Below are 68,916 nucleotides of genomic sequence, written 5' to 3'. Positions count from 1 at the left end.
AGGATGAAGCCGGTGCCTCAACGTCATTGTGGCTGGAACGGAGGTCAGACCAAGCTGTACGGGGGTGCTGACCATGGACATTGCTTCTTTGCCTTCAGGACATGCCCTGGCCCCCGTCACCACGGCCGTCCTCTGGCCCCGCAGCCCCGAGCCCCACCCTCTCACCCCCATCCCAGGAGGACTGCGCCCCCTGCGCTAAGGGCTGGGGCCTCCCCAGCGGAGGAGTCACCTATGGGGCATCCCTCCCATGGGCTCGCCCCCCAACCGTTTCTTACCGCTCGTCACTCATCAGTAACTCCCAACGGTTGTGTGCTGTTTCTCAAGAGTTTACACTTGCTTATCCAGGGGGTTTTCTATGACCACCAACACAGTTTTGACCCTCACAACCTCCTGCGAGGTGGACGTTAGTACCACGTTCTCCTTTTCCTGGTGAAGGGGCCGAGGCTCAGGGCCATGAGGTCACACGACCAGGCAACAGCCGAGCAGGTGCCGGCAGGACCACAAAGGGCAGGGATCGTGGAGTGACCACCGCGGAGGTGGAACGTGGCTTTTAGGGTCAGGCACCTAGGAATCAAAGCCCTTCAGACGTTTGCTGTCTTAGAGCTCGGGCCTTCACTGGAGCTGGAGTTGGTCGCAGTTACTAGTGAGTGTTGTGTTGGGGGCAGACCCCTGGGGAGCTGGAGACACAGGGCTCTCTGAAAGGTGTGAATTCAACCTGTCTCTTGTCAGCTCAAAACTCCTCAATGGCTCCCATGGCCCTGAGAATAGAAACAAGTCCCGCCAGTGGCCTGCAAGACTGCGTGTGCTTCAGCCCAGCTCATTGCACCCACCCCTACCTCTCCGTACACCCACCCATCTCTCCTTTCTGGCCAACTGACCTCCTGTCTGCTCCTCTAGCTTGCTGTGGCCCAGGGCCTTTGCACACACGGTTCCCTCTACCTGAAATTATTCTTTCAGGTTCTGCATCATTTAAAACTCACTCATCCTTGCAATCTCAGTTCCGATCTCATTTCCCCAAGAAAAGCTTTCCCCAGCTGGCCCTCTCCCTTGCTGTGCCTGCCCCCTCTATCAAACCGCAGTCGGTGGGTTGTTTATTTACAGCACGTTTTCTTACCGGAGCCAGGGAGGAAATGGGACTGCACTGTCTTGCATCCACAGGAGCAAACGGCCCTTCCTCGGGGGCCCAGCAGCCTGGCAGGACTGTGTTCACCAGGCCCTTCTGACCTAAGGCCCATTACCCGTGGATTACATTTAACTGGGCTCTGAAAAATTTCCTCCAAAAAAAGAAAGAAAGAACAGAAAAGAAAAAAAAAAAAAGCCCTTTGTGGCCTGCCTGTGCTCAGAACCTCCCCAAGACGCTTTCCAGTGGGCAGCTGGTGGCGAGCGTGGGTGCCTGAGTCTTGCTGGTTAACCGAACTGCGGTCAAGCCACCGTGAACCCCCACTTGGAGCAGCCGCAGGTCGGCAGGAAGGCTAGTGTCCAGGCGCATGGCGGGCAGTGGGAAGCCAGGCTCTGACCGCCCCACGGCCTCTGCTGCGCCGAGCGTGACCCACCTGGCCTTCCTGCCCCCGGGAGCCTGCCCGCGTGCCCTCTCGCCGCTAAAGGAGGCGCAGGTGCGGCGAGGCCCATGGGAGGGCGCGCACCGGGCTGGGCTGCGCTGGAGGCAGCCGATCAGGTGCAGGGCACTGGCCACCTGGGTTGAGGGTCTTGACACCCGCCCCCCATCCTGACGCACAGGCCAGCCTCCACACCCCACATCCTGGAGGGAAATAAGATCGTTTGCTACGTACTAGGCCGACTGCTTATGAAACCTTAGCTATTCAAGTGGTTGCCAGTAAGACCCTCGTGGCTGGTGCAAGAAAGTGAGCATTGGAGGTAGGCCTGCGGAGTCCTCCTGGCCCCCGCGCCTCACTTGGCGCACACCCCTAGGGTGCTGGGGGCACGGTCTCCTTCCCAGCACTCCCCCCCCCCCCCGCCCCAGCAGGGCTGGCTTCCCCTGTGAGGCTGCTGGAAACTACCTTGGCCAGAAGCTGGGTGCCCACAAGAGGGATGAGCTTTCCAGGTATTGCACACAGGTGGCATCTAATAAGTACTACTGGATGAGGAGGCCGTCTATCACCACGCTGGACCAGCCATGCTCATGGCCACCACTGAAAGCCACCCAGACTGTGGGAGGAGAGGGACTGTCTCGTAGTTGGGGACTCAGGGGCCGGGGGCAGAGTCCCCGCGCAGCCTGTCCCATCCACTGCTCGGCCAGAGGCCACCGCTTGTCCCCATCGTGCTGACGCTGAACGTAAACCAGGCCTCAGAGCTTTCCAGTTTGGGGATTTGGGTTTTGATTTTGTTTTCCTGCCCGAAGAAGGCTCTCTGGACTCCTCCCAAGAGCTCTCAGGACCACAGCGGGAACCCACTGGGAAACAGCCCCCCGGTGGGAGTGCGTGAGGATCTGTCCACCTCCTGGGCAGGGCTGGCTTCCCTGATGCTGATGCTCCCCTATGCTCTCGATGCTCCTGCGCTCACATACCTGGCCCCGTGGACCACCCCCGGCGGGGGGAAGGGAGGGCAGGGCAGGGGCGTGAGGGGGCGGCCTGGCCCAGGGACAGTGCGTTCTCAGAAGCCGCGCCTGGCTCGGGGCGTGGGGTGCGGGGCCGCTCCGCTCGCTCCAGGATGACAATGCCTCACATGTGCGTGGGGCCTGGTACTTTTCCAAGGGCTTTAAATGCATTATCTTGTTGGCTCATTTGAGGCAAGGACTCAGAAGCAGACTGGAAAACAAGTGATTTACTGAATTCTGAGTGGAGAGGAAGCCGAATGCAACGTGTGTGTGTGTTTTTGCTGAATTTCAAACCAAAACAACCTTTTGTTAAAGAACAAACAAATAAACAAAAATGCTGAACACCAATTCACCAGGGAACACAGTCTGAACAGAGGTTCTGGGCAGAGAATCACGCAGCAAATCTGAGTGCAGCGAACATGTGCTGGGGGAGGGGCCGCTGGGGCCCCGGAGGTGCTCCCGAGGGCCCCCCGAGAGCTGTGAGGGGGCATCCAGCGTGCACCGGGACAAGGCTGGCGCTGCCAGGCGACTGCAAACACGGGGTCCTTGGGGAGGGAGCCGGGGGGAGCCCCAGGGGAGGCCCTGCACAGGGTGAGAGGAGGGGGTGCATTTGGGGCCCCCGGCCATGCTGAGCCTGAGGGACCCTGCGCTGCCTATGGGGGCAGCACCTGAAGGTCCTGGGGCCCCGTCAGCGCCACTGGGAGCACCACGGGAGCAATTCCTCGGGGGCCGTGAGGGGCGGTGGGACGTCCTGAACTGACTGGTCAGCATTCCCCGAATGGGGTGATTTCATCCGGTTTGAATTGCTTCTTTGAAATAAGTCCATTCCCCCGATTTTGGGGGGCACAGAAATGAGAAGTGACAGCTGGAAAGGTGTGCGGGTGTTTGGGGGTCGGGCAGGTCCGTGACCCAGGCCAGGCTGGAGGTGCAGTTGCTCGATGAGCCACGCTCCCCGAGCTGTGCCAAGGGGGGGCCCTGACTGTGGGGACCCTCGTCCCACGGGCACAAGGTCCCCCTGAAGGCCTGTGGTTTCTCCCCGCTGGAGGCCGACTTCCCGAGGCCAGCTGCTCGGGGAGTGGGGCGTGGGCGGACGGACAGACAGCCTGGCTCTGGCCTGGGCTCCATGGCCCTAAGAACCGCCCCGAGCCCTGGGGTTTTCAGACCTTCCTGGGCTCTGCCCACCGGCTCCCCAGAACTTTCCTGGGAGGGAGAGGGAGCTGGAGGCCTGTGCTCCCGACACCCTGGAAACCCGCTGGCTTCCAAGTAGGCAGGGTCTCGGCGCTGCCACAGAGGACGGTGCCACCCGCCCGCCGAGCCTGGGGGAACCGGGAATCCTCTTGGCCACTGCTGTCCTCTCCCCCAAAGAGGCATCTCCAGCGACGCCCGCCCGCAGGGCGACCTGGGACCTTGCTTCGGTCCAAGCAGTTGCCGGGGTCCCCAGGCCCACCCGCAGGAGGCTTCGGCCGCCAGGGCCCCTCCTTGCTCCTCCGCCCCCGGCCCCCAGTGGCATGGGGCCGCGGCCTCCTGTCCCGGGGGGCTGCTGAGGCCTGCGGGGCGCCCCACCTCCGCAGGCCGAGTCCACCATCCTGGGTGCGCGGGGCTCCGCACCCACCTCCTCGGGACCACGAGCTGGGCGAGCTGCACCCTGCGCCCGCCAACCTTGTGCCGCTTGCTGGAAACCACGATCAAGGGGACCCGCCGGCGCTCACCTGCCCCCCCAGCGCCGGCCGCCCCTGACCCTGCTGCTGGGGCTCCGGTGTGGCCCGGGGAAGCGGCCGTCCCGTCTTCGAGCCCTTTGGCCCTGGGCAAAGCGAGGCCTTTGGCTCACCCCCCACGGCCCCCTGACGCCCGGCGTGCGGGCCGGCCCGAGAGCCTGCAGCTGGTCCCCAGCTGGGTCCCCGGCCCTGGGGCTGCCTTTGTGCCTGCACAAGGGAGACTCAGTTCATCCCCTGCTCCTTGACCCTGCATCCTGCAGCCCCCTGGTGGGGGGAGCCGACAGTGCCAGCTGCCCGGACAGGGAGAGGGAGAGGGAGAGGGAGCCAGACCTCCTCCGTGACCTCCGCCTCCTCCAGGGCCGCTGGGGAAGCTGGAGAGAGCTGCCTAGTGCAAGGCCATTAAGCAGGCTAATGAACCGTGAAGGCTCCTGGCCCCTCCGGCCCCCCACGGTGCCTCCCCTCGGCTCACAGAGCCCGCTGCCCACCTACCACCTTGTGACTGCTATTATTGTCACTTAGCGTGTCGGGCCATGGTTTTCCCAGACAGGGCCGGGGCCTCGGAGCTGCTCCTTGCCTTTTCCGGGCCCAGCCAGCACCGCGCGCGGCAGGCAGTTAATAAATATTTGTGTGGGATCGAGCCCACAAAGTCACCTTGATTTCCAGAGCTGGGGAAGGGACTTGGGAGTCTGGGGACCCTTGAGCAGGGGGGAGGCGGTCAGTGGGCCAGGGCACAGTCGGGTGACCCGCGTCCCGTCCCGCAGCCATGGTCTCCACCTCCCTCCCAGGGGAGGCGGTGCCCGATTCCTCTCCGTCCAGGCAGCCCACCGGGATGGAGCAGCGCAGGGCCCTGCTCGCTCTCTCGCCCCAACAGGGGGAAGCTGGCTCCCAGGTGCCCTGGGGCCTGCCTCACGTGCCACACGCACACCCGGGAGGGGAGTGTCCGGAATCCTTGTCCTTCAGCACCCAGGCTGCGCCCAGGGGGCCTCGACACGCCTGACTCCATACAGCACCGGCCCCCTGACGAGCTCAGGGGGGAGCACACCACAGGGGCGCAGGAGAGCCCCCCAGACAGCCCCGGGGGCCTCCAGGGGAAGTCTGCTCCATGAAACCTCAGAAAACCGCCACAGCCTGGGCCAGGCAGCCACTGATGGAGACCCGGGCCCGCTCCGGCCCCCTCCCGGGCCCCAGCGCTCCCAGGAGCAACAGTGAGGTCACGCAGCCGCATCTCCATGCTGGAGGCTGGTTTTCAAGAAGGTGCGAGTATCTGGAGCCTCAGAGCCATGGACAGGCCTCAGGGTGAGAGACAGAGGAGGCGGAGGCAGAGGTGTGATGTGATACAGCTGTGTTTACTTCAACCTCCAGGGAATCCTAAGGGCCCAGAGACTCCCCTTGTGCTGTAAGATTGTGTCCCTGAAACAAGTCACCTCCAGCCTTCCAGAGGGGTGGGCTGCCTGGAGGCAGTGGCACGGGCCTGGGCTCTCTAGAATGTGGGTGCCATGGGCGGGGTCTGGGGCCGAAGACAAAGCCATGGGCACCCACCGTGTGTACTGAGCAGGGGCAGGAGGCCCAAAGGGCCACCCATGCCTCCAGGAGCCTCCGCAGGAGGGAGCAGAGTCTGTAGAGGCTCACGGAGAGGCTGGAAGATCACTGGAACAGCAGCAAGCCATAGTGCTCCCCACCCAGCAAGCCGAAGTGCTCCCCACCCATCCCAGGCCATCCTCCAGACCCTAAGCTCTCTTCTACGACAGAAGGAGCTGTTTCTACCACTGTGACAACTACAAATAAAAACAAACCAAAGCCTATCTTAAGATATAATCTTCCAATTGCTTAAAATTAATCAGTGCAAAGTGAGGTAAAGAGCCTTGTGTCACAGGGGGCCGGGGAGTGCCGGCCTCACACGAGCCTGCGCCTCTTGGAGTCCCTCTCCACGTCCCCCTCCTGGGCATCCACTTCGCAGCCGAGTGGGGACACCAGGTTCAGCAGAGGGTCCTCAGAGGCCCGGCCGAAGAGCGCCAGCAGGAGGGCGACGCCGAAGCCCGTGGCGCGCTCACCCTGGGGATGAAGGACAGGCTGGAGACCCTCTGGCAGGCTGAGCGCGGCCTCGTCAGCGAGCCCAGCTCTGCGGGAAGGCGCTCCGGGTCCAGGATGAGGGCGCACACCCCCCACTTACCCTATGGCCTCCCTCCTGCTCTCCTGTCACTCCCAGGACCCAGTGGGGGACAGGGTGGTGGGATGGCTCTGGGCATGCTGGCCCCAACCCCCAGGTCTTCTTGGGTGGGACAGGGTGAGCTGAGGGCCCTGGGCCTCCAGCTGACAGGCTGGCTAGAGAGGGGCCGCCACAGCAGCCACTCTGTTTCCAGGGACGAGGAGACCAGAGACTGGGGGCGCAGCTGGCCGGAGGTCAGGCCACAGGCAGTGTGACCCCAACACAGAACCTTCTGAGAGCCCAGCCTGGAGCCAGAGAGGGGTTCTGAATGCATGTGGGAGTGGGAGCAGCCAGGGCAGTGTGTGGGGTGTGCAGGGGGGTCTGGGCAGGTGGGGGAGGAGGGCACGGGGTGGGGGGGGCTGGACTCACGGCGTGCACTGGAGCGGCGATGTCCAGGTGGACCCAGACCCCAGGCCAGTCAAAGCCAATGTGTGAGGCGATGAAGAGCCCAGCACAGGAGCTTGGGCTGTTGTCCCGGTCCTGGGGGGGCAGAGAACACATCGTGACCTTTCTGTCCTGGGCAGTCAGGACATGGGGCAGGGGGTGCTCCGCCAAAGTGCATCCGGGGCTGCCTCCGCTTGGACTCGTGTGGACGCCCCTGTGCCCTCTCGGCCACCGCCCTCAGCCACGGCCTACCCCCGGTGGCTGCAAGAAGGGTCCTGGGGGTGGGGGCCCGCTGCCAGGACACTGCAGAGAGGGACCCCAAGGACCTCGCGCGTGGGTTGAGGGGTCTGCCTTCACCTGGGGGCCACTGGAGCCAGTGAGGCAGCCGACCCAGAGAGGGGGCACCCTTGGCTCCGGTCACCCTGGACGCGCCGGCAGGGAGACCAGCGAGAGACCCGTCCCCGCTCTGGGGGCTTCCACCCTGAGCATGGATCTGGGGCGCCCCACTATGTCCGGGGTCCCCCGGGTTTCCCCAGGCCGGGGCTCGGCGGGCGCCCTGCGAACCTACCGCCACCGAGTTCTTCATGTCGGCCACGGCCGAGGTGAACTCGCTGAAGTGCAGCTCGGGGCAGTAGACCAGGGGATGCACCAGGTCCCCGCACCTCCGCCCGGCCTTCACGCAGGCCGCCTCCCACTCGGCGCTGTTGGTGAGCACGGCGGCGTGGTACTTGCCGGTGGCGATGCCCTGGCGGGGGGTGGGTGGGGGAGCACAGGCAGGAGGCGGGTGAGAAGCAGAGCAAGCAACCAGAGCGTGAGCGGCCCCCCGGGGACGGCGCCCCTCGGCTGCCCGGCGCTGGGACCCAGCCCCCCAGCTCTGCCCCCCCAGCGTGTCGGGCACCAGGGACCTGGGGCACCCCCGCCTCCTCGGCCTCTTCGGCCAGGCCGCCTGGGTTAGGACAGCTGCAGCTCCGCCTCTGGGGTCCCAGCGGCCCACCTGAGCCCCGGTCAGCGTGGCCATGTCCAGGATGATGTCGGCGCCCAGGTCCTTGCAGGCGTAGGACACACCGTCCGCCAGCACCAGCCTGCCCTCCGCGTCGGTGTTGTTGATTTCCACGGTCCTGGGCGCAGCAGACACCCCGGCTCAGGGACCCTGCTGCCTGGGGCACTGCGGGGGAGGCCCCTGGGAACCGGGGAGGCTCCACTCCCCCCTCCCCCACTGTCCTCCCCCGGGAGCCAGGGAAAGCCACCCAGCCCCCGGCGCCTCAGTTTCTTTGTCTGCAGGATGGGAGAGCAAGGCTGTGCGGGTGGCATAGACGGCACTGGGCCAGCCCTTCCCCACAAGGCCAGACGCTGGGTAAATGTAAAAGGAGAGGCATGTCTCGGGGTCACCCTGGGGACCAGCAAACCCGGATGGGGAGGTGAGTGGACTCTCCTACTGTGAGCCCAGGTCACCTGCTCCTGGGCTGCACCCGCACCCTTCTAGGGGTGTCCTTCGGCAGCCAAGAAGGAGCAGTCCCAGGGCTGACTCACCCGGAAGGGCAGGGAGGGCCCCCACAGAGGGCCTCGGAGAGGGCAGGGCTTCAGACCCACCAAGACCTTAAGGTCAGGAGGGGCTCATCCCACCACGGCAGGGTGGATCCTATGCCAGGCACCGGGAGGGAGTCCCACACCTCCACCTGCCACCTGCCTGAGAAGCGGCCACTTCCCCTCCCCCAGGGAGCAGGCGGCTTGCTGCCTCGGGGCGGGGGGGGGGACAGGGCATCCTCCCCACGGGATGTCCCCAGGCTGGAGTGAGCAGGGTGAAACCAGCCCCCCGGCTGGGCGGCCCTGACAGGGAGAGGGCCCCCCTGAGAGCTGTGGCAGGGCCGGTGGCGAGGGGAACAGCCTTACTTCCCCGAGTACAGCAGGTGGATGTCGTCGGGCCTCGTAGCATTGGGACCCACAGAGTTCTCCGCCAAGCAGAACACGGCGTGGAGGTTGTCTTTGAAACCCTGGAGGGAACAGGGGCAGAGGGAACAGAGGCTGGCCGCGCATGGGGGAGGGAGGACGGGCCGGAGTTCTCCACGCCCCTGGGCAGACGGAGGCCCGGGGGGCAGAGAGCAGACTCCCCACGGTGGGGGGCCGTGCCTCCTCCAGCAGAGCCCCCACGATGCAGCAATGAGCCAGGGGTGGGGCTGGGCTCCCCGCTGCAATCCTGGCTCTACCACCCGGCCGGGCGTGAGCCGGGCTGGAAGCTCAGTCCCTGCGGCCCGTCCACAAAGCGTGGTCAGCGGTCAGTGTCCCCGCGGCACAAACCCCCGAGCTGCGCACGGCCGCACCAAAGCAAGCTACACTCAAGCAGAGGCGTGGGGGCTGGGGACAGCTTGCCTCACAGAAATTTAGGCACGAGGTCAGGGGTCTGATGCCAAATATGACGTTTGTACGCTGAGAAGTGTGCAGGAGGCAGGCTGAGGAAGGTTCTGCCGTCCAGGGGTCCTGAACCCACCCCAGGAGGCAGTGGCAGGGCCTGGGGGCCCCACGTGCCGTCCCTGCCGGTCCTCTGCTCCTGGACACCAGCCCTTAACCGGGACGCGTCTCCTCTGGGCACCAGGCACGCCAGGCCCCCTCCTGCCCCCTCCAGCCTTACAAACAGCTCCGCCAGACACGGCGGCGTTCCCTGCCGCAGGTGCCCCTAACGCCACAGGTGCAGTCCTTCGCCTGCTCCCAGGCACTGCCCCACTCGGGTTCTAGCAGTGGTGCTCGCTCTCACCCGAGGCGGTAGTCACAGTGCTGCCTGCCCCGCAGCGACCTGCTGCTTCCATCCCTCCTCTGCAGCGGGCAACGGTAGGGGGCTCTCGAGAAACAGCGCTCCCTCCCCTACTTACTCATTCGACGCTTGGTTCGTACTTAGGGATGTACAGGTTCTTAGTTTAAGTTATAAGCCATCGCCACCATTATTTATTTTGTGGCTCACGTCAAGGTCTACAGAATTTGGAGTTAAGAGTGGAGCCTCTAGGCCGTGGCCTTTGCGGGGTAGGGGACCCTCAGCACCCCGCTGCAGCACCCTTGGAGTCCTGAGACCATTCGAGGCCACCAGCTGATGAAGCCGCGCTGCCAAGTGGCTCCCTATGAACAGGGAGTCCGAGCCCTGAGCATTCTACGTGCTGGGGCGCTTCCCAGACAGCCCGTCCAGATGCCAGGACAGACCTGGCCACTCAAGAAGAGGTGCTACTTTCAGGAGAGTGACACCCCCAGGAGAGGTGATACTCAGGTAGTGGAGCCCTGGCGAGAGGCAGGCAGCTCTGGGAGCCCTGGGTGCCCCATGTGACAGTGCAGAGGTGGGGGAGAAGCATGGAGCCAGGGGTCATAGGAGCACCTGGGCAGGGACCTGGGGGAGGAGGGTGGACAGCTCACACCAGGGAGCCCCCCTCCGAGAGGACTGCAGAGGGCGGGGCTGCACTCACCTGCTTGATGGCAGCTCTGAAGGCCCCCAGGACGGCCGCGGCACCTCCGCAGTCCCTCTTCATCCCAGGCATGGTGGTCTGGAAGGGGCACAAAGAGCGTGAGTGGATGTTGATCTGTGGGGCCCGCTGCCAGGTCCCCACAGCACACACAGAACCCAAGAAACTCCCCCTGGTCAAGTGGCTGTTGCAATGGGACAGAATGGCCCAGAAGCAATGGGACAGAATGGCCAAAGGCGATGGGCTCTTTTTGCTGGAGCAGAGCTTTGGGGTTACCTGATGAACCAGAGGTGGGAGGGGATGGGGACCCGGGGCACCGTGGCCTGGCTCCTACGACACTGCCACCCTGGCCCGTCTCCGGGGCTGCCAAGTACCCCTGGGGTCTGTCCGCATCGGCCCTCTCTGCCCCTGTGCCCGGACTCCCTCCCTGACGCCACCACCGAGGCGGCCGTTCTGCAGCACCTCCACCCCGCCCTGGCCACCAGCCGCCGGGGGAGCGGCCCGCAACCTGCCGCCACCTGGCCTCAGCGACCCCTTCGGCCTCAGCTCTCTCTGCTCCTGACGTCACTGCCTCAAACAACCCGCCGGGGTTCACGTGAACCCTTCCCCAATGTCGCTGTCGCATCCCCATCCCACCCCACCGCCCGCCCCGTCGCTGTCTAATGAGGGCCGTGAGTGGCGCAGGCTCCCTCCCGCTGCAGCGGGAACTGTGATTTTCTACAAACCGGTTGAGAGTGGTTACACATTTTTACATTTTATAGGTTCCCAGCTCTAATTGACAAGTTCATACTTTAAATTAACAACAGGTCATCGGATGTAGGATTTGGGTTTGAAATGTACGGAGTGATTTTTTTTGAACCCTTATCGGATTACACGAGCCTCAAGTTTTAATGGAAAGTATTTTTAGACATAAACCGAGCTGCTTTTACAATTAAGTTGAGTGAAAATGACCCAGCTAGCACTATTGAAAATAAGCTGTCTCTTTGACCTAATCGGTGAGAAAGCACAGAATTGTTTAAATGGAAAAACGGGGCCTCAGATCTGGAATCAAACCACTCGCAAAACGGCCCCTACGGAGTAGCTCGAGGCGGCCACTGAGAAAACGGTGTCTGCCTGTCACCGGGGGCCTCCCAACCAGACAGAACAAACGCCAAACTGCAAATGTAACTCAATTGACTGTGTGAGCTTTGCAGACTGCCCCCCCCCCCAGGTTACTCCTGTGTTTATGAAAGACACGATTTCCGGAGTCACTCGAAGATGTCACCTCCCGTTTCACGGGGTTGACACCTGCCCGGCGCAGCAGAGCAACGGTGGGCCGCAGCCCCGGTGGGGACGGTCCCTGGCCTCGCCTCTGCTCTCTAGGGAAATAAAGTACCACCGACCCCACCGGAGTCTCCTCGCTGAAGCAGGAGAATCACCAACCGTTCGAAAGCTCAACCGCCGGACGAAGGTGTTTTCAATATTGTGTGTGATGGAGGGGAAGGTTCGCGCACAGCGTCCCCCGCTGTCCCCAGGCACTGGCCGGCTGCGTAGAGCGGAAGCCTCGGACTCCACAGCACTGTCATTTCTTCAAACAACAACTGCCACGCGATGGGTTATTGGGACTCGGGTATCTAGCTGATGTCTCCTCAAAGAAGAGCAAAGTGAACCTCTCCCTTCAGGAGAACCGCTGCTGGAACTGGTGCCAGTGGTAACATTTGAGCTTTCAAGCAAACAAACAAAAAAATCGCAATCTTGAAAAACTTCTATCTGCGTCCGTGACAGCTTCTTAATAGCGATTTTTAAAATGAGGTGGATGGTGGTACCAAGCGTGACTTCCAAAAATTATCCCACGTTGGGCCAAAATGTGGAGGTTCCACAGAACTCCGGGAACCATGTCTTCTGAAGGACCCGTGCGTATTACGAAATCATGTATTCAAAGCTCAAGGTAGACCCTCGACGCTAGGGTAACCGTACAGATTCACTGTTGGTTTCTGGCCCACACGATCACTCACCTTTCAGAGCTAACCACTTGTCGAGTTTTGGTGTAATAGCAAAGAAGAATGTCCTTCGTGATCTGTAAAGGGCACTAAAATATTTCTCCCTTTTCCAACTACAAAGTGAGTGAGGCCAGATTTTCTTTTTCTATTTCGACTAAGACAACATATCACAACAGACTAAACACAGAAGCAGATACACGATCACAGCTCTCCTATCAAGGCAGATGTGCGAGAGAGATTGGCAAAATGTAAAACAATGCCACTCTTCTCAAGAACTTCTTTTTGTTTTGGAAAATCTAGTTAATTTTCATGAAATTGTCTTACTGACATTAAATGCAATGGATTTATATACGGTTGTTTTGCAGTACATTACTACATATCTTTCCCGGTCTTAATTTCTAATATGGTAAATATCAATAGACATCATTCTTATGAAAAAAAAAATCTCCTTGGGATCAATGCTTTCTTAAGAGAGGAAGGGGTCCTGAGATTAACACATTTGAGACCTGCATTCACATTGACTCTGGTTTGGCTTTGACGTCTTTGGACATGGAGCGGCGGCTCGTCCTCCACAACTGGATCGGGTGCCCTCCCCCCACAGCAAAATGAGTAACTCCCAGGAGCCCCCGCTTCTCACACTGGCCCTCCAACAAGCCAGCAGCCCAAACAAGCATCAGATCCTAGGAGGAAGGAGCTTACAATTCTACCCACCAGCACTCAGGTGCCTCCAGGGCAAGAGAGAGAGGGGTGGCCTCGTGGATGAGAGAGGGCTGCCAGGACCAGGTGCAGCTAGAGGGGGCGCATTGTCTGTGGAGGGTCTGAGAACTAAATACAAGTATATTTTGTAAAAAAAAAAAAAAAAAAATCAACTAAAAGTCAGTCGGCCGCTGTCATTGGTGGCAAAATGGTTCTCTTGAAAAATCTGCTGGAGTGAGTTCTAATCAGATAGGAGGTTCAAACCCGGCTGTTTACCCAGCTGGCCCCACAGGCACAGGCTCCTCCCGGCAGGGAATGGAATCAGAGCCACGTCCACGGTGCCTGCGATGCCACACTTCTGCCTCTAGCAGTGGACTCCCAGCAAACGCACGGGTGCGGGGAGCCCGGGACTCTCAGCTTCCCCCCGTCTACGGGAGCTACTGGACTCAGGTTTAACACATCGGTACTCCACAGACCTGTGAAGGCCGCTGGACTCAGGCTCAAAGAGCTGAAGACACAGAGGGGATCAGGATCTCTGGCGTTTCTCGGGAAATGCCAGCCTCTGCCAACCGATCCTGATGGGAAAGCCTTCTCCTGGGTGTCTGTATCCTGACTGCTTCAGGCAATAGAAACTCTGCAAAATTAAAACTGATCGGGTTGTGGGACCAACCACGAGTGCAGACAGACGGACACATCTGGTACCTCTGTCCACGTAGTGAATGTCAAGATGCGGAAAAGATCAGTTTTGATAAAGTCAGTGACAAATCTGCAGAAGCGACAGGCCTGAAAACAGAAACTTGGAACACTAACATCCGTTTTACCACAATGGACCAGTAGGGAGGCATAAGTTCTTTCCATCCCCAACATCACAGTAACGTTATTTAAAAGTGTCCCAAAAAAAGTGTCCACCCGGTGCTGTTTTATGTGCACTGTAATACTTATATATTCATTTACCTATTTATTTTAAAGATTTTGCTTTTAAGTCATCTCTCCACCCAACATGAGGCTCGAACTCACGGCCCCAAGATCAAGAGTCACACACTCCACTGACTGAGCCAGTCAGGAGTCCTTGTGATATTTATTTTAATTTTTTACCGGCATGATAATATGTATGGAATTCAACAAGGGTGAATTCACTATTGGCGTTTGCTTCTTTACACCTTTATTATCGGATCATTTCCTGATTAGTCCTGAAAAGACTAATTGCTTATGGGGGGAGGGACGTTAAACAAAAGACCATCCACTCTAGGAACCAAACACACTCGGCTAATGGTGCAAATGGTCGCACACAATCTCTCCCTCAAATAGCGACTGACACTGCGGTTCAGGTCAGAAAGTGCTAGAACTGCAGCGAGCCAGACCGTGCAGGCTGCGTCCGTGGGGTGGCGCCTCTCAGCTCCCACGGGCTGCCACCAGATACCCTGAGTTTCCAAAAGGTCAGACAGCCAGTCTTCTGTGAGCATTGTTCCTGTTTTTAAAATATTGGTAAGTAATTCAGATTATAGACCAGCCCTGGGGCCAACAGGACACATCTGTGAGCACGCGGGCTGCCAGCCCTCGATGTGAGCTTGGCTTGTCTTCTCTCTTCTAGAGCTTTCTCTCTGGGAAGGCTGCCCCTCTTCTCCCAGGTCTCCAAGGGCACGGATTTCACACGTCTGCTCCTTCCCGGGCCTTCCGGGTCCTGGCACCACAGAGCCCAGGCTGGGCCCGGTGCCCAGCAGTTGCTCAACCCGAGTGTGTGACATGAGCAGATGAAGACGTGTCCCTCCTCCCCTTCCTGGTGCCACCTTGGCTCCCGACGCACAGCAGGCCCGAATGTGCCGAGCGTGGAGGCGGGCAGGTGCAGCCACAGCCGGGGTCCGTGGGGGCCCAGCCTCCCGACACGACTGGACCTAGAGGCTCCATAGGAGAGACCCCTGTGGCCGTGCCTCCTGGGAACACGGGTGGGCGGCTTGCGTGTGGGCCCACGGCCCTCGGCCTTCACAGGGCGGCCTGCACGCCAGGCTGGCTCGTGCACACCGCACCAAGCTTTCTGTCCGTGCAAACCCTGACGGTCGTGGGGACAGTGGGCACCACCCGCACCCCTCTCTTCAGACAGGACCACCGATTCCCTAAACCTTGCCTCGGTAGGCTTGTTTTTCCAGCCTTTTAATCCTGATTGTGGCTTTTCTCTGGATCCTGTCCAGACTCTTTGTTCCCAGACCCCTGCATGGAGTGTGGACACAAAACTGTCTCCCCGTGGGAAGCGGGATCAGCCCTGCTGACTCTCCTGAACCTGGCTGCCCGGAGGCATGCCCCAATGCCAAGGTCCCAGAAAATTTGCTCGCTGTCTTCCTCTGGCACCTCTGAGAGTAACGAGGCCACCCTGAGCCCTCCCCGCCCCTGGACCTGCCCAATCACTGGGCCCCCCAGCACCTCACCTTCCCTTTGATGCTGAGACCCCCGGTGTCATAGACGATCCCTTTGCCCACCCATGCAATGGTCTGGGTGGCTCCTTCTGGGGTGTGGCTGAGGACGGCCAGCGCGGGGGGGTGGAGGGCAGCTTTGCCAACACCATAGATTCCTACAGAAAGCACAGGGGGAGGGTCAGTTGGACTCAGGCTGAACTGAGCGGAGAACCCCCAGCAGCCCCCCGGAACCAACAGCTCTCCCCCCGCCCCCAAAATATCCACTGGCGTGTGAATATTTCTCCTGGAGAGTGTGCAGCCCAAGCCCGAGTTCCCCGCTCCCTCTCCTGCCCCCTGGCCAGCGTGGGATCGGGGAATGCAAATCAGTTCCAATGCTCTGGGACTGCAAACGAATTCTATGCGAAGTATCGTTAAGCAAGAAAACCCGCTGAGAAAAAAAACAAAACAAAACAAAACAAAACAAAACAAAACAAAACTGTATCATTCCCAGAAAGAAATGAACAGGATTGCAGAATGAAATGATTTTTGGATAATGCTTCAAGGCCACTCCAGCCCACGCTCGTTTTCCCCTCCCGGAGCCCTCCGTGCACTCAGAGCCACACCCCCCTGTCCGAGCCTGCTCCCCCACTGCCTCGCCGTTGGGTTCATGGGCCCCATCTTCTCAAGAAAGCCTCTTGTGGGCAGAGACCATGCCTCAAGGTCCCCCAGTAACCGAAATGAAGAATCACGAAAATCAGGATGAGAACCAATAATGGCCACCCGACAGACTCCCGTACATCCTGCAAGACCCGCTGCCAACGCCATGTCCTCTGTGAAGATTTCCCTGACGCGAGTAGCCTGTCCCTCCACGTGTTGGTGCCTTACATGTTCCTTGGCAGGTCCTCTAGGAGAGTCCCCACCAATCCCCGCCTCTGCGCCTTCTGGAACACGTGGATCCCTTCACCCCAAGTGTGGACGGAACCTTAGGTGTCACTTCCCGACATGTTAGAAGTGCTGAGCTCCTACTTCCAAGATTAGTTTGCAAACAAAGACCTTGCCTCCCTCTTGCTTGCTCACTCTTCCTCTCTTCCTCACCCAGAAACCTTGCTTCGAGCGAAGCGGCAGCTACCTGTGAGCTGCTCACGGAGAGGCCCACATGACAAGGAACAGCCAGCATGGCCCCAAGGCCTGGTGACAACACTGTGAGTGAGACTGGCTGGGACCACATCACCAGCCCCAGTCGAGCCTTCAGATGACAGCCGACCTGATCAACACATCATTCTCCACCTGGGAGAGAACCCAGGCCCAGGACCCAGCCCGGCCATGCCCGATGCCCCTCGCACAGGACTGTGTGTTGCCTTCAGTCACTTCCTTCTGGAGTAAGTCGTTGGGCAGCCATGGATAAGGAATACGGTGACCACCCCAGCAGGACTGAAAGTGCCTTATCCTACTTGTCACCATACCTCCAGTGCCTGGGGGTGGGCAGGGAGGATGGGCCTGGTCAACAGGAAAGGCCCTCTGAGGAGGTGGCTTCGACCTGAGATATACAGGGTGAGATGGCCCCGCTGTGAAGTATCTCAGGAAGTGACTCCAGGGAAAGGGAGCTGTAATGATGAGGCCCTGATGTGAACGTGGGCTTGTGTAATCAAGGAGCAGAAAGGTCCCGCTGAGTTGGCCCAGCGAGCCAGGACAACAGCCCTTGTGGACAGGGAGTGGGCCGGAGAAGGACTTGGACACGGCAGCTTCCAGAATCTGAATCAGTGCCTCCTTTCTCCCCTAGAGATGGTCTGCTTCCCAAGGTCTGGCCTTGGGGTTGGACACAGGCTGGCTCCTTTCAAGGGAAGCCTGAGGCAACATAGCATGTGACCCACTGCCACCCTGCCACCCCCAGCACCCAGGACCAGCCCCAGGCCACGGCCCACAAGGCCTAGCCCGACCCACCTCCAAATCCTCTGGTTTTCAGCTCCTCGTCCCGGATGATAGTTGGGGTGATCCCCAGATCTTTTCCAACTTTCTTAATCTCCTGGACACGTTCGTGGAAAAAACAACACAAAAGACACGTGAAGATGGCTTAAATCAAGGCAAGGCTGAGGCTCTGGGCCAGAGATGAGCCGATGCCTGCGTGGCAGAGAGGAGTGGGCTCGGAAGCCAGGGCCTCAAGTCTCTCAGCTTTGAGCACGATGAAATCCAGGACAGAAGGTTCACCCTCCAAACTACAATTTCCTGCAGATCATGGCTGCAGGCCTGCAGAGAGGCCTTGGGGAGGAGGCTCTGTCCCCCCTCCACCCTCAGCAAAGGCCGGGGGGCCCCTCACAGCTGAGTGGACAGCAGGACCCTGCCCGCAGCAGCCCCGGGTGTCCCCGGTGCCCTCTGACTTCCGGGGGCTCTCCCACCACCTCTCCCACCCTGGTCCCACCCTATGACTCCCTGGGGCCACGAACCTCGAGGAAGGTGTCTGTGTTCATCTCATTGCAAGGAGTGTCCACGATCCGGGCAGCCAGCCGCACGCCTTCCGTGGCGTTTGTTAAGCACTGGGGGGAAGAAATCAGAGGCATCACTGGGGACCTAGGACCAAGGAGGAAGAGCTGTCCCTCCCTGTCCATTCCCCCGGGGACCAAAGGCATCGGCAGCACATGCCACTGTGGGGAGGTTTCGGGGCTGCTGACAGGTCATCGAGGGGCAGGTCAGGGGGAAACCAGAGCCACGGTGCCTGTGACCCACCCCGCCATCTACGGAGAGTTCAACACAGCTCCGTACCTCACCTCCAGGTTACACAAAGATCCTTCGGCCTGGCATCCCCACCTGCTGTGAGTGGGGCCCCCCTTCCTTTCCAGGGCTCTCCTGCTGCTCACTCTGCTCATCCTGGTGGCAGGTGGTCCTCATACCTGGCCCTGAATGCATGCTGTGCGCTTCCACCTCAGGCTTCCCTTTCTTCCCTAGATGCCACCAACTCTCTCGGGGGAGGTGCTGTCCTTTGCTATGGGCTGAATGCCTGCACCGCCCCCCAACTCATATGTCGGAGCCCTAAGCCCCGATGTGATGGAGGGTGGGCCCATGGTGGGATTAGCGTCCTCATAGGAAGAGGGAGGGCACAGCCAGAAGGCCACCCCTGCAAACCAGGAAGGGATCCTCATCAGAGCCCACCCTGATCCCAGACGTCCAGCCTTCAGAACTGTGCAAAATAAAAGTTTGTTGGTGAAGCCACCCCATCTGCAGTGTTTTGCTGTGGCCGCCCCAGCTGACCGATGCGCCCTCCCTTCGCCTCTTGTCAAGATCCTAGCCACCCTTGGTGGCACTTAAAGGCCATGCCTTCTGGAAGCTTCCTCCCAAAGGAGTAAACGTTCTCTTAGTCCTGTGCCCCTGGACCTGCTAGTCCCCCTTGTGGCCCTCTGGCCAGGGGGTAGCATTTTTCTCCTGTGGGAGTGTCATAGACTTTGCCCTTGCGCAGCTCGCACACTGGCCCAGAGCCTAGAAGGGGACAGGGACCCGACCCCATCCTGCACCCAGCCCTGGAGACAGACGTATGTGCTCCAGCATGGGGGCCACACAGGAACCCCCCCCGGTTGTCCTCCCCGGCCCCCCTGCCCCCACTTTCTGCAAAGAACCTCCGTCCTGCTTCTGCTTCGGCAAAAACCACTCCTGGAGGTTCTTGGCCCTCTCGCTCGTCTCCGCCCAGCTGCTGCCCACGGCGCCCCGTCTGCACCCCGATGCCCGCCCCCACCCCCAGCTTCGGACACGGGGCATGCCGGCCGCCTCTCTCAGTGCAGGGAAGACGCAGCATCCAGAGGGCAGAGCCACACAGGTGGAGCGGAGGCGCCGACGGCGTGGGCATCGTCGCCTTCCCGGCACCCGGCGCCCCGTCCTCTGTGGCAGCCCGGCCACCTCCCAGGCCCGGCAGGATTGCTCCGAGAGCTTCTGCCCTCCCGAGGTAATTAAACCCCAAAGCCTCAAAGGCAGAGACGCAGGACTTGACAGCTCGGATATGAGATGTGACCGTGTGGTCTCCGCCGCCTGCCAGCGGGCTCTCCTCTGGGAGGCTGAGGGTCTCTGTCTGTGGGCGTCGCGGAGACCGTGGCTCATCTGTGACGCAGCCCGTGGCTGTCTGGAAGTGCGTCAGTGCCCTAAGGCTTGTCTCTAAGGAGGCCCTCCGTGGGCTCAGAGCTCCCGAGGCAGCGCGGCCGGGCCAGAGCGCAGCCGGCACCTGCGGGGGAGGCTGGGGGCGGCCAGGGAGGCTCCCGGGGACCCTCTGCCACCATGCAGCCTCATGGCCTTGGGGAAGAGCTTGTGCCTCGTCGTATCCCAGGGTCGATCATTCATTCATTCATTCATTCATTCATTCCATTCACGTTTTTATGAGCACCTACTGCATGCCAGGCTGCACACGAGACTCGGAGAATTCAAAGATGTCTAAGGTTCTCCAGTCCAGCCGAGAATCACAACACATCAGCAATCCATCAAACACTCCAGGGCAGGAGGGTATGAGAGACCGCAGGGACTCGGGGGGAGGAGGCCCCCAGAATATGGAAAAGGCTACACAGGGTGGCCCATGTTCCAAGACAGACAGGAGAGCAGGCTGGCAGGTGGTGGGCGCCGTTAAGACCTGGCTCGGCCTCTGGCTGGCATGGGCCCGCTCAGTCACCAACGTCTCTGAGCCTCAGTCTGCAGAGCCCTACGACAGGAGGAACAGCAGGTCCCATCTCCGAGGACCAAGCAGCTGCCTGCGTGTACACCAGCGAAGAGCGGCGGTGGGAGGGGAAGTGGAGGGAGGGCACCTGGAGGCAGTGAGACCAGCAGGGCCTGTGGGGGGTGTGGGGGCTCCCCCAGGCCGCGGCGGCACCCAAGCAGAATGCACTGGCTATGGGGGACAAGGAGACCCACCGACCCAACGGCCCTTGTCACACAGTGGGTCAACGCTGGGGCCACACACTGGGTCCTTGTCCCCGGAAGCTCCTGTCCCAGTGCAGGCCACAGAAGCTAAGCAAAGATGTGTCACATCAGGTGGGATGGCACCCAGTGGGCAGAGGGCCCGACCCCGAGGGAAGCCGTGTCAGCCCATGGCCAGCTCCCCCTGGAAGGACAGAAGCCGGATGGAGGCCAGGCAGGCCCGGAGCAGGAGGGGCCTGGAGAGGGAAGCTGAGGAGGATGGAGCCTGGAGAGGCCCTGGGCCCCGGGGTCTGCAGGGTCATGGCCCGGAACTCAAAAGGAATTCCCTGCAGCTAGAGGGCAGGGGTGGTCGTCGGCACCCGTCGCTGGGATGGAGCCCACAGGCCCTCCAAGAACCTAGAGAAGAGGAAGCGAGCCGGGAATGCCAGACTGCTCGGGAAAGGCGGCAGGCTGGAGGGGGCATGGGAAGCAGGCACGACTCGGGGAGGGGGGGGCAGGCCCTGCAAGGAGGGATGACAAATGTTCATGTCCAGCAGACAGGGCCCTTAAAACAATGTCAGGAAGCGGGGTGGAAACTCGATTTTGGTGGGCTGAGGGGGGAAAGGGGAGGTAAGACAGACAAAGCAATTAGACCATGTTTTTTCAGAGTTTGGAGATCAGTGGAAGAAAAGAAAAGGAGCTGTTGCAAGATGGTAGACACGGAAGCGTGTCCTCTCCTGCTAGAGCAAAGAATCCAGGCGGAGGAGGCGGCGGGTGAGGGGTGCCGGCGGGACAGCAGCGCGGGGTGGGGTGGGAAGGGCAGCCGGGCCGGCCGGGAGGGTGGGGCCCCGGCCGCGGGGTCTGGGAGAGTCGCCACCAGGAAGGCACCCGATGTTGGGCCCACACCGGGACTTCTAACCCGGAATCCCTCCCCGCCCTGCTGGCCTCAAAAGGATTATTCTGAAGATCCAGTGAAGTAACACATGTCACAGTGCGCCGCAGAGGGAACCGTGGTCCCCGCGCCGGCAGGATGCTCCGATAAGCAGCAGCGTGCCTGGCGCGGGGCAGGTGCTCGGGGGCGCCTTGGTCTAAAGCCCTGCGGTCCTGCCCAGGGCCCGGCCGGGGTCTGGAAAGGCCTCCGGGGCCTCCTCGGGGACGCCACAGCACCGCCGGCCCGTCCTCCCCGGGAGGGCACAGCCCGGGCTCCCCGGCTCCCCTTCCAGCCGCCCCAGCTGGTGTGGGGACGCGGCGCGAGCTTGCAGACACCCACTTGCAGAGTGGACACCTCCACCGGCCCGTTGTCTTGTCCCACCAGGAAAAACTCTACCGTCACCGTCTTCTTCTCCGAGCGGCGCGAAGCCCCAGAGCGGTGGGTGAAGAGCGGGAAGGCCCGGGCCAGGGCGCAGGCGGAGGCGAAGGCGTCCGAGCGCTCGCACACCATCTGCAGCACAGAGAGGCGCCGTGACCGGGGGAGGGGGGAGGCCTGGGGAGCCCCCCGCCCCGCGAAGTGGCCTCGGTGGGGACAGTCGGGGCGGGGCGGGGGCGGCAGAGCCGCTGCGCGGGCCCTTCCCGGGGCCACCGTCTCCCCGCGGGAGAAGGCACACGTGGGCCCGGGCCTGGACTGCCACCAAGACGGGAAGTACCACGTGGAGGGGCGTGGGCGCGGGAAGTCTGGGTCTGGGTCTCGGGGCTGCCGCCAAAGCTGATCTGGGGTAAATGGCCTGGTGTCTCTGGCCTCAGCGTCCCCGTCTGTAAGCAGGGGTGCCGCGTCCTGGGTTGGGGCCGCACGGCCTCCCCGGAGGGCCCGAGAGCCGGGGGTGCCCGGCCCCGCGGGGGGCTGAGCTCCGGAGCGGCGGGCTCCCCAGCGGCAGCAGGGCGGCCCCCGGCACTCACCAGAATGCACCGATGGGTCCCGGGGGGCAGGCAGGTCCGCACGAGCCGGGTGACGAAGTGGGCAGCCGAAGGGCTGTTGTGCCGGCTGACCCTGGAGGGCAGGGCGGCCACGGTGGCATAGTTCAGGTAGAGGGGACAGCTGTCCGTGGGGTTGGGGTTGAGCGTGCTTAGGGCGGCCTGCCAGAGCTGCAGGGGGAGACAAGGCACGGGCCCTTCACCGGCGCATGCGGGGAGCCGGGCCCTGCACGAGGCCGCTCACTGGGGCACCGCCCGCCCGCGTGGGCCGAGGCCCTGGGCATGGGGCGGCCGGGCCTCGGGCTTCAAGCGCTGCGGTCAGCCCTGCCGGCCCGGCCAGGTGCCCCGGGCGGCTTCCGGAGCTTGGCGGCTCCCGCGGGGCGGCGGGGCCCGAGGGCAGGGGGCGGGGGCCTGGGCGCCGGCGGCCGCTCACCTCCTCGGTGACCCGGGGCTGCAGCTTCCCGCGGACGTGGCTCCAGGGCACGCGGTGCAGGTGATGCAACTGCCCGAGCAGCAGCAGAGGCCGGCTCTGCGGGTCGGCGTCCCCCGCGCTCGCCTGGAACTGCAGCCCCACGTTCGCCATCTTCGCCGGCCCGCGCCCCCCCGCCCGCCCGCCCGCCGGCCGCCGCCCCGCTCCGCTCGGGCTCCGCTCCGGCCCGGCCCCGGCGCCGCCCCGGCCCTGCCCGGCCGCCCCGGCCCCGCCTCCCCCGCCGCTCCGGGCCGCTCGCGAGACGTGCAGGGCCCGCCCGGGGCGCGAGGGGGCGCGAGGGGGCGCCGGGCCGGCGGGGCGGAGCGGAGCGGCCGCCCTGACCCCGGCGCCACCGGGCCCGGAGAGCCGGGCGGCCCCGACCGCAGCCCCGGCCCGGGCAGGCCCCAGGCGCGCAGGCCCGGCCAGGCCCCGGCAGGCTGCAGGCCCCGGCAGGCCGCAGGCCCCGCAGATCCCCGGCTGGGTCCGCCGCCGCCCCGGGAGCCAACAGCTCTCCAGGCCGCCTTTCCAGGAAGCGGCCCGGGCCCCCCAGCGCCGGCGCGGCCCGGTGGCCCTGACCCCCGGCAGGTCGTCAGCAGACCCAGGCCCAACCCGAAGTGCACCCCGGCAGCTCCCGCCGGGCACCCAGCAGGCCCAGCTTCGCCGGTGGACCTGGGTGGCCCCCTGCGCTGGCAGGGCCGGCCCTTACCACACTCGCACCGCCTCCCCGGTTAGGATCGGCTCCGTGATGCCTTGGATCCGTGCCAGCTCCTGCCTGAGGCCCCTGGGCCTGGCTGGCCGGGCGGCGTGGGCAGGCCCTCTCTCCTCATTTAATGGGCTCCTTGACATTGATCGGCCCCCCACTGTTTTGCAGGCACCGTCCTGGATGTGAGTCGGGGGTCAGGATGTGGGTTTCCACCCAGGTTACTGCTTCTGGGTCGGCCGACGAGAAGCTCGGGCATCGGCCCGGCCGGTGGAGGGCCCTGCTCCCACCCACCCCCGCCAAGCTGCCCCCTGGAGCCCCCCCACCGTGCCTGGGGAGAGAGGAGGAGACAAGAGCCAGAGGAGGGGGCAGCACCGGAGCCACTCTCACCGAGGGAAGGCTCGTCAAGGAGGGTACCCAGAGGGAGGGTGTCGGGGGCGTGTGGTGGGTGGGTAAGGGGCGAGGGGGCACCTGCTGGGCGGCGGGTGTGCCGTTGGTGAGGGTCCCGGCTCCCGCTGTAACTCAGATGCATGGTTCAGGGAGTGACGGCCTAGCTGAGGAAGCTCCACCGGGACTCGTTTAAAAATAAAGATCCTGCCCACATCCTGACTGCTCAAGGGCCTGCTGGTACCCCTCTCCGTTATCTCCACGTGCCACTCTTCTCCTTTTGAGTTTCTTTTTCATTATCAACCTTAAAAAAAAAAAAATAGCAAAGCCAACTCCCGAGCATGGCCTCCAAGGCTTTCAGCCCCTACTTCCTGGCACGTCTCCCCCACTCCCTGACTTGCAACCCACCCTTGAGCCACAGCGTCATCTGCCCCGGCAGCTGCCCTGTGTGTCCCCCTCGGTTCTGAGCCAGGGTCCCTGGTGCCCGGTAGATGGTGGAAAACATCCCCGGAGACCGGAGAGCCTCCGCATTCTGAAGGCAGGGCTCGTGTCTCCTTTCTCCTCCAGGGCCTAGCACAGGGCAGGTGCCAAAAACGCAGTTGTTGAATGAGTGAAAGGAATTCCTTCGAAACCCACTGCTTTTCCAACATGAAAGTCGACGCTAATTGGATCTTATTTTCCTCAAAAGATTTTTACAGCAGCTGAATGTTTTCACACATTTGTAAAGGGTATGAAGAGCATGTATGAAGATCTATCACTCTTTCTTCTGTTTGCAAATACGCTGCAGACAGGCACAGAGCACTGAGGCGGAGGGGCCAGGCCGCAGGGGATCTTCTCGGAGGGTGAGCTCTGCCCCGATGGGTAAAACAGAACCCCCCTCAGACAAACGGGGCGGGGGAAGGCATTTGGGGAAGGGGGAAAAGCCTGGAAAGACAGCGGAGACCCACAGTGCCCACGTGGCTCTGAATCCCGTGGGTAGGAACGTGGGGTTAAGCCTAATTTTGGATGCAATACACTGAATGTTTCAAACAGAAAATGGAGTTCCTTTTACTTGGGTATGAATTTCTGAATGCAAAACAGATTTATTTTTGTTTTGATAGCTTTGGATACCCTGTGCATGGCTTCGGGACACCGGCCCCGCGGTTCTCTTCCCAGAGAACAGAGAAGGAGTGGGCTGTGGTTGCAAACCGGGGATTCACTCCACAGACTCGTGCACGCTAGGGAAGGATCCAAGACGTGTCTTGGCAAGCCAGGTCTGGCAGTGTGACGTACAGGGAGTTGGAGGGGGAGAGAAACTGTTGGTGGAGAGATCATTCTGGAGATTTTCCTTTTATAATTCTTCCATATGTAAGAATAACCCCAGCGACCCCACGGAAGGATGAACGAGATGACTCAGTTCAACCAGCATTTCTCGAACACTTATGATACACAAAGCAAAGGAAAATGTGAGATGCTTGTTAGAAGCAGATAATCCTGATTTTGGGTCTAAGCACCACCCTCCCTCCCCACCCCCCTGCCGGGTTGAAGAAATCCAAACTAAACAGAAAGCTAAGGAATTATTTCACTTCAAATGCCTGCCAATTTCCTCAAGATGTAGCTTGTGACAGATACAAATATATTCCAGGAAAGTACTTTCCCCTTTGCACTGCAGACTTTCCAGACTTCAACATAAATAAGACAGGCAGCACTTTGTTTAGATAAATTTTTATGAAGGTATTAATCCGCAGCTTGGTATATATTTCACTGTCAATGAAAAATCCACCTCCATTTAATTTTCTTTAAAAAGTGAAAATTCAAAACAACTCACCAGATCTTTAACGCAACCCAAGAAGTAGCTCCTGTTTTTGATGAGGTGCGACTCGTTCTGAATTCAACCGGGCGTTGAGACTTAGCAGTTGAGGAAACAAGGCTTCAACTGCACGGAATCAGAATGAAGTCCCCAGGACTTATTAGGAAGCTTTTGGTACAGTTCACGTTCTAGAACACATTTCTGAGATCCTATCATGTAAGATGGCCCTGGGTGTACGAAGTGCGCGTTTATGTATTAATTTCGCGCCGGGAGAAAAACCTCCTCTAATGCCTGCTCGGGCTGATTGCCTCGAGATTCTCAGATTCCATTATTCTGATGTGAGAAACACTCATCCCCTTGGAGCACTTGCTGCTGCCTTCTGGTATTTTCACTCATTCCTTTATTCAATATATTTTTGTTGAATATCAGTTCCCAAGAGCTCTAGGCCAGGTCAGGCTGTGGGATCCACTGGTGCGTGCACAGCCAGGGGAGCAAATACAGCGGTAAAACCCAGCAGTCCAGTCCCGGGGAGAAGAGTGAGCTTGGATGAGCGATCCAAGGACGAGTCCAGGTGTCCCAGGCAGTCTGATCCCCGACAAGGGAGTTGTCCACGCAAGGGCTCACAATACTAAAGGGCCTGGTCCCCTTGGACCCATCACAAGCTCGTGTGCGCACACATAAAATGCTCATGAGAAGTGGGCTGAGCCACGGAGTTTGAATTTGACCTCGTGGGTGACAAAGCCAGGGGAAGTGCCTCCGTCAAGACTAACATGGACTCGGCAGCCCCGGTGGCTCATGGTTGAGCATCTGCCTTTGGCCCAGGGCATGATCCTGGGGTCCTGGGATCGAGTCCCACATCGGGCTCCCTGCAGGGAGTCTGCTTCTCCCTCTGCCTCTCTCTCTCTGTCTCTCATGAATAAATAAATAAAATCTTAAAAAAAAAAAAAAAAAAAAAAGACTAACATGGACCCAAGGTAGGGTTCATTCCTGGTGGATGGCGAGCTGCTGCTGCACATGCCAGAGGGACCAGAGGCAGGCTCAGCTCCATGACCTCCCTCCTTGGAGCAGCTGGCCTAGGTGAGGATGGAACACCTGCACGACTTCCTTCTGGGATGTGGCCTGGGGTGTGGACGTCTGCGCCTTCCCTCGCCACAACCAGCGGTGGCTGCACGTCAGGGAGTGCCTGCCTTCCCTGCCTCAGTTACACTCTGTAAATTGTCAGGTGTGCCACCCAGAAGATTCGTGCTAAATGTTCCCTGAAGGGTTGAAAAGGAACTTAACTGCCGTGAAAATCTCACATTTCTCTAGAAACTTTTTTTCAGCAATGCATTAACTTATGGAAACGTTGAGGGCACCTGGGTGGCTCAGTCGGTCAAGCGTCTGCCTTTGGCTCAGGTCGTGATCCTGGAGTTCCGGGATGGAATCCCAGATCGGGCTCCCTCCTCAGTGGGGAGTCTGCTTCTTCTTCTACCCCTCACCCCACTCATACGCGTGCTCTCTCTCTCAAATAAATTAAATCTTTAAAAAAAAAAGTATGGAAATGTTGAAAAATCACCACAATGAATACTTGTATACCCTTTACCTAGATCAGATGTGTGTGTGTGTGTGTGTACATGTATTATTTTCTGCACTATTTAGTTACCTACACTTAACCTTAAATACCTCAGTGTGAGTCTCTCTTTTAGGAACAAAGACACTAGCCCACATAATCACAATATCCTGATCAGACCCACGGAGAATTAGCATCGAAACAATGCTATTATAGAATACACAGTCCACAGTGAAATTTGTTTAATTGTCCCCAAAACGTCCTTCCTTGCCTTTTCAAAATCCAGAACCTAAATCAGGACCAGGCGTTCCGCCTGGTTGTCAATTCTCTCGGTCTCCCTGAATCCAGAACAATCCCTGCCTTTGTCCTTCCTGACATTGACATGTGGTGGAGAAGGTCCCACAGTCTGGATTTGCTGGACCATTTCCTTATGATTCAATTCGGGTGCAACACCTCGTGGCTGCCCCTGGACCTTGTCGGGAGCCTCACGACCCACGTCTCCCGTCACCCGCCAAGGTGGGCTGTTGGCTCATGGGGGCCATCCAGATCCCTGCCCGGTAAAGGCCCGTTTCCCGCTGCATTATTCAGAGCATTCAGCTCGGCGTCCTCTTCAAAATGCATGGAGACTCTGAGGCCGTGCAGAGTGTCGTCTCCTGACCTCTCCCCCAGAAGCTTCCATCTGATCTCTGCCTGTTGATGATCTCTGCCTGAATCAAGGTCTGGTTGCAACAGGGGGATTTTCCAGCTGGATCCTCCCTTCCATGCTCCCCTCCTGGAAGTCTCGAGTGGAGACCTCCCTCCCTCCCCTCATCCCCAGGCCCAGCTCCCATCATCTGGGGGCCAGTGCAAAAAAAGAAATCGCAGGGCCTCTTTTTCAAGAGAGAAACTTCAAGATGGTAGCAACGGGGGATTAACCTGAAACCGGGCCTGTGTCACGGGGTGGTGGCTGCAGGCTCCGGGGCTGGCCTTGCCCCAGTTCTGTCCCTATGTCTGGATCTTTCACGGTCACTGGCCCATCAGGCCAGCCAGGGCCCCATCAGGTGGGCACTCGCGTTTTTTTCACTTGTTCCTATCAGTCTCCGAGGACTCCTGTCCTCCTGGGAACAGGAAGATGATCCCAGGCTCACGCTGCTCCTTCCTCGCCCCAAATCGAGTCGGCTGGGCCTCCCAGGAGCCCTGTCTCCTGGCGATCGCGGGGGATGGCGGTTCGGATTCCCATCTGGAAATCCAGTTGGGTGTGTGGAGCGTGCTCACTGCTCCTTTGCTTGGCTTCTGATCCTTTTAGGGGAATCTGATTCCTCGGATTTGAAGCCCGAGTTGGTTACAGGGCTCTTCCTCCTGTGCCCTCCCCTGCCTCAGTGCTTCCCTCCCCCCAGTGAGAACCGGAGCTCCCAGCACTGTCCACGGACACTCGGGTGGTCTTTCCCACGGCACTCCCCACAACAAACCCACTACCTTGAGGTCGGGGGTGTTCTTGGACCGATCCCACTGGCATAGTCAACATTTACTCGGCTCTTGTGTGGTCTGTCCGTCTGACAGCTATCTAGATTCCTAGGTTTCTGTCTGTACTGAACCAGAGGGTTTGATGTTTTCTTTTCTCTTTCTTTTGTTTTTTTACATTTTCTTTTCTTAATTTGTACGTTTATGTAGCTCAAAAGTGGAAACTGCAGGAAGGGAATGCTCACAGAAGTCCCCCATCCCTTGCACTCCTTTCCCACTCATCCCCCTAGAGGTAACCATTTTTATCAGGTTTTGGTTTATCTTTCCTGGTTCTTTTTGGAAAGAAAAAAAAAAAACCCGCTTATGCACATTCACGGATCTATACAAAAGACAGCACGTTGCATGTAATCTTTTGCACTTTGCTTGAAAAGCACATTCTGTGATTTCATCTAAAGCGCTTTTTACCTTCTGATATCAGCGCGATGAGAGAATGGTGTTAATAAAAATGTACTGGAGGAACCACTTATTAACAACAAAAAGCGTTCCTTCCCACATCAGTTTTTAGGACTTTTCGATAAAATGAGGGGTTGAGCTAGTTGCTCTGGGCAGTCCCCCGCTGTTCCCGCAGTCTAAATTATCCTCCCAGGAAGGCCACCGTGTCGGACAGTAATAACCCTCCTGTCTCGGGGACCAAATTCTTATTTACTTCTGAACAGCAGCAAAATTATTTTGTAGCTGCAGAAGTTTTCAAGGGCATGTGGGAGACCTGGGGCCTTGGGATGGGGGGGCGGGTGCAGGCAGGGAGAGAGGTCATTAACCCACCAAAGGTGGCTCTGCGTTCCTTGAGGCTACTCAGCATATGGAAATGCAGGTGTGTGGAAAGGCAGCGGGAGGGGGGAAAATGTTTATTTTGATCGAGAGAAGTCTTTTCTTTAGGAAAACCTTCACCTACAGGATCCTTTTAAGCTGTCTGTTTCTCTAGTGCGTCAAAAAAGAAGAGTCAATCTTCAAAAAACCCGAATCACATTTTTTTTTTCTCCAGAAACACCCTCGTGGAAAGCAACCTGTCTGTCTGCATCATGTCAGTGCGGATCTTTTACACAGCAAAAACAAACAAACAAACAAAAAAACAGTCACAAATCTGTTGCTGAGGCTCGGGGCAGCTGAGCAGCATGAGCAAAGGGTGGGGGGCAGAAAAGCTAAGCAGGAATTGTTAATTTTTCTTAAGGGCCCCAAGAAGGAAATTCAATATATAGATATGTATACATATTTATCTATGTATCTATTTATATTTTTTTTCCTCACTAATTCTAGAAGGTTCCATCTCTCAGGCTGGTTCATAGTTATGGATGGATGGAAAGCACTGGATTGGAGCAAGCGTACCTATGTTACAATGCAGGTTAAAATGCCAGATTGGAAATAAGATCTCTTATCCCTGGCTCAGTGATTTACAAAACTGGACTAACCTTATAACCCAAACAGAATAAAAAGCATTCCAACCGGGTTCCTGGTTCTCCTGACATCTTCCTAAATCCAAATACTTAAACGTCACTTATGAGAACCCCAAAAAGACATCTTGAAGTCCTTTTAGGAACACGTGGGGAACATGCGGTCAATACACAGTGTAAAGGACGATTTTTAAAACATGATTTCTTTGCCACCTTATAAACTCACGTGAAACCGAGTGCTTCCACGTGTACCACCCCCCAAGGGTATACACACACGAAGAACTCTCTTTTTCCTCTTTAGGTGAGGTTACTTGCTGAGCGGGGACCAGGGCTCCCCAGGGTGGGCTGTGGGAACCGGAGGGGAGGAAGCGCCGGGGCTGGGGGCGGCCTGGGGGCTGCCCGGGCCCGGGGTCACGGTCGGCTGGCGTGCGGGCACCGCAGCTGGGGACTTCGGAGGTGCATTTTTGTGCAACACGCACGACGTCTGCCTCCGCAAGGCACGATGGAAGTGCTCGAGTTCTGTGTAAATTTAATTATTAGCATGAACTGAAGGTACTGTCATTGTTTAACTCAGCCGACCTTTTAAATGGATAACCAACCTTGAGGCTTAATTGGATTTAAAAAAAAATCAATTTCTAGCCATTGCATAGTGTGGAAATGAAGTGCTACATGCTCAGGCAATTGTACAATCAGTTTTCGCTCCAGCCTATTTTTTATTATTTACAACTTTAAAATGACATCCTCTGTCTTGGGAAGCGTTCCGTGTACACATATGCCTTCCGCAAGGGCTCACCCAGACCCATGCACACGCGCCGCGTCATGTCACCCAAGAGTCACAAGAGTTCAGTGGCGGGATTAGTCAGCAGCAATCTCTTCACACCAATTACACGAAAAACTGAACTAAGGATAATGACATACCACTGTTTGCAAATCTCTCCCAGCCTCAGTCTGGTCTCGTCTTTGTAATAAGGAAAAAAATCCTTGAGGAGCCTTTACCACATCCCATCTTGACCATTAAATCTTTCTGGAAGAAGGTCATTTAATTTTATGGAAAGAAATGAACAATTAAAATGGCATAAGCAGCAATAGTGCTGGTCTGGAAATTAGAAAGTTGAAGATTCTGGTTCCTGCCCCGGGTTATACGGGTTGTGTGACCTCGGCGGGCCCACGGGAGGGCCTCAGTTTCCCTGCTTGGGGAAGCGGGGGTTGGGGCGGGGGTGGGGGAGCAGGGTTAGATGGTCTCACTGCCCAAGCAGCAATGGGAAGGGAGATCGCGGTCATGGGGTCCTGAGTCGAACACCAAGTTAAAAAAATAAACACGTGATTCCCTCAGCACTTCCTCCGAGACACCAAATGATGCAAACCAGAGCCCCTTTTGCCTCCATTACATCTATAAAATGAGAAATAGTGATTACTAATGGCAGAATTGGGATGATTAGCTAAAAGCAATTTCAGAATAATAGTTGACAAACAGAAAACACTAAACCCAGTGGTCTACTTTCACTAAGTCTAATTTAAATGTACATTGTATTGAATGGAGTCTCATTTAAATGGTCCATTTTAGCCAGATTACGGAGCTGAAGTGGAGGCCCACACAATTATCCTACGCATTCAGGACAGTCCAGAGAGCTAATTTGGACAATTGGACAAATGATTATTTTCTTTTGCCTCAATTGACCAGATAATTGTGCACAAGTCTCTGCCATTTGACTCCATGGAATGTCCCTTTGTTGGTAAGAAGGCCTGGCCGGAGACCGGTAGAAGGAGGTCGAGGGTGGTGTGCAGCTGGGGACAAGGCTGACGCCCACGGTCTAACTCCGAGTCCCAAGTCTGGAACGCCTTCAGACGAGCTGGAAGTCTCTCGGCACGCCCACCCAGTGTGCACATGGGCTCACCCAAATACCCATTTCCCTCAATTTCAAAACAAAACTAAATGGAAACATCAGGCAACAGGGTCAGAGGTGGCATCTGGATGGTCAAGGGAATCTGGAGAGAGAAAATCAGAGGAAGTTCTGAGAGCTCACACACACCGAGATATACAGTTCCAAGCCCACGTTTATACGGACACACACTGCTCCGTTTCAACGGTAGCCAAGAGTTTGCCTACCTGGTGCTGTGCTGTCCTGCCTGCACCTGCCTATCGAACACCCGTCTGTGAAGCCGCTCCCCAGGCCTCTCCACCGAGCCCCCACGGGTTTTCACGGGGATGAGGAAGCCCGGAGAGCAAACTTAAGCCAGCGTGTTAGGATAACGCTCTCTCCTACTAAGCTGACCGATACATTACGCCAGGCTGGCAAGTCATTTTGCTGTGGCGACAAGAGACCAGCGAAAATGCTAGGTCGCTCAAATTTGGGGTGACGATCAGAGCTCTTGGAGGAGGGGTGCTAGACTGAGTGGACAAATCTACACCCAGCTGTCCTCCTACATCGGCGTGGGCCTTCCAAAGGAGCGAGGTGGCCCACGCTCCTGTGCCTCTGGGCAGGTCGCACCCGAGGGCCAGGACCGAGCCTTCGTAGTGCTCCGCTCCCCGGCCAACGTGGCTGGCGGTACCTGCACACGCCTGCGGTGCCACCCAAAATTCAGCTGGAAACACAACCCATGAGCTGCCCACAGAGGAGGCACACACACCCCCTGCAGAGCCCACAGGCCATTCACACACGTTGCCACTTACACGACCGTCCCATCATCCCATCAGGGGTGGGGGCTTTCTTCAATGCTATCGCTGGTCAGAATGTTCTTGAAGCCTGCGGTGAACGTCTATCCTTTGAGAGGTGGGTTTGATGCTTGGACAGAGCCAGCGGCTTTTGAACAAGTTGAGGAGATAGAATTTCTGGCCAAAAACCAAGGTGAGAGCACAACCAGAGAAGGTTGCTCCCTTTATGTGGTTCATCAACAGGCGCTGGAGGTAATTAATTGCTCTAAGCAACAGGAGCATCTCAGGACGAAATGCCTGGCTTGCCAAGGTGACTCCTGGGAAAAGCCCGCTCCCATGTAGTAGACTCTGGTGTTTAACTACACAAGGACAGACCTCATCACTCCTGGATGATATGAAAGGTAACGCTTGGGTGACAAAGATGCACCCCGGCCTTTGAGGAGGAGCCGAGACACAGGGACAGTCAAGGGGAAACACAGTCCTTGCTCTGACTTCGGCTGGCCAAGACCATCCCCGAGGTTTTCAGTGTAATAGAACAGGGAACATCCAAAGTCACTTAGAAATTCAAGTCTCGGGATTCCCTGGGTGGTGCAGCGGTTTAGCGCCTGCCTTTGGCCCAGGGCGCGATCCTGGAGACCCGGGATCGAATCCCACGTCGGGCTCCCGGTGCATGGAGCCTGTTTCTCCCTCTGCCTATGTCTCTGCCTCTCTCTCTCTCTGTGACTATCATCAATAAATTTAAAAAAAAAAAAAAATTCAAGTCTCCCGGAGCCTGGCTATGACTTCTCAGCAAGGCACACAGACTAAATTTTATTGGAAGATCTCCAAATATTTCTTGGTATGTATATGAAGCATACATTTTCATAAGAAAAATAATTGTCTGCCTTTTAGGCAGTTTCCCTTTTGTATACTGGATAGCAGACAGATTGGTCCCTCTGCGAGCATCCATTAGGCAGATGGATGGACTTTCAGACACTGAGGCAAGGCCTCAGACACAAAACAAATAGTCATGGGCCCAAACGATCACAGAATGGACCAGGCCCTCCCGTAACACAGATGCATTTGAAGAAAACACGAGCCCCATCGTTAAAATTAATACTAGGATTGCAGGATGTTCTTTAATCCGCATGATTGCTTTATTGTACAAAAAGTTTCCAGTAACAGTAAATTAGTTTTAAAAAAGGACAAAAAAAAAAAGTCATTTTGGATAGAAGCGCTTCACTAATTGCTTTATTTAAGCACACAAGAAAAAAAGTCTTATCTGACCAATTAGGTTGGAAGGGTTTTATTACCTTTAAGAAGCCATTAGCTAGGATAAAACACTGAAAGCACTTGTGTCAAAACAAATAAATAATGCTCTCTCAATTAGCAGAGAAAGCAGTAAATCCGTTAAATTAGAGACATACACTGCTTCACACCCATGGCAAAGCTAGCACCCCCACCCCCAAATTAATACAAGAGACAGTAGATTTCAGTTACGACCTAGGGAAAGATCAGGAGCTTTGGAGACCTGACAGTAAACATTTACTTCTCTCGTCCCCAGTCCCATTCGAGGAGCCACCCCAGGACACGGAAGGGAGCAGGTGCTCAGTGGCTGAGCCCAGAGCTGCCCAGAAGGAGCTTTCCCTGCTGGCCCTCTTCTCTGGTTGCATCCCAGGAGAGGGGAGGGACCCCCCCCACCCCCACCCCCACCCTGGAGCCCAACAGAGAGGGATGGCTTGGCCTTCCCACAGACAATGGCTGTCTGCAGGAAAAGGAGCCCCCATCGCCTTCAGCCGGGAAGAATGACCCCAAGGGTACTAGGACTCCATTACCAATTTTCTCTTACTTCCTCCAAGGCTGTTGATCTTTCCCTAAGTAAAGGCTCAAAAGAAAAATACAGTGTTTCGCACAGGCTCTGGGGCTGCTTCCCGCCTTGGGACAAGGGAATGGCAGAGACAGCTGGGGCTTTCGCTGGCACTGCACTGGCTTCACACCATTCGAGATTCTTAAAACCACTCCTATTTAGATCTATTATTTTACCCAGATGGGTTGGGGGGTGCAAAAACCAACCCCTATCACCCCCTATCAACTGAAAATAAATATAAATAAACGGTGAATTTTTTTTTTTTTTTTTTGGTGATCCTTTCTTAAAAGGTCACCTTCCTTCAAGGGAAGACTGAGCATCTTAAAAGCTTTACCAATAATCCAGCACCACCACTGCAGACTGTCAGGGAGGGAAGACCCCTGATCCTCAGGCCCCGTTCCTCGGAGCGCTGGTCTCGGGGATCGGGGATCGCCTCGACTCTGCCACTGGATTAGAATCTGCTGTGAGCAGACAATGCCTCGAGCTATTCTCAAGATCTGTAGAAGCCCCACATTTCAGGGGTGATCAGGTAGGTGGTGGATTTGTTTTCCTGACCTTTCTCCCTAATAAATAATTGTCAGGGAATACCATGCGATTTCCCGAAATGCCAGGGACACCCTTAGATCATTCCACAGCCACATCAGTAATGAGAAATCAGTGGGGGCCTGAAGTCGCAAACAACTTGGAAAGGGAAGGCTGGAGCGTGGGTTTGGGTATTAATACCATGATCTGTTTGGATGACTTGAACCTCTGGACTTGAGTTTAAGTTTCTGGAAACAACTTCAAAGTCAATTCTAAAGAGACATTTTATGTGATTGATCCAAATAAAACATAGCACATTTAATGAGGTCATGCTCTTCTTAAACGTTTTTAGGAGAGGCAAACAACAATGGAAAAGCCATCGAAAATTATACAAAGACCATTAAAAAGATACCGTTATCTCAAGACCAAATAGAACATGAACAACTTCAGCTTTCAAAGTTACCATCACCTTACACATTATTCTACAGTTCCAGGAATATATTCGAGCACCATATTGATAATAGGTAAGTAAACGGCAAAGGCCTACTTTGGCGATCTGATTCATGCTCATACAAATGAGGGATTTCCTAATCAAGATTTTCAGAATCTGCAGGAACATGCCTACTTTCGGGGCATGTTAAGTAGCAGTGGAAGAGCCGATAAATCATACCACGGTGGAATATTTTACTTTGAAATGGAGTGATGTTTGGTTAATAATTTGAGATCCACTAATCCTAAATGGGGTGACCCATTTAGAATGGCCTCTGTGTAAATTCACAGTTCATTAAATGGTGTCTGGTTTGAACAGGCCATTATGTGGTTAGTATATAAGTAATGGATTGAGCAAGGACGGCTGGGGACGAGTACAGGGACACACTGGCTGACTCTGGTGACTTTCATGACACTGCCAATCTTCTATTTTCATGTTTTCATGTGAGGTTGGTTCAAATCACCAACTTTTAAATTTAGGTGGTTTTGTGAGTAACCCCTTTTGGTTTACAGTAGAAAATGCAGGGCACAAATTCTAGATGAGGAATAGTCCATTTACAATTAATTTAAACTTATGAAGCTGTTTTAACTGGCCCATCTAAATGTGTTAATTAACATCAATGATGGTTTCTTATTTTTCACACTTTGTTACTCTGATCATTAACAGTGATGGAAAAGCTAAATTAAGTTAATGGGGAACGGATTATAAATTCTTAAAGGACTTCTCAGTTTGTTTTCAACTGGAAAATATACAGAGAAAGATGAAGAGGCATTTTTGCCTCTACTCATAAATTTTTGGTACCAAATTTTTTAAAAACCACATGGTTTTTAAAAAAATGTTTCCAAAAATTATTTTAACATGCTGCTCAGACATGACGGCTAAAAAAATAGCATATGCACATACAGTATCGACCAGCTTGTGGCGTGCCTGTAAACATTCAACTCATTTTCTCTTTCTAAAAAAAATATATGTTATAACCGATGACAGAGCTCAATCTCTATTCTGCAGCAGTAGCAAAGGTCCTTAAATTCTTGACCATGAAGGAAAACCAGAAGCCCGTTCCCTCTGCTTGAGCACGACTGCGAGGAGTCCAGGCCAGTGCTCGCTGCCCCCACGCGGTCCGCGGCCCGTGCCTCTGCTGTGCCCGCAGGGCGGCCGAGCCCCTCGCGCCGGGAGTCCAAGCAGGCGGCACACGCAGCCCCACGGACGCCTAGTGAGACTTCACGCCGATGAGGACAACAATGAGGACAACGATGAGGACAAATAATATTAAAATCACAAGCATCTTCCGATTCTTCTTTTGATACTGCTCTGCCTACAGAGAGAGGGGGGAAAAGGCCGTCATTTTCCCAAAAATCCAAAATCAAGCCTCGCTTGCTTCCAGTTCTGGGCTTGCAGTCTGTCTGTGTCACTGGCATCTCTGCTACGGGCTACGTCACATCATTATAATCCCTTCTACCAATTCAAGCAAATTTAATCAACACAGCGGACAACTTCCATGACCCTGGAGCCACCTATTTACCCCAGATGCACTAATGCAAGGGGGGGAGGGTGCTGGAATCCACTCTTAAGACAAAGGCTAGCAGGAGGAGTCCAAGGATTGGCTACGTGGCCCCGCTTCTCCTACTTCCACTGACTGGGAGGAAGCCTTCTTTCAACGAAAGCCTCCCGTCTCTGGATACAGTTCTTTGGATGAACGCACACCTCCTTCACTGTGACGTCAAAATACTGGCTAAGGTTACCCCAGCCAGCGCGTGTAGAACTGGTGGGCCCGCGGGGGGCCGTGTTCTGCCTCCCCTGATTTTGGAAATAAGAACACACTCCTCCCTTTGAAATAGCAATGGGAAGAGTGTGCCCCATGGCTCTCAAGTGCAGAAAGAACCGCCCTGAGATAATCTCTCGCTGTGTTTCTGCTTCCAGCGCTCAGCATCCTCACAGTCCTCCCCTGCAAACTTCAGCCTGGATGCCCCGGGCTGGGGTAAACCCTCAGTTACACCATGCCTCTTGTGCACAAATGCAAAAATGCCTCACCTGGGTTCCTGGGAACTGACCAGAGAAAGGAGCGTGGACAAGGAGGAGGTTCTGCGGGTGTCGCTAACCATACCTAGGGACAGCATGCCCTGCCCTTCCCCAGGCGGGGCCCTTTCCCAGGGAAGGACATGAAGGAGACAGCTGGATGGAAACGTCTGCTAAGAAAATCCAATCTTTTCTGCTTTACTTCCATGTTTCCCCACCAACCTCCTGACTGGTAGTTCTGTTACCTAAGAACTACACCCACTGGGAGCCACTCATCAGCCAGGAGGAAACATCAGGATGGACAGGTTAACCTGTCTGGAGAATCTGGCCTGCATGAAGCCACTCCCAAGGCTCAATCCTCCTTCGATGAGGTGACTGCCAAGGAAACGGCCAGCCATGCCACTGACAGCAATGTGACTTGAGAGATAAGACGGAGCATGCTTACTTTTCTAATAAGGAACCCAGAACACCAGGGAAACCAATACTAAATGATATACTTTAAAGCCTCTCAAAATGATTTATAAAGTAGAACCTAAAACAAAATTTTTAGTTCCCACTAGATTTGTACACTCCTGCGGAGAAAGCTTTGCCCTTTATCTGTGCTTTATTACAAAACATGTTTCACTAGTTTTTATTTAAGAAACTTCAAAACCAATGCATAATTCAACAGCATATCAGTTTTCCACCATATCAGTGGAAAACTCAAGTTAGTTATAACTGTTTTCATACACAAGGCTCGGCAGCAAAATGAATCTAAATGCTTAAAAAGCCCTCTGCCTACCAGAGGCAGGCCTTTTCTTTCCATCGTGCGTTAGAGTCTTATTCCCACCCTGCTGCGGCAGTGAGCACACGAAAGAGAAAGCGAAGGGTTTCTGGTCAGACCTCAGTAGGTCGGTCTCACTTTCTGTAAACCTGACACCATTCTCAGACGGGGCTGCCGGGGCTGCCGCTGCCTCAGAGGGCAACCAGCTTCAGAAAAGCGACAGAGCAGTACATTAGTGGACTGGAAAAATGCTCATTATATGGCTACAAATATCACAGGGTCTCAAAGATATAAGAAAATGGACAGAATTTATTTTACTTGTGAAGTATTAGCATTCCTTTTAAAGAAAACATGCACCCAATTATATACGAGATCCACTCAGCAGCATATGTATGTTTCTCATCACTGATGACAAGATTTCTAAGACGCTTCCCGTTTATTTTTAACAAATATCATGAAAGATATTCCGGAAATAGCTACCTTATTAGCAAAGAGTAAGAGAGCTACTCTCACTTCAACAAACTATTCTTTTCTCAAGGTAGCACACAGATATACTGCAGTAATTAAAAGGGAAAATGAGATTTTTATCTGCTCCAGAATGATCCTCTACCAGCAATTCATCAGAAAGGTGTCACAGCAAGAGACCTGAGTCAGCAGCAACAAGCACACAGAACGTTCAACACACACCTAGCAGGTGCCCATTCCCTTGATTCCCTAAAGCAAGATGATTCAAAGAATCAAAGACTTTCCAAAAGAAAGAAATGGCCAAATCTTTTATAATCTATCATCACAGAAAGGAGTTCTCGACAACTTCAAATCGAAGTGCGAGGTGTACCTCGAACCACTCCCCACAGTACAATGGCCAACAACCCACGTGATCAGCTCTGACTAAAATGACCCCGGACACCTGGACACGTACAACATTACCTTGTGAAGCTGTTTCAAGCCATCTTCAGTTTTGATACAGGACTGCTCAACATTATAGTCAATTCTATCAAGGACTGTACCCTGGGTGATAAATGACAGTTACAGACGATCAACAACTGCAACTGGAAACGTGGAATTTCAAAACTGAGATATGCAAATTGCAGACATCATTATCCACAGGATTATCTGTTTTACTTAACTGTTGCTGTAAAGGTACACACGGAAAGCTCTGGAATCCATCATCAAGCAATATTAGGCACTCAATGGCAGAGCGCTGTGTTAGTCACAATAAAGTATAACTCATGAGAAAGAAATACTGACAAATTGAGGTTTCTTTTTTGGATTTAGCCACTCTAAGATATGCCACATTCAGACTTACTGGGGCTTTAAAAAAATATACGGTTCAGTGGAAATAGGCTCTGAGAGGCGAAAGGCTGGCTTCTGTGCCCATTTGCCGCTTAAATACTTGGATTCAAGTAAGCAGAGAGAGCTGGTTAAGCTAGACCCGGTTATGATTAGGCCTGGAAATAGACTGTCCTGTCTATAAACGTCAACACAGGTTTCCATGGGTCAGAGCAAAGACGGTGAGCTCCAATCCACCATGTAAAATTACACGTTTGCCTCAAGGAGAATTTTGTTTTTAATTGTTTAATCTGTCGGTTCAAACAGAGAGAAGGGAACACCAGGCTATGTGGAAGAACAGGGCTCTTAATGGAACACACTGTATCAGAAGAGATAGCAAGAGCAGTTCCTTGGGAACCGTGGGAGTAATTACTGTAACTAGATCTTCCATGGCCTCAACACTCCATTGTGCAGCTGGTTGCAGGGGGATCAGGACCCAAATCCCTGCTGGCAAGATAATAAAATACCCTAATCAGATTGTAACAGTGAACAAACAATTTAATTCTACTTGAAAGCTAGTGGTTCCAGTTGCCCTTACACAATAACCTGCCAAAATTAGCAGGGAAACCTTATCTATTGCCAGAATCATTGCTGAGTGGGGGCAGAACCCACCAGACCCCCGAAGTAGGGTGGTCCCATGAGCATCCTTGGTGTATGGGCAAAGAATCTGAGATCTTCTACTGATACCTATTTTTTACTTAAAAAATAAAAGGTTATCAATAGTTTTATAGGGAATGACATTAGTATATGCATATAATTTGCATATACAGATCTCTGTGCGGAGAAAATATACACATATTTGTGTGTGCATGTACACACAAAAGTGTGAGCACACACAACATACATACATACATACGTGGAAGGGCAGGAGGGTCAAATTTTGTTTCCTGACAGGAATACGGAATCAAAAGTCTCAAGAAGGACCAGATGTCATGGCAGGAAAACTCAACGATGAGGAAGGTAAACCACGTACCTGCTCCACAATCATTGCTCCTAAGTCCCTAAATATTTCATTCAGGTCAGAAATGGACTGCACGATCTGGCGAATTTCCCGCTCCCTCTCCTCCACCATCAGAGTGTTCTGCTCCACCAGCACTAACTGGTCATCTGTAAAACCCTAGCAAAACAAAAAGTACAGGATTTGTGTGTCAGATTCTCTTCTCCCACCTCCAGAAAGGTATGGTGTACCGCTGTAGGTATCATTTAAAGAATGAATTCTGAAAATACTTCTATAAAGCACATAAACACAACACATAAGCACTTATTTTTCCCTAACGGGAAAGATCCAAATTCCTAAAACAAGCAGGACCTAAAGCACTAGTGGCCAAAGCAGGGGACACGAAGAGAACCCATGTCTGCAGCTACACAAGGGCTGAGTAGCAAAATCACCAGGGATAGCCTTGCACTTCTCTGGGTTCTTCCCAATGAGGGGTGTGCAGACTGCTTTCCCGAAGGTTCTGAAAGGCAGATTACAAGGCCTCCTTGTAGCCTATAGAAAGGAAGAAACAGTATGGCCCCCATGACTGTTCTTCCACTTGCTGCAAAAACTACTTGATGGATGTACAAGTCAAGCAGTGCTGACCCATTTGCATTGCACAGAAGTTACAGGTCTATGAAGAGAAGGAACAGAACTGAGCGCAAATGTACAGCAGTCAACCTTGCAGCCCCTTCACGTACCCGATCATAAAGAGTATTATCGTCTCCATCATCCATTAGTGGTACTGATGTATCAAAAAAATGCTGGGATCTTTCCTCTCGATTCTTCATGCCTATCATAGATAGGAATTCACTTTACTCGAATATGTAAACCATCCTGGTTACTGTTCCACCATTAAAAAGGGGAAATCTAGAGTAAAACTCAACAGTCAAAATGGAGATACTCTTAGCTTTACAGGAAGCCTATCTCCAACAGAGGTGGGGGGAAGAGTAAAGGATTATAAACATATAACAATATGCAAGCATTGGGGGTTATTCCAGACAAAATCACATTATAAATGTGTACTATTCACTTGATGCCAAGTGAGTGACAAAATGACACTTAAAACAATCTGAGAATCCCTAAGAGAGGCAGAAATATTTAATCTAACTGCTGCTACAAAACATTTTTTTAAATCAATATTTCTTTCCAGAAGCATCTCTAGTAACAATTCCAAATGACCCTAATCGAATTTTAGAAGTAATAAAATTAAAATACAAATATGCCAGTTGTCAGAGGGAGGGGCAATTATTATTAAATTTTTTGGAGTGTGTGGGGATATTATTGATTACAATGGCAATATAGGAAAACCCAATTTATGAGGTAATTTGAACACAGATGTGGCCAGAACCGGACTTTTCACGGCCTCCGAAGAAAAGGTAGGCTGAAATCACTTGTGCCAAAGCAGCAAGTGGCTCAACTACTCCCAAAAAAGTTTTCAGGCATTCAAATACTTCAGTTGTTATGCAAATATAAAGCTTTCATGTGATTACAACTTATTTTACTTATTTGTTAGTAGCTTCCCCCAACCCAACATCTGGAAAGCTCCATGTTTTATAAATGTGCTAGAATGATTTTCAAATTTTTGAAGCTCGACACAGAGTACGTTGTGTTTTGTTGTGTGTGAACTATTGCAACCCCGGTCCCCAGCCTCCGTCCATGGGGGCGGGGCGGGGCCAGCTGCCAGTTGCCATGGAAGGTGTGAATGTGCTCAAGGGGTTAAGGATGAGGGTACAGGAAGAAACGGAGAACTAGCAGCAAAAAGGAAGGATGAAAACAGAAAGTGGCCCATAATCCTAGTGCTGAAACTTTCATGACTCAAAATCCCTGAAATCAGCCTGGTGACACTCACGTTTGAGGTAGCCCGACTGTGCACGCCGGAAGCTGGTGGACAGCTCCTGCAGAGCCTGCGCCAGGGAGGCCACCACGTTGCGAAGGAGCCGCTCCTCCTGCTCGGAGCAGGCCCTGCGGGCCCGGCTGGGCAGAGCCTGCACCGCACGCTGGCACCTGTGAAAGAGCTGGGAGAGGAAGCACACGGCTCCCAGCGAGCCGTGAAGGGAGACCCTGAGTGCTAGTGTGTCTGCACTCACGAGTCTGAGAGACATCAAATGCTCTGTTCATCTGTTCACACGGATGAGCCTCGAGAAAGGTGACCAGATCAAAGTGATCTGAGGCCTCACTTATATGCACAGAAAGACTGATCGGGATGTGAACAAACGCTGTGTGCTTGTGCGCTGTGTGCTGGGGCACTGTGCACACATTCTCAGGCTCCATCACCACGTGTTGCTCTATTATTGCAACCTTCTCATTTAATCCCTATCACTACCCTGGGGCAGGTATTAATATTATTGTTCCCATTTTATAGACAAGAACACCAGAGTCAGAGGGCTTAAATGAGAACCACGGTGTTGTTACCCTGCTAAGAGCTGGAATTCAAACATTGCAACACCCAGGGCTTTCCTACAGCACATCACCCCTTCACCGATGACCAGCATCAGGAGACGAAGACAAATAAAAAATGTACACACTAAAGTTTACACGCTAGTCATATAATTTAAAATTACTCAAATTTAACATTTTACAAGGAATTTTTCTAAGGTACTGAGTTTCTCGAGGATACTAATATACTCAAGCCTAGGGCAACAGCTCCCAATCTTTTCCAATTATGAGGACCATTTTTTAAGATGAATAATTTTTAAGCACTAGCGTACAATAGAAGTTAGTCCGTTCACAGTGGTAACTATCACAGCTGAGAAAACAGTCTCCATTCCTCTAAGACCATGCTGATACCTGGGGGAGCTCAGGTCCTCCTGTCCCTTTGTGAACTTCAGGTTGGGAAGTGCTGCTCTGGGAAATTGGCGTGTGATCTGTTTTACAGTCTATACTTCGTGATGCCTTTTGAGGGGGTCATAAGAAGGTTGGGAAATGCCCCTTCCAACCTGGGGACCCATTTTCATCCTCACCTGAGTAATCTCTTGGGTGGTTATTTCAATGGCGTGCTCCTGCTCACTGCTGTCATCCAGGGTGGGTCTGTTTAAATGCTGGTCATGAAGGCTGGCTAATTCCTTCATCTTCAGTTTAATTCGGCCAACATCGTACTGTATCTAAACAAATGAAATCACCAGGACTCCTCTGACGCCTGCCAGGCATCTGTCTACCTCCTAGACAATTAAGCTACACTCAAGTACAGAGTTCAGGCTTCAGTCAACTTGTAGGGTAGCTGATGTGTGAGCAACTTTCAAGTCCGGTACCACGCCTCATTATACAGTTCCAGTTTCTCTCTATAATCCAAGTAGTTACTACTAACGCCAAGGTCACTAACATAACATCCCCTTTCTTTCTTGTGGTGGGTGAATTAAATAAACCTAAAGCAAAATATTTCTAGGGACATGCATTCAAGTGTAGCCAAATCAGTTTTTATGGCAGATATCTTAACAAATGTTGGCGTCATAATTACTTAAAGAAATAAAGTATGAAACTAATTCAACTTACTTCATCCACTCCATCCACCCATTTAGGAGGTGACCGTTTTGTCACACCAATTGCTGCTTCTGGATCTAAGCTAATGCCTGATACCAGAGCCATACGGTCATCAGCAAGCTACAGAGAAATAAAGGGACATTAAAAAAATTATTCATATTCCATTTTCATATGCATACTCTTACACCCTCTTAAATCTCGCTCCCTAAGAAGACAAAGAAATGGAGGAGTAAGTGCACTTGCCTGATCATAAGCTTGCTCTGATACTGCTAGGATTTGGGACTGTTTTCCTATCTTTTCATGCACCAGTTCTTAATTTTCTTGGACATACTTGTGAACATGAATTTGACTTGATCTGGCTATAGAAATGTAATAAAAAAAATCAACAAAAGATCCTTAACAGAAAGACCTCTTAGTACTAGTACTACATTTGACAGGATGGCATGAACCTCAACAATTAATGCGATCAGATACAAGTTAAAAAAAAAATACTAGGCTACAAATGGAACTCACACAAAATGTTCAATAGGAGCAAGGTTCACTTACACACATTTAGCTTATTTTGGAAATGGGGCTGATCCAGTTATCTTGGTCACAAGATCATTAACCGTGTGTTAAAATGTGTGAAAGAACTGCCTAAAACGATTAGCAAATTACCCACCATTTGGTAAAAGCAATCCTGAAAAACCTCAATGCAATCCTGACTGTCGCTTCCTTTCTTCGGCTCAATGTCCACCGGCAACGTTCTCACTTACTTTGCAATGATACCGAGAGCTCTCGTTGATTTTCCCTGTATAAGACACTGCCTTAGAAAGTCCTGAAGATGGGGAGGGAGATCGTGGGTCTGGCTTGGTTAAGCTGTTCTCTTGCCTGGAGGCAGTGAACAGGTTGAAAGAATCTTGAGGTGCCCTCCGGAGCTCAGAATTTATAATTGCCAGTTTCCAAAGATCCAAATCATGATAAAAAAAATAATGGAAAACAGTATATAAAAGTCTTGTACAGGTAATACTTTGTAAATTTTCTAAATCATAGTGTAGAAATGGATAAAGAATTTATATTGCTTTTCTCCCCCCCTTGCATTTATCTAAATTTATTTTTTCATTCATTCAGCAAATACACGTTTGCTTTTCTAATTAAGGAACACACAAAATTTAAAAATCCACAGATAAAGGGAAAAAAATAGAACATAAGGAAAAATCTACATTAAAAGAATTCTTCAAGTAATAAGCCCTAAATCCTCAACAGTTTATAGCAAGATTCCTACAAGCAAACTGGCATCTTGCATCTGCCCCCCCCCCAAAGGCCCCCACTCCCTCGCCCAGTTCTGCCCCCATGGGCTTAGGGCATTCTGTGTGTTCATGGATCACCCCGCGTGCAATGACCACACTGAAGGGACCAGAATCCTCAATAACTACTCCCAGAGCGTCTGTGAGTCGTGATTAAGTCACCAGCATTCCGCCGCCGCGTGGACCCTGCAGGACCACAGTGTCATTTCAGGTCGTAAACAAATGGTGTGTCATCCAACCTGCACGATCTGGGGCTCTGAGTCCATGAAGCGGTAATTCTCAACCACGGCCACCCTGTTTGTTTTCAAGAGTTCACTAATAGGGATCTTTGATTCTTTTTATTGTTTTAATCCTCATAGAAACTAAGTGAGCTAGGAACTATTATTTCAATCTATAAATGAGGAAATTGAAACTCAGAAAAGTTAAGTAGCTTGCCCAAGGTCACAAAGCTATTATGTGACAGATTAAAACCGGGTCGGCTGACTCCAGAAGCCCCATCTACTCCACAAGCTGCCCATCACTTTGGCAGGCCTGTGAAATATAACTGCAATTTGCTAAGAAAACAAATCAGGACAACAAGTCTTCAGAACGAAACACCACCAGGAAACACAGTCCTCAGACCCTCTCCGCACCAGCAGTTCCAAGGACTACAGGTCAGGCTCCCAGTAAGCGCATGTGCATCAACAAAAAGCACCTTCCCTCCCTGACCATCCACGGGTGTGGCGGTGAGGTTCAGACCTCATCCTACACAGAGCAGGGACAGACAGTGAGAAGCAGGGCCACTTATTCCTCCAAAGTCACCAAAAGATATGCAACTCTGTGCCAAGGCACAGTGACCAAAACGGGAGAGACAAACCAAAAAAGCCAATCCCAGCATCTGCCAGCTGCACAGCAGGTGCTGGACACAGAGCTGTGGGCCCTACTGGAGCAGAACTTAAACCTCAACCTCCAGCTGTTTATACCAAGCAAAACCCAAAATTGCTAAGGTACCTCTTCATGGGTCACGGCACTTCCAACGACGCCAGCTTATTATTGAATCTGCTACATTGTATTATTCTATCATTTTCAATAGAGTAATAATTTGTTTTGTTTACGGCTTTTAAATTCACAATCTCATTTTGTACCGTTTTTACTGTTTATACAAATACATTAAACTAAAAATGATATAGAGGTGATATTTACCTAAATTTATCTAGATAGTAATTAGTATCAATTTATCTGAAACAAATGAGAAATGGCAATCACACATGAAAAGTCACTTGAAGCAGATTCACCTTTTTAAGTAGTACTGAATTTTACATAAGAGTTGTGCTCCCCCCAAAAAATGCATGTAAATTAAAACTGGGGCAAACACTCTCTTTAAATGTTCTAAGGAAGCCTGTTGATGAACAGACCCCTACCCCAAGGGGACAGATGGCAGCACACGAAGCTGGCCCTAGCATCCCCGTACACTGTGTCAGGGTTTTGCCAGTAAGATAAGATTTTTTGGGACTGCCAACTTGAAATATAGGAAAAGTTGTCCCCTTTTTAATACAGTGTATAGCCACAGCTCATCAGGAAAAAGAAATTCAGCAGTACTCAAATGAAACATGTCATTTATTTTACCAGTATGAATTTAAAATTAAAAAAAAAACACTGTTTCGAGAAGGTAAACATAATTGAAAATAAATGTCAATTATTTGAAATAGGAATATGAACATTAAAAATATGTATTTTAAGTGCAAAATAATCACCCTTTCAGTTTCTAAAACCTCACTTCACATTTAAAAACACGCTTTCCTATTTTTTAAAGACCCAGGACACATCATTTTTCAAACTACCATTCTAGTCAATACAGGCTTTAAAAAAAGAAAAAGCCCAATTTTTAACTCTCTTTACTTCTCCTTGCTGAATTTTGGCTTATCCCCTCTCCGAATATAGGATACTGGTGTCTTTAAAGCTTTTCTCAAATGAACTTGTGCTTCTGCAGTAAAAAAAATCTTTCCATATTTTTTAAATTAAAAAAAGCGTTAACAGAAATTGTACGTATGAAAAGTAAGAATTTCAGAATTCTTGTCTCTGATTTGTGGCTGTGTCCTCCTAGAGCTACAGGGGTGTGCGACCCTAACCTCGATTCACCAGCGCAGGGAAATTGCAACCGAAGACCAACACAGCACACCCAAAGGCTTCTTGCTAGTCTCACTGAAGTTATCTTTTGCCCTTGGTCCACTTTAGATGTTGACATTTGTCCCTTTAAAGAGCACCAGACAGTATGGACAAGTTGTTGATCTATGGAAGGAACGTGCACACTTACATACTCTTATAAATCTGGCTGCTCCAAATATAGAGCCCTTCTACTCTTAGAAAACCCTGCCTTTACGAGAAGGCTGATTTAGTGTCCTGTAAGATTAAGGACATGGCAAAGCCTCTGTTGAGATTAGCATAGTCAGACACTCCCAGCCACCCCAAACCCACATCTAAAAAAAAATAATCTAAGTTCAACCATAATGCATTGGTAACAAGAAACAATATTGACAATTCTGGACTGTTTGTGGCAATAACATTTAAGAAGTCCAGAAAGGATGCTGAAAATCATAGCCTGGCCACTCACGCTTCCACGTGAGACTCTAGGAGCGCGTATGATGAAGTCAGGCCACGGGCATAACTCATGGGGCACGGACGGCTCGAGGACTCTGCTAATAGACAATTAGGCTTACAAAATCTCAGTTTTTTGAAGGAGTAAATAAGCACATGGATAAAAGAGAATCAAGAGATGTCAGCACTACATTGTGCTTTTAAAAATCTGTGATAAGTTTTTAAAATCGTGATTACTTTTTCTGGTTATGAAACAATAAATGTTCAAAACAGATATTTTTAAATGTACAAAAAATAGAGTAATAAAAAAATCAGAGAATCATATCATCCAGACAGATATAAATTTTGCTATTGCACTGATTTTCCTTTTTTCTCAGTTATTACACACACCCTTAAAAAAAAAATCCGTAGGGGCAATGATGGGCTGTGCTGTCGGTACTGCCCTTCCCTTCAACAAGTCTTCAGAGGGGATTGTCCTCTGAACATATTGTGCAAATATGGACACTGAGCACCCCCCACCCCTCGCCGCCCACAGCTCCCCAGCAATAGAGACTTTCTGAGCAAGAAACCAGCGGGCCCAGCCTATGGCCTGTTTCCCCACTGTATCACTTCGCCCTGCCCAGGCTATGTGGTTTGAGAGCTTGACATTTACTTCTTGTAATTTTTTATTATGTCCTATTATGAATTTAAAAAACCCAACAGCTTGGGAGATGACTTTGTTATAGGAAGGGAAGCAGATTAGAGCAGGAGCAAAGGCGAGGGGCAGATTCTTCTCTGGATAAGAGAGTAAATGGTGAGTGAGCTTCCTCCTTAGGGACACCTCACTTGGTACTTCTGGAAAACAAAGAGTAGTATCCCCAGGGTGCAGATTTTCAAGTTGATTTGAGTAGAATGATGATCTAACGTGGACACACTGCAGGATGCTACCAGATGGCTTTACTCTGGGAGACCCAAGGGATGCAGTCAGGAAATTCTGCTCAGGTCTCAACTACAAAGAGGTGGGCTTCCATCTAACTCATGCCCAGAGCTGGAGGGTCACTCTCAGTGTCCCCAGAGGACACTGATTTGAAGCCCCACTGCAGCTCTGGTGAAGCAAGGCTCTGGATACCATTCCCAAACATTCCCAGCTCCTAACTCAGCACCTGGGAACTTAATAATGATAAATATACAATTATTAGCTGAGTCAACAAACAATAAACAAATGGAATGAAGTAAATAAAATACATTATCATGTACAGTTCTAGAAGCTATACTTCAAGATATAATGGCTCTGGATAAAGGACATGAAGGGCCAAGCGAAGTGCTGAAGAGGATGAGGTGGCCATGTGTACCCAAAACAGTGACTGGACTTTGAGTCCAGAGAATTCCAACAGCATGTGAGTTGTGTGTGGCAAACTGGCTTTCCATGTAGGGTCTCTAGTGACAGAATGTAGGGACCCCCTTTAAACACTCAGAAGCTAAGAAGAAGAAAAGCAGAAGGGCCTGCTGATTCCTACAGTGGGTGCTCAATTTGTGAAGAAGTAGGAAAGACTGGAAATGGGCTCCAAGGACAGAGCCCTAAGTAACATAGCTAGATGTGCTCCTCATCACACACTTCTTTTTGGGGGGCCACAAGCCCTGCATCTCCCAACTGTTCAGGAAGAGATAATACCTATTCTATAAGACCCACATGCATCCTATCTGCTGTGCTCCAGAGATGCTTCACTTCACTATGTGCTGCAGTGGTTTCTTCTCCCTCTAGGGCCCAAGGGCCCAGGCTCAGGCTGGGTGCTAGCAGGGAGCCCATGGTACCTGGCTCAATGAGCTACCCATTTAAGAGTAGCTGTTTTTAAATCCTACTTGTTTTTTTTAATAACAAAAGTAATACACGCACATGTTTGAAAAATAGATATCTAACCTAAGAAAAGGGCAAGTAATAGACAGGAAGTTTCCCCTCCATCCCACACCATTCCTGGAAGATGTCCACTGTTAATTGTTTATTGTATCCTTCAGAAATGTTCTAAGTACATACAAGCATCAGTGTGAGTTCTTCTCAAAATCAAAAACAGAAAGAGTGGGAATCACACGTGCACACTATCTGGCAGCAGGCTCCTTGGCACTTAGTGATGGGTCTGGGAGCTGAGTCTGCTGAAGCCCACAGGGACAGGCCATGTTCTGTAAGAAGGACGGACAATCAAGACGCTACCTCATTTATTTAACTAGTTCCCGATGAAGGATATTCAAGTTGGTCCCTGTCTATTGCTATTATCAAGTAGTTAAAAAAGATTTTAGAGCTTACAGGCAGATCTTAATCTAGTTAGGAGCCTCACTGGTTTTGAAGACAGTCACCCTAATCCCACACCTCACTGGTCACACTTCTAAATTAAAACATAGCCAAAAATCACCCCCCACCACCACTCTTATTAAAAAGCCTACCCTCTGGAAAAATATTTTTACCCCTTCACGGCTGAAATAGGTAATGGAGACACGAAACGGACAGCCACAGTTCAGTCTCCTTTTTCCTCAACCCTTTCATTAGTGCTCCTAGCATAAAGTGCTATGAGTATGCACCCTCTCCATCTTCTCGGTGAACTGTTAGTAAGTCAGGAAAAGGCCAAAAGTGTTCTGCGGGAAGGGTGCAGAAAGTGGACCCCGCAATGCCAAGTTCCGTCAGCATGCACAGTGGGTCACTGGCTGCACCCCAAACCCAGGGGCCGTGAAGCCTCCTTGGCAGGTCCAGGGGGTCTAAGCCCTCCTTCCTTTAGGCTCTCCCTAGACATTGTGTCCTTTTGCACTCCACATGAGTTGCACACATAATCCAAAAAACAATCTGGCTTTTTGGAAGTTCAAGAAAAGGCTCAACCATTACTGTTGCCAAGGTTGAGACCCTTTCCTAAGAGCAGTAAATAATAATAGTTCCTTAAACCCTTCTCTAAACCACCAATTTACCTGGTGTGAAAGCATAGTAAATAAATCCTGAGGATTAAACTGTTAAACACAACAATTATAAGTAATCAAAATAAATGCTAAAATACATTTAAGCTCTGTTAGCATTCTGTATATGACCAAAGACTTCAGAAAAAACAGACATAATTTTATTAACATACAAAAATATTCAAAACACAATACCTCATCCAGCTCCTGAAGAGAGATGTTGTTCCCATCAGTCCCATCCAGTTAGGGATAGCAAAGAGAAGAGAAGGATGGGACAGACAGATAAGGTATGGTCAGTTGAGAAAATATTTTGATCTTAAACAACTCTGAAGTTGACTAAAAATAAAGATCTACTAACCAAAGCATTTAAAAAATCTCCCCCTTTTGATTGTTCCTTTAAAAAAAAAAAAAAAGCTACATCAATATACATTTACTTTTTTAATTTACTGTGATTGTTATTTCGGTGAATGAGATAGGAAACAAACAATAAACAATTGTAAAAATACAGCAAAGCAAATAAAATACACTAGCTTTAGTTTCACTAAAATATAATGCTAATCTGTTTCATAAATATAAAATATCACACACAATATTCTAAATTTCCCTTAGGAAGATAAAAATAAGGGAGCAAAGCTAAAATGCCGTTTTACTATGTCAAATAAGTGTATATTTTAGGATGCAAATCAACCCTGCAAATGCAGCAAAATTAGAAAATGAACAACCCACAAGAATCGTCTATGGCTGTATTCAGATAATATTTGAGTGACCACACATGTAAGGTCTCCACAAATTCAATCCCGCAGACACGGCTTTATCCGTGGTAATAAGCAAGCCGAGAAACCATTCTTCCCCGGAGAGAGACACAGGTGGTAAAAGAAAAGAAAAACTCTTCCCATTTGCTTGCCATGTATTATTATTAGTCTAGAAAGCACATAGTTATTTATAAAGCTATTAGAAAAGCCAGTAAACAAAACAAAACAAAAAGATTAGGAGATTTTTTTTTTAAGGGGGGTAGGAAGGAAGAAGCACCGTCAGCCAGAGGATTAAGTTTCAATTTAAAACTAAAGGTTCTTTTTCAAATCAACATGGAACTCTATCCTCTGAACAGATATTTACTAATGATAGATAATCTAAACAACTAGGTCTTTTTTTCTCTTCTACAGTATTGATCAGTGAAATAATTAGTGGTAAATTTCAATAATAAACTGTGTGGGTTTTTTAATGCTTAGCAGTACATTTAGAAAATTAAAAAACGTAACTTCCTTATTTAAAAATTAATAGTGCAAATGAAACTGGTCTATCAGGGCCAAAATATTATTAAACAATGACAGTAATAAAAAGTGTCATCGAGCAATAGTCCTCCATGTAAAAATTCAATTAGCTGATACTATAGAAAGCTGAAAGTCCTCTTCATTCCTTCCACAATTTGCTGAGAGCAAAGAGAATTATATTTGTATACACACCCTGCCCTAATAGTAGTACTAGAAGATTTTAATAGAGTAGATAGTGTCAAATGGAAATCTGATTTAATTACCTTTTACTTTAAAAAGAAAAAAAGAAAATGTTTTTATTTTTTAAAAGCTTAACATTTTTCATCAAGAAAGCACTAAAATATTTTTGTTAATAAAACAAGGCACAGGACAAAACCCCTAACTCCGGTATCTGCCTATCCATCTGCCTGTTGTGCAGCAGCTCCTGGGCATCTAATCTTTGAACAAAGTATTACTGCAAACCACGCCACAGTGAAGATCTCTGCTACACAGGAGCCTGTCCTCCTAGATTATTAACCAAGCACACACTCTGATCTTTTGGTTTCTACAATTATTAGTTGATAAGAAGTGGAATCAGAATCACGGGCTAGATAAAGCTCCTTATGTTGCAAATAAGAAAACTAAGCTTCAGAATGTATAAATCCATTTCCCTAAAGTCCCAGGGCTTAATGGCTGAGATGAGGACAGACCCAGGTGTTCAGGCCTCCTTCCACCCCACCTTCCAGCATCTCTAATGTATTAACAATTCTGGGAACTACTAGCCATAGGCACCTACTACCATACCACATTGGGAATTAAATTCAGAAGGTCATCTTTTCAAAGAGCTCCCCCCACCCCATTTTGCTACTTAAAAATAGAAGGCCTTTAAAACTCCCCCAGCCATCAAATTACCAGAAAATTCTGTCAAGACCTAAATTAAAACATTTAGAATTACCATCAGGAAAAACCAAAATACAGCCAAATGAAAACACCTTACTATACATCATCACCTTCTAAATCTTTATAATGTCTAAATCTAGGTTTCTGACCTGCCCATGGCATATAATCAAGCAAATATTGAAAACTCCAAGCAGCATGTGGAATTTATAGTCTCAAGAACTTTCTACATAAAACTGAAAAGTAAGTGGAAACCCATCTGTGTTTACTCAGGAAGTCTGGGAAAGTTAAGCAAACGGAGTTGGAAGCACAGGTCTATGCTATAGTGCTATTTACTTTATTTCCGTGACTGCCCAAATCAAAGTTTGCTTCACTTTTATCCAACAAAGTACCCTTATTCTCAAGTAAGCCTCACTGCTCATAGGGAATCTTTAGAGGCAGGAAAGCAAATGGATCTAAAGAGAAATATACAATGATTTCATACTTGGATTCTAAAGACAGAGAATGAATTTTCCAGCAGACTCAGTATGGACTAGAACCTTCAATATGCTGGTAAAAACAGACCCTGTATGGTTGCAAACTGACATATAGAAGATGCTAACCTCGTGTAAGAAGGAAAAAAAAAAACATACACACACCAAGATTTAAACAATGGGTCCTTCCATTTTGCAGGACCTGTACCACCAGTTCTGGAAAGGAAGTCAACACTACTGTGGCCCAGTGGGTTAGCACAGGGCTCTGGGGCCAGGGCCGCCAGGCAGGTGACACTGGGCAAGCTCCCTGACTCCTGCAAACCTTAGTTCCCTCATCTGCATCACGAGGAAAACAGCAGCACCTATGTGAGGATGAAATGAGGCTGCACGTGCAAAGGGCCCCTGCACCCACAGCTCAGTGCCAGGCACATGGTGAGCACTCAGTAAAACTTGGCTAATACTACAGTCTTGACTGAAGAAGGACTTTGGGTTTCTTACCACCTTAGTTAATCCTTAGTATCTTTTTTCCCCCTAAAACACACCATGTTTTATTAAAAATAATGTGCTAGTTTCAAACTAATCTAAGACCAATTAACTCTAGCTTCCATTTATAGATTATGCATTATTTTAAAGCAGAGGATAGATCAAGTGGTAAACACTAAACAAGTCGCCCCAATCCCTCTATTAGATCCATTCCAGATCAAAGGCAATCACACGTCCGACAGCACCTCATCAGATCCGAACAGCAACTCAACTACTTTTTATTCATGTCAGACTCTACACATTTTTTGGGATGATTATTTTACTTTGTAAATTCATTTCGGTTTCTTAAAGCCAAGCTGCCTATAACTGCTTGAATGAGGTGGTGTCTTAAAACCTGCACTTGGCTGAAACAATGTCAAAGTTATTTCTGCAAAGTACCGAAGCTGCTTCCCAGGATTTCTGCGTGACACTGGGCTAACGGGCACAGCGATGTTGTTGACCATTTCTCCTTTTCAAATTAAAGCTGGGGCTGTGTGCCTGGGTCAGGAGAAATAGTGCATTGGAAGAGAAATCACCTAACTCAAACTCCTCAACTTAAAAATAAGGCAAAAGATGTTAGGATTAAAAACCATGCCTACAGACACGTAATGGGTCAGCCGCAGAGCAGGACGAACCCCTAAATTCCCAGACTTTGAGTCCAGTGCTCTTTATTTCACACCTGCCCTGAGGTACAACGGTGATGGAGGAATCCAACACTGAGGCCCAAACACAATGAATGAGAAATGCCAACCACTGCATTTTGTTCCACATCTTAAAAAAAAATTTAAAAAAAAAAAATCAAACCCCAGTCTAACAATTAGTTTTACTAGAATACAAGCAAAACCACAATTAAGTAGAATTTTGCTCAGCTCTGGGTGCTCAACTTGAAAGAGCAGACAGAAACACTAGATTTCATTCACAGGCAAGAAACTTAACCAGGCTGTCTGAGCCGGGGACTGCTGAGCCAGAGAAAGCTGTCGGCAACGCGAAGGCTGCAGGGTTATCATGCAGAAGAAGGAAGAGGCTTCCCGTGTCAGAGACCCTGAGGGCCTGAACGAGAGGTATGACCGCAGGATACAAGGTACAGGGTTGGGGATTCATACGGGCGAATCCTTTTTTTGGTAGCACAAGAGGTGGGGGTGAATGGCTGCTGGAATTTCCTATAGGCATCACGGAACGTGGTCAAGGACGGGAGGTAGAGGGGTTATCACAGAGGGGATGTTGGGTCAAGGACCTTTAGGTCTCTGCTGGCCCTCCGGACTTAGCTTGTTTTGTCACTGTACATCCTCCTTCAATTCCTGCTTAGCTGTGACATATTTGCCTGAATGCTGCCCAAATCTGTTTTAGTATGCATATATATAGGTCCACACAATAAGCCCACCATCACCATCACCCAACTTGTTTTTTTCCCTCTAACTAGGATGCAAAAAAAAAAAAAAAAAGAAAAGAAAAGAAAGGCATGTTTAAGTTTCTTGAATGATAGGGCTTTAGGTGTACTTTGTTTTGAGGGGTGTGAGGTACATACGTGTATCAACTTTACAGTCAATTTCCACAGCCTTTTCCTTAAATAAGTTTGTGAAAATTCAGATTTAAAACTTGAAAACAAAACAAAACAAAACCTCCACAGCCTCCCCCCCAAAACTATCAGTTCAATGTGATTTAATTTGGGTTGTGTGTGAGGTAACAAGCACACTGAAATGAACTTCTGCAGCTTTTTTTTTTTCTTCTAATGAGGAATTAGAAATTTCAGGTTATGATTTTTTAAATCAAGTTAAACTCTAGAATTTGGTTGCTTCCTTTTTAATTACCTAAGTTTTAGATATTTACAAATTGTTTCTCCTTGTTTTATTCATGCCTTTAATGACCTGTATCTTTTTAAAGTTTTTACTTAAAATTTTTCAAACATACAGAAAAGTATGTAAAATGGAATAATGTCTCTCCACATGTTTCTCAGCAGACTTAACAATCAGTAACACTTTGCCTTACTGGTTTCATTTATGGAGGGTTAGTATATACAAAAGTGGCATTTTAACATTTGACTACTAAACATTTCAGTAGGTATCTCTAATAAAATTAACAAATTTAATTATCATTAGTTTAATTAATAATTTCTTAGTACCACCTAAAACCTAGTTCATGTTCAAATTTAATAGCTAGGATTTTGTTTGATTTGCTAGATGGTTTTGAAATTTGCAATTCAGAAATGAAGTATTAACATTGCTATGAGCTGGACATGCAGTGAAAAACACTGCATAAGTTATTTGATAAAGTTTTTAAAAACTGTGTTAGATGTGGCTTTCCCCCAAAAATGTTAGCACTTTCCCAACTTCCAGAAAAGTCCAAAGAATTATACCCTCCACTTAGTTAACGTCTTGCCATGTTTGATTTTGTGTGTGTTGTGTGTGCAGAATAGTTTCTGTTGAATCAACTGTAAGCAAACTGAAGATTGCCAGTTTGAATACTTTGCCCCTAAATGCTTCAGAAAAATCTGACATGCCATGTGTTTTTTTTTAATGCAAACAATCAAAAATACGAATGTGTGCTTTCTTTTTAAATTCTAACTCAAGCAAACCATTTTTGTTTAATTGCAAATTCTATTTTTTTTGATTCTCTGGACTACAAGAATGTTTTCCATGATCTGATTGCTTACAATCTGAGAAAGATTTCAAATAGACTAATCTAAGCATGTAACATTTTAAATGGTAAAGCATATAAAAAATATTTTTTAATGTTCTTAGATATGTATATTTAGTCTGATTCAGAAATCTGTTTTCAAGAAATTGTCTGAGTTTGCTATACATGTCTGTACCTTTTGTTAACATTATCTTCTTTTTTCCAAATTATATTCTCCAGCTATCCATATTTAATTATCTGCCTTAGCTTAACACATGTATTTTTTTAATTGCCTAACTTAGAAAACCATTTAAAAAATTGGTTTGACTTAGAAATGGACTTCTAAAAAGCTGCCCGGCTTAGACACCACGTTTCTAAACTGTCTGACTTAATGATTAATAATAATAATAATAAAAGTCTCATGTTACCCAACGGTTCAGGGTGTTTTGAACCTTATATGATTAAAAATTTAAAAGCAAACAACGTTTTTCAATAAAGTAAAACCAGTACCTTAGAAACATCAACGCAAGTTTTAGTCCTGTGGGGTTTTTCCCCCCCCCATCAGGTAGCATAAAATCAAGTCATGTAAGGAATATGCAATTTTGACATCTTATTTGATAAAACTAAAGTTCCATTGAGGAGTTTTATTCATTCCGTTTCTACTCTCTAATTCTTGGCTTATTTCAGAACATTCTTTCCAAAATCAGCATTGAAATTAGCCCGTGTCCACTTACACTTATTTCAGTATAGTACCATTTCTTTCAGTTAAATGCAGAAAAAAACCTTCAAATTCTCAAGTAAATAAAAATCTAAACACACTCCGTCCATGTTTTCTATGCTTTTTGGACCTGACTTTACATGATTTTATTCCTGAAACTGTTCACACGGCTTAAATTAGCTTTTCTATAGGAGCAATACGGCCAAAGACATTTTCCACTTGTGATTTACAAAAAGGAAAAACTGTCTTTGCGGATGCTCTGTCAATAATCAAGACCCATGACATGATTTTTCTGAAGCATTTAGCAAAGTCCTAAAGGAAAAAAATTAAAAGGCAATATGGTTCCTAAGAGGTGAAATAAGTGTGAGATCCCCACAGCTGTATATTTCAAGTATAATCCCTGAGAATCTGGTTTGGGGTGACTTTATTTCCCTCATCCTCCAAGCCTGTCTCTGTTCAAACCTAGCCAGTCTACAGCAAGGAGCTCCCACCCACTCCCTACCACAAACTAGTTTCATAACTTCACTTTTCAATTTAAGGTATTCCCAAGCTCATCATCGTCTTGCATAAACCATGCCTACCCGTCCCCTCATTTATCAGAGCAAGAAACTGAAGCTCAGAAAAGGAAAGGAGACCTCATCAAAAAACAAACAAAACCACCTCAGTCATCTTCCCAGGCCTTCCCTAGAACAGATTCTACCGCTGGACTAAAGAAAGGTTCAGGTTAAATAAATTAAAAAAAAAAAAAAAAAAAAAGTGCTATTTTGAAGGTTAATTTTCACAGACACACATACACACCACGTTTTTTTCTTTTTCTTTTTTTTTTAAGTTCGAATGGAGGGAAAAGCTTAATTTCCTGTGTGGGAAATGGAAAACGAAGAACCTAGCACCTTACAGGTCTCACAAACACGAGCCCCCAGGAAAAAAAAAAAAAAAAAAAAAAAAAAACAGAGAGGCAATTATTCAGAGGGAACGCGGCCACACCGAGGAGGGCAGCGAGGCCATTAAAAGAAAACGGGTGGGAAAGGCTAAAAAAAAAAAAAAAAAAAAAGGCAAACAACAACACCAACCAAAAAAAAAAAAAAAAAGGCGCAAAAAAAAAAACCCACAACAAAACACAACACACACACACACACACACAAAGCCTCCTCCTTTTGGGGGTGGAGGGGGTTTGGGAGGGTGTCTTTCATTTGCAAGGATCCGGGCTCTGTGATCCTGCAACCCCAGCTCTCAGAACCAAAGTGAGGCCCAGCGTGGGGGTGGGGGGAGGGGGCCTGCAACGGAAAGAAACAAAAAGGCTCCAGAAGGGCCCCCATTTCCCCCACCCCCCACCCCCAATCTTCGTGTTAAAACATATGTAAATGGGAGGCGGCCAGTCGTGCGGCGACGGGCCCGAGCCCCGGGCCCGGCCCCGGCCCCGGCCCGGGCGGGGGTGGGGGTGGGGAGGTGGAGGTGGGGGCGGGGGAGGGGTGCGGAAGTGCGGAGCGCGGGCCTCCCGCTGGCGGCTCCCCGTCCAGGGTTATGGGCGCCCCCGGACCCTGCGTTTCCGGTGCCTCTGAGGCTGCTCACTCTTCTTTCCTTCCACAGAGAGACAGACAGACAGACAGACAGGCAGCCCGCAGTGCACACGGGCGTGCGTCGGGGGGGCCGCCGGGAGACTCACCGCAGCAATGCTACGTGAATGCAGAGGGCTGGAGGTGGTGTGACTACTCACTTGCTCGGCTAACAGCTGCCGGGTTTGGATGGAATTATTCCGCAACAACAAGAAAGCGTCGGTTAAACGCCTGGTGGCCATGCCTCACCCTTTGTGACCCCCCGCTCAGGGGCCCCCCGCCCACTTAGCGTCCTGGTTTGTTCACTTTCTTTCCGGCGGCCCGGCCGGGGCGGCCCACCCTGCACAGAGGCCGCGCGGGACGAGGCCTGGGGCCCCGCGGCGCCGCGTTGCGCCTCGCCGAGGCGCGGAGACCCCTCCCCAAATAACCTCCTAGGCTTGCCAATTGTCTGACTCCCCCTCCTCAAGGCCGGCCTTCGATCTCCAAGCGCCGGAATCCCCCCAATCCGGGCCTCGCTGGCCCGCGTCCCGGAGACCCCACCCCAATCCGGCCTCGGATCTACAAGCGTCTGGCCCGCCAATCCGGCCGTGCACGGGGAGGCCCTGAAGCCCCCTACCCCGCGGGCTCGGGGACCCCCGGGGGCCCGCGGCCCCTGCCCCCGCGGCCTGCCTCGGACTCAGTTTCCCCGCCAGAGGCCCGGCCCGCGCCTCCTGGTGCTGGGGACGAGCCGGGGCGGGCCCGGGCCCTGGACTCCAGGGCGCCCGGCCCCCCCCGCCCCTCGCCTGGGCCTCGTGCGGGCCTGCTCAGGCCCGGGCCCGGCCGCCTGACCCCTTCCCCTCCGGGGCGGCCTGGTCCTCCACTGCCACCGCGGCCTGCGGCTCCGGGAGGGCAGCGGGGCCTGCTCCCCGCACTCCTCACTCCCGTCCGGCTCCCTCCATCCCCGGATCTGACTGCAGCTCGGCCCCGGGCCGTTTCCGCGCTGTGGTCCCGGGTTCTGGCGTCCCCCCTGGCCCTCTTCCTGTCCGTCCCTCGCGAGTGCCCCCCTGCGACGTTCGCTAGGCTTGCTCGCAACGTTCCGGGCGCGGGAGCTCCCTGCCCGGCTGCCCCAGGGCGCGGGAGCGCTCCGCCCTCGGCTCCCGGGGCGCTCCCTGCCGGGGCGCTCCCTGCCGGGGCACGGGCCGGCCGCCGCCCGGAGCGGGCCCGGGCCCCGGGAGCGCGCGCGCGGGCGGGCTCGGGCCTCGGGGGCGCGACCCCCGGGCCGCGCGGCGCTGCCAGGGGGCCTGGGCGCGCACGTTAGAGTGGAGGCGGGCGGCAGGCAGATGCGGGCCCGCACGGAGCCCAAGTCGGAGGCGCGCGGACTTGGGGCGGGAGAGCAAAAGTTGGAGACGACTGCCTCTGGAGGCCGAGCACGCGCCACTGCAGGCCGCGGCGCGCGCTCGCTTTTTTTTTTTTTTTTTTTTTTTTTCGATTCTGAAAAAAGATGTATCCGAAAAACAACCAGGAGAGAGAGAGAGGGAGAGAGGGGGGAAAACACACAAAAACGAGCGCCAGCTCGGAGGCCGCCCGGCCGTCGGGGGTCGCGGGGGGCGCAGGCCCTCCCCCGCCGCCCGCCCTCTGTAGGGGGCACTGCAGGGTCGCGGAAGCTCGAGCCGAGAAGTTCCCCGAAGCTCGGCCGGACCCCCGCCCTGCGCGCTCAGCTCCGTCCTGCCGGGGGGCGCCGGCGCCGCCGACCGACCTGGGGGCCCCGCCCCCGCCCGGCCCCGCGCCCCCCCCCGTGCCCCTCACCCCGACCCGGCCGACCAACCCGCCCGCACCCGCCTTCCCGCGCCGGGCCCCGCGACCCCGACGCGCCGTCCGGACCGGGGCTGGGCTGCGGGCGGGGGCTCTGCGGGGGGCTCCCGAGCCCGAGCCCCGCCGAGCGTCCGACTCCGGGCCGCTCCACGCGCGCCCCGAAGTCCAGGCCCGAGCGGGCGCCGTCTGGGCCCAGCGGCCGGGGGGTCTCGGAACCGGGCCGAGAGCGCCTCCCCGGGCCCAGGGGTCTCGGAACCCGGCCGGGAGCGCCTCCCCGGGACTCGGCGGTGGGGTCTCCGGGGCGGGAGGTCACCCCCAGCGTGCGCCGTCGGGGCCCAGCAGCCTTAGGGTCTCGGAACCGGGCCGGGAGCGCTTCCCCGGGCCTGGGGGTTTCCCAGAACCGGGCCAGGAGCGCGTCCCCAGGACTGGGGGGTCCCGGAACCGGGCCGGGAGCGCTTCCCCGGGCCTGGGGGTTTCCCAGAACCGGGCCGGGAGCGCGTCCCCAGGACTGGGGGGTCCCGGAACCGGGCCGGGAGCACCTCCCCGGGCCTGGGGGGGGTCTCGGAACCGGGCCGGGAGCGCTTCCCCGGGCCTGGGGGTTTCCCAGAACCGGGCCAGGAGCGCGTCCCCAGGACTGGGGGGTCTCGGAACCGGGCCGGGAGCGCTTCCCCGGGCCTGGGGGTTTCCCAGAACCGGGCCGGGAGCGCGTCCCCAGGACTGGGGGGTCCCGGAACCGGGCCGGGAGCACCTCCCCGGGCCTGGGGGGGGTCTCGGAACCGGGCCGGGAGCGCGTCCCCGGGGCTTCGCAGTGAGGCCTCGGCGGCGGGACGTCAAGCCGAGCGGGAGCCGTCTGGGCCCAGCGGCCCGGGATCCCGGAACCCAGCCGGGGGCGCCTCCCCGGGCCTCGGGAGTCTCGGGGTCCGGCCGGGAAGCCTCCCCGGGGCTCGGCGGTGGGGTCTCTGCGGCGGGAGGTCGCCCCGAGACCGGGGCGTTGACCCAACTTTGCCCCCGCGTGTGCCCCCGCGTGCTGCGCGCCGCGCTCCAAAGCGAGACCCCGAGGCCGGGCCGGCTCAGCGGGCAGCACGGGGGAGCCGGGCCGGGGCGACCCGCACATCTCCATCCCTGCCCAGGGGAGGACGTGCCCCTGCGGCGCTTGTGCAGCTAACAATGCCCGTGAAGAGCCCCGGGGAAGATGAAAAGGCGGAGCAGCGAGGGAAGGGAGCGGCCGGCAGCCGGGAGCAGGGCGCGCGCGGCGAGGCAGGGGCTTCGGCTCGGAGCCGGGGGGCGGCGGGGGGCGCGGACCCGGGGCGCCCCCCCTCCCCGCCCAGCCCGCGGCCGCCCCGGTGGGGGGGGGGTGCAGGCCGCCGCTGCCCGGGCGCCCACCGTACTCGGACTTCGGGGAGCCGGGCAGTGCGCACCTCCCGGGGCGAGGCGGGCGCCCCTTTGCCGATGGCGGGGCCCCCGGGCTGCGAGCCCAGGCGCGGGGCTCAGGGCCCGGTCCCCGCTCGGAGAGCACGTAGTGCGAATAACAACGGAGCCGGTGTTTGGGTTCGGGACCTCAGGTCGGGAATGTGGTCGGCGCCCTGCGCCTCGCTCTTGAGCACTCATCACCTTGCAAAGCAGAGACTTGTTTACTGGCACTGGCTCTCCTCCCCGGGCGGGAACGCGGTCTTCCTCCTAGCAGGGACCGTGTTTTATTCATCTTTGTACTCACTGCCATCTCACCTGGCTCGGAAGAGGCTCCGGATAAAGGTGTTTTCAATACGCCTATGAATGAAGGAGAGACCCACGGCTTAGTCCCCAAACTCTCTGACCTCCCTCGAGTGACTTTAAGCCTTTAGAGACCTCATCTGTTAAGAATGGGGGGGGGGGATGTGGGGTTTTAATAATCCTTGTAATCCGTGCCCTGTCTGCCTCTCTGGGGCTATCGTGGAGATCAAGTGGGATACGGGTGAAAACCTTTGTAAACCATCAGATGCTGAGCAAATAGTATATAGGATGGTTATTCATTCATTCCCTTCGCAGGGAAAGCTTTTAACAAAGTAATTCCTGGGCTTGTTTTTCAGCAGATGGTGGTCGCCCGTCCCGGTCAGTCTTAAATATTTATTGCAGGACAATCTCGTTCTTACATTTAGGAAATCAATCAGGCTTCCATTTCTTAGAGAGAAACGAACAGTGCTCGCGCACATAAATAATGGAAGAAAAATCCTCGTATTCCCAAAACAGCTACCTCAAGCAACCCAAGGGCCCGAGAGCAGGGAAATCATGAAGAATCCATGAGATTGGCATAGCAACTCAAAGGCAGTGCCGTACAGCTATAAGCCAGCCGCATCCAGGCATGGGGTTGTGTGCGTGAAATAGTGTTAAGTGAAAAGAAGAGAGCCCTGGATTGCACAGGCACACTAGCAGAGGTGGTGTCCATGTACGCCCTGACCCATATTGGAAGCAGAGGGGGTGGGGGGAGAGGGATGTAAATCATTATATTTGAATGTTCCTTGGCTGTTTTATTTTCCTGTCAAGTGGCTTAAGCCTGATTTTTTTTTTTTTTTTAAGCATTCCCTCATGGCCAAGTATGTGTTTCCTTGGAATTGAAATCTAGGTTGATGGTTTTATATTTTAAAAGCTTTCATTGTGACTCATTCTTGGCCTAGGATAGGATTCTGTAATACTCCCCAAGCTCAAAGAGCCTGGGTGTCCTGTTTCTTGGGCTCTGTTAGTACCCACTTTCTAACATTTTGCCAATGGATCTAAGAAGTCACTCTTGGAGACAAGTGTTTCATTGTCCTCCTGTCATCTTAATCAGTGCGGAAGGGAACCATAAACATGGAATTTCCCGGCTGAAGCCAGACGACGGCAGGGGCAGGAGAAGGTTTTCAAGTGCTGACAAGTTAGTGGTTAGACAATATGGGTCAGCAGTGCGAGACTCACACCCTTCGGTGAAGAAGTGGAGATGGGACAGGGCTGGCGAGGCCCTTATTCGGGCCGGTGCGTAGTAAGTGCTCCGTAAATGGGCAGCATGGTTTATTACAGCAGCTGTCTTGCTGACACACAAAAGCTCTGCTCTCCCTGGAAGGGACCAGCTCCAAAGAGTAGGGCAGTGTGGTGGGCACTGGGTGCTCTCCAAGCACGTTTTTGGGATTTCTGCTCTGTTTGGGTTTCCAGATGTGTCTACGATGGTACTTTCACATGGACGTGGTACTCTCAAATGGACACCTTTTAACTTTGACCTTTCTAGTGCCTATTGAAAGACAGATGGTCATTCTTTTATCAAGATGAGCAGCAAAAGCCTGATAAATATCTCATTTGCACAGATCTGACACAACAGGCAGATTCTGGCCAGATTTGGGAAACAGGAGCTTTATGTTCTGTCTCTCCAAATAGCTCCTCGAAACCTCGAATGTCTCCAATCTCAGAGAACTCCTTAGCTCTGTCTTCAGCCGCGACACCCCCCGCAAGCAGAATGACTCCAAACGGAGGCAACGGTTTTTGTTTCGTCCAGACTCTATTATACCAGGTCGTAATACCAGACAATTCAGTTCAATGGGCGTTTCTACGAACCTAGCAGTGGCTGTATCTAGCTCTTGCCGGGTGCTGCTAAAAGGGATGACACAGAGAGCAAAACCCTTGCCTTCAAGGAATTTGCAGTCTCTACTGACTGCGCCCGCACGCCGGTTCTCACTCTCTCTCCCACGGCCAGCCTCCCTTCCCCTCCATCCACTCTGCACGCTGCGGCCGTGTGACCTTTCCAAAGCGCAAACCTCATCATGTCACTGCCTGATTGAAGCCCTGAAACAGCTTCCCTCTGGCCCACACCCGCGACACTCAGCAGAAAACAGGTGCTCTCTAAGCCAGGCCCTCACTAATAGTAACTAATGATGGTCTTTTCATGGTCGGCAGAAAAAAAATTAACTTAATTGATGGAATAGTCTCCATTTTAAGTGTTTCTCTCCTCACTTTTCTTAAGCCTTTGGTCCCTGCTACCACTTGGCTGTATTAGATTATACTAGAAGACTATATCTGGGGGGCACCTGGGTGGTTCAGTTGGTTAAGCGTCTGCCTTTGGCTCAGGTCATGATCCCAGGGTCTTGGGATCGAGCCCCGCATTGGGCTCCCTGCTCAGTGAGGAGTCTGCTTCTCCCTCTCCACCTGCCTCTCCCCACAGCTCATGTTCTCTCTTACTCTCTCTCTCTGTCTCTCAAATAAATAAAAAATCTTAAAAAAAAAAGACTATATCTGATTTGTCCCAGAATCATGAATTTCATGAATTTTTTTTCACATATCAACATTTCCCGTGTTCTGCATGGAGCTGTTCTGCTTTCTCAACACAGTGGAGTCTCCACTGGGATGGAGGCCTGACATTCAAGGCCATTCCCAACTGGCCCACCTAAGTGGTGAGCTTTTAAGTGCCTGGATTTCAAGTCTTGCCCATCAGCTTGTTTAACTCTTCCTTTAAGACTTAGTGCCACCTGTCCTCTGGTGTAATAAATATTTGTGGAATGGATGGTCAGTACCCTAAGAGGGTGGCATGGACAGAGTACAGTGGCCCTGTCTTCCCCATCACTTGCTGTGCTTTAGCCCCACTAACCTTCTTACTATTCCTCAAACCTTAGCACTTGCTGTCCCCTGCTCACCTAGGCTCTTCATGTGACTGGCTCCCTCTCATGATTCAGGTCTCAGACCACCCCATAAAAAGTAGCACCCCAACCTTGCCCATGCCATTGGGAAACAGCTGTCCTCTCCCAGAGCTCTAAGCCCTTCATACCATGGGCCCATGCTCAGTCAACCTCAAGACTCAATCAACATCTAACCTCATGGGTTTGGGTCTTTGAGGCCAAGAAAGAGATCTGTTTGGTAATAGCTCATGCCAGCAAAGCCTATCTTCCATATTCTTTTTTTTTCTCTCTCTCTCTCCCTCTCCAAGATGATGTTGACACATGTGTACTCAAATAAGCCAACCTTCCCATCTTAACCATCTCCCTTGGCAGGAACAATAAGTTGATGTGCCAAGTCAGGGCTGACCTGTATGACTCAACCCTTGAAAGATATAAAGGAAATCATTGTGTTTTCACCGTAAAAGGTAGTGAGGCACTGAACTCATCCATCTCGTTTCTTCCCATGACTGTAGCCACTGACCTGTTTGTGGTTCTCTGTGTGATGTGTGAATGCAGAGCTGGACTCTAGTCCTCGCCCGATGCCACCGTTGTAAGCAGCATTCTCTCATTAGCTGTGTGACCTTGTGTGGATCAGGAGTCCTTTGGATGCAAGTAGCAGAATCCGAATCACATTGGCTTAAGCTTAAAAACAAATGCGTTGGCCCAAATAGCATTAAAAGAAAAGAAAAAAGAAAAAAACAACCCCCAAAACAACAAGTCAGCAAAGCTAGATCCGGAGGGTACACCGGTATCAACAACAGTCTCCCCGTCTGTCAGCCTTGCCTTCCTCTGCGCTGGATCATGCTCAGGCTAGTTCTCCCCAGGAGGTAGCAAATTGCTATCTGGAAGCTCTGCCCTGGCATCTCACAGCAGAGCAACCCCATAGGACAGACACTTCTCATCCCTAATGAGTCCAACAGAAGTTCTAGAATTAACTCTCATTAATGAGAGTGATGTCTTGAGTCACATCCTCATCTCTAGTCCTGAAACCCTAAACTGAGGCTGGGAAGTAGGGATCACCTAATTGGCCAGGGCTGGGTCGTGTGACCACTTCTGGACTCTGGAAGGTGAGGGAGGCCGGGTCAGAGCCACCCAAACAAAATGCTCTACAAGTCTTCCTTTCTTGAAATCTGCGTTGGATCCGAGAAAAGGGACTCTAAGTTGCTCAGATGGCGACAGATTTCTGCCTTGGGCAAGTTTTCAATCCTTCCTCCGGGCCCTTCCCACATTGCCATCTGCCTTTCCTGAAACTCACTCCTCTGGCTTCTGGAACTTTGGTGGAGACGGGTCATCCTTCACAAGCTCTCCATCACCCCGCCCCCAAATGTTGGTTTGCCTCTAGTCTTTCGTATTGGCTTTTCCTACCCTTCACCTGCCTGTGGTTTCAGGTGCTACCTACCTGCAAGCTATCTCTGCAAATGCCACCCTCTGCTCTCACCTCTCATTCTGAGCACTCCATTCCAGCCGCATGAAGCTGCCTGGATGTCCTACACATCCCACAGCGAACCTCACCTTCCCATCCAGGTATGTTCCTCCTCTTCCTCTATTACAGGGCTTCATCAATGGCACTACCAGTCATTCAGTCCCCAGAAACAGAGCCCCACCATTCCAACTCCTCTCTGCCTGAACCAATATATCATTCCTGACCAGAGTAGGGGAATGTCCACAGCCCTTCCTCCTGTCCATCCCTAGGGCTGCTCCACTGGTCTTGTCTCTTTTGCCTGGAAAATCACAACAATAGCCAGGCTACCTGGTCTCCATGCTTCCAAAGCTGGTCCCTGCTGTAGGAGAAATGATCACCTTTCTGAAAAGATCAATTGTTCACGTTCCTCTCCTGATCAGACACTTGCTTTGTTATCCCCCCACCTACAGGAAAAAAAATTAACTCCTTAACTTTGCCTCTAAAAGCTTAAAGTGCCCGTGGTCTCTCAAATCACACCTGCTGCAAATCCTTTGCTTGTGGAACATTCTCCACCCACTTCATGCTTGTGCTTTTTGTCACTTCTGACATGTACTGTCCTCTGCCTTAGGTTCCCCTATTCCCACCCTCTTCTCCTGGAACGTTCTCACTCACCTTTCAAGATCATGATGATGATGTCATTGATGAGGCCTTCCCCTTCCTCGAGGGAACATCAGTCATTTTTGCTTCTCAGAGCACAAAGCACCATGTTCATTAGTGGCTTGCAGGGTATACTACCTTGTCTTGGGTTTTCCCATGTGTCGCCTCCACTAACCGGGGAATTCGAAAAGGGCAGGCGCCGGCCTATCCACCACTGAGTCTCCAGCGCCTGCCCATGGAAGCTCTCACTCATCCTGCACCACCTAATGAATGACATGTGAGCCTCCCTCACGGGGGATGCAGAGTGAGGTGGGCCCACCAGGATCAGAGAGGGCCGGGAGGCATCACAGGTATTCTGGTAGGGAGAAGGATCCTGGTTTACAACCACAGCCCCAGGGTCAGGATGTGAGGTTTCTGAGGCTGGGCCAAGCAGAGTCCAGGTAAATGTCTTTAGGGCCTGCTACCTGTAATCGGGAGCCATCCATAAGCCTCAAGGCCTCAAGGGGTATCTGGGCTAATGAGAAGGTTGTGATGAAGAAGACAGGGAAAGAATCTAGCTAAATTTTGTGTCTCCAATTGTCACATCTCCTCCTCCTTTTGAAAGGCCAGTTCATCCTCAGCTGGCAGTCTAAATCAATTTGAGTCTCAAGGTTGGATTGTCGGTGATAAACACATGTCCCTGGTACTCTCTTTTTCTTTTTTTCCTTCCAAAGTTCAGTAGCAAACCTAGTTAAATGTTTTCTTTGGCTCTATTAGATGTGACTTCACTATTCTCCCCTGATGGGATCCACAGCCTGTTTCATGTCTTTTTGATGGAAATAAAGACTGATTGAGTCAGACTCATGTCAAATTATCTCTGGAAATATGACTGGACGTGGGGTCTGGGTGAAGCTCATTCGATTCTCTCTGGGTGCTCCATTTCTCACGAGGAGCCAGGAAAGCAGGATGCATGTTATGTGCACCTTCCGAGGGAGAGAGGTTTTTGGGCCTATGGGGACTGCAGAGTGGTACACCTTGACATAACTGGGAGTCACTTGTGTGGAAGGCCCAATGCAAGTAGGGTGGGGAAGGGTAGGATGGGTCTAGAGAGAAGCCAAGCGCCCATGGTCTCCTCTGCATGGGTGGTATCTCCTACTACAAAGGCTATCGTGATCATGACGTTTAGCGCCTCCTCATTGCCCCAAGGACCATTTCCAGCAATCGGTATTAAGATCTGAGCCAATCAATGAAGGGACCAATTGCTTTACCAATACGGAAGAATTGAACAGCCACAATGAGCCCAGCATTGCGGGAGATGCTAGAGCTGTGTAAGACACTCTGCTCTCAAAGAACTCACAGCCTAGCTGGGGACACAAAGCCAACAGACGGGAAACAATTAGTGAGCAATGGAGCTTGAAAAAATATGCCAAAGTGACTATAAAGGCAGCAGCAGTTCAGAAAAGGGAGAGATTGATCATCTCAGCGGAAGCCTCCTTCATGAAGGAGGTAAGAGGAAGACCTACGCCTCGAAGGCCCGGAAAAAGCTTCAGAAACCCAAGGGCATGGCAGAGATGGGGGTGGGCGTGGGCCAAGCTGCAGAAGCAGTGCTCAGGGGAAGGCAGGTGAGGGATGAGGGGGGAGTGTGAC

The 68,916-nt window shown here is 52.2% G+C and overlaps 3 protein-coding genes and 2 long non-coding RNA genes across 19 annotated transcripts; 2 read left to right on the top strand and 3 right to left on the bottom strand.

The window, feature by feature from the left end:
* Positions 1-5,594: 5,594 nt before the first annotated feature.
* Positions 5,595-22,753, bottom strand: NPEPL1 (aminopeptidase like 1). Of its 5 annotated transcripts, none has more exons than XM_049100370.1 (12): positions 22,566-22,753; positions 22,118-22,303; positions 21,552-21,665; positions 17,803-17,892; positions 17,303-17,384; positions 15,395-15,537; positions 10,303-10,380; positions 8,750-8,850; positions 7,854-7,977; positions 7,428-7,604; positions 6,845-6,955; positions 5,595-6,321 (listed from the first exon to the last, which is right to left on the bottom strand). In XM_049100370.1, the coding sequence occupies exons 1-12, from the start codon at positions 22,713-22,715 to the stop codon at positions 6,163-6,165; spliced, it is 1,515 nt and encodes a 504-aa protein (XP_048956327.1). In that variant the 5' UTR covers positions 22,716-22,753; the 3' UTR covers positions 5,595-6,162. The 5 variants fall into 5 exon arrangements, with proteins under 5 accessions (XP_048956327.1, XP_025326320.1, XP_048956328.1 ...); XM_025470535.3 differs by having other exon boundaries at positions 21,495-21,665; positions 22,566-22,752; XM_049100371.1 differs by lacking the exon at positions 21,552-21,665.
* Positions 22,754-23,033: 280 nt separating this feature from the next.
* Positions 23,034-27,037, top strand: LOC125753500 (uncharacterized). 2 transcript variants are annotated; one of them, XR_007405489.1, is made up of 3 exons: positions 23,034-23,328; positions 23,473-24,530; positions 24,789-27,037. It is a non-coding gene; the product is annotated as an uncharacterized LOC125753500 (long non-coding RNA). The 2 variants fall into 2 exon arrangements; XR_007405490.1 differs by having other exon boundaries at positions 23,045-23,714; positions 24,256-24,530; positions 24,789-27,031.
* Positions 27,038-33,681: 6,644 nt separating this feature from the next.
* On the bottom strand, positions 33,682-59,794 carry STX16 (syntaxin 16). Of its 10 annotated transcripts, none has more exons than XM_025470523.3 (9): positions 58,950-59,790; positions 50,958-50,969; positions 44,002-44,109; positions 43,473-43,613; positions 42,362-42,527; positions 41,211-41,302; positions 40,507-40,650; positions 39,132-39,212; positions 33,682-36,740 (listed from the first exon to the last, which is right to left on the bottom strand). In XM_025470523.3, the coding sequence occupies exons 1-9, from the start codon at positions 59,028-59,030 to the stop codon at positions 36,636-36,638; spliced, it is 930 nt and encodes a 309-aa protein (XP_025326308.1). In that variant the 5' UTR covers positions 59,031-59,790; the 3' UTR covers positions 33,682-36,635. The 10 variants fall into 10 exon arrangements, with proteins under 10 accessions (XP_025326308.1, XP_025326319.1, XP_025326318.1 ...); XM_025470534.3 differs by lacking the exon at positions 50,958-50,969 and adding an exon at positions 44,233-44,348 and having other exon boundaries at positions 58,950-59,788; XM_025470533.3 differs by lacking the exon at positions 50,958-50,969 and adding an exon at positions 44,233-44,348 and having other exon boundaries at positions 58,899-59,039.
* On the top strand, positions 51,349-59,020 carry LOC118352270 (uncharacterized). The gene is made up of 2 exons (XR_004809138.2): positions 51,349-54,965; positions 58,823-59,020. It is a non-coding gene; the product is annotated as an uncharacterized LOC118352270 (long non-coding RNA).
* Positions 59,465-61,699, bottom strand: LOC125753506 (collagen alpha-1(I) chain-like). The gene is made up of 2 exons (XM_049100386.1): positions 60,603-61,699; positions 59,465-60,146 (listed from the first exon to the last, which is right to left on the bottom strand). Exons 1-2 carry the CDS (start codon positions 61,697-61,699, stop codon positions 59,465-59,467), a joined length of 1,779 nt encoding a protein of 592 aa, XP_048956343.1.
* Positions 61,700-68,916: the final 7,217 nt, after the last annotated feature.

This window comes from Canis lupus, chromosome 24 (assembly GCF_003254725.2).
Source record: "Canis lupus dingo isolate Sandy chromosome 24, ASM325472v2, whole genome shotgun sequence".
Classification (NCBI taxonomy): Eukaryota; Metazoa; Chordata; class Mammalia; order Carnivora; family Canidae; genus Canis; species Canis lupus.
The sequence above is the reverse complement of the archived record's forward strand: the minus strand, read 5'-3'. Positions and strand labels throughout refer to the sequence as shown.

What these genes read in the sequence shown, in the direction of transcription:
- STX16 (XM_025470521.3), bottom strand. Translation starts at nt 59,030, where the DNA reads ATGGCCACCAGGCGTTTAACCGACGCTTTCTTGTTGTTGCGGAATAAT. An exon ending in ATTCACGTAGCATTGCTGCG is followed by an intron (nt 44,110 to 58,898) that starts GTGAGTCTCCCG and finishes ATTTCTCTGTAG; the next exon opens with CTTGCTGATGACCGTATGGC. An exon ending in CCACCCAAGAGATTACTCAG is followed by an intron (nt 42,528 to 43,472) that starts GTGAGGATGAAA and finishes TTCCTCTCCCAG; the next exon opens with CTCTTTCACAGGTGCCAGCG.
- NPEPL1 (XM_025470535.3), bottom strand. Translation starts at nt 22,715, where the DNA reads ATGGCGAACGTGGGGCTGCAGTTCCAGGCGAGCGCGGGGGACGCCGAC. An exon ending in GTCTCAGCATCAAAGGGAAG is followed by an intron (nt 10,381 to 15,394) that starts GTGAGGTGCTGG and finishes TGCCCCTTCCAG; the next exon opens with ACCACCATGCCTGGGATGAA. An exon ending in ACATGAAGAACTCGGTGGCG is followed by an intron (nt 6,956 to 7,427) that starts GTAGGTTCGCAG and finishes CTGCCCCCCCAG; the next exon opens with GACCGGGACAACAGCCCAAG.
- LOC125753506 (XM_049100386.1), bottom strand. Translation starts at nt 61,699, where the DNA reads ATGGAGATGTGCGGGTCGCCCCGGCCCGGCTCCCCCGTGCTGCCCGCT. An exon ending in GGCCCGGCGCGGGAAGGCGG is followed by an intron (nt 60,147 to 60,602) that starts GTGCGGGCGGGT and finishes TCCCGCCCCAAG; the next exon opens with TCCGCGCGCCTCCGACTTGG.